This window comes from Oncorhynchus mykiss, chromosome 2, assembly GCF_013265735.2.
Source record: "Oncorhynchus mykiss isolate Arlee chromosome 2, USDA_OmykA_1.1, whole genome shotgun sequence".
In the NCBI taxonomy this organism is placed as follows: domain Eukaryota; kingdom Metazoa; phylum Chordata; class Actinopteri; order Salmoniformes; family Salmonidae; genus Oncorhynchus; species Oncorhynchus mykiss.
Genome location: NC_048566.1, coordinates 88,690,637 through 88,762,725, shown reverse-complemented (window position 1 = coordinate 88,762,725; position 72,089 = coordinate 88,690,637). Strand labels below are relative to the sequence as shown.

Here is a 72,089-nt window from a genome sequence, read left to right as displayed (position 1 = left end):
AATGATTTCAAAGAAAAGATCTGCCCCCATCTCCTCACATCAGTGTGAGAGCTACCTGTCCCAGGGACGTCAAGGATTTGTTGATGTCTGCGGTCTCGACCAGTCTGTCGTTTGGCTTCTGTCTTGGCGATGAGCTCAGACCCCTCCAAGTCACACAGGGTTAGGGTATTGTGAGACGACACACTCTGTACCCTCCAGTCAGGGTGAGCAACAGGTGGCCCGAGAGTTGACGAGGGAGAGGCTCTTCCTAGCAGTGGGTTCACAACCATACTGCTATTGACATGACTTGGTAGGCCTACCTTTGTTTTGTTTTTGGTTGAGCCAATCTTTCTATTCTTTTCTCCATTTCCATCACGTTCAGAATGCCGTCCTCGGTCTTCACCTCGATGGACTTTCCCTAGGTCCATATCTCTAATGAACTGGTGGGACTTTGACAGGAGATAATTTAGGTCAGGGTTTCCCAAATCCGGTGCTGGGGCCCCTCGGTACACGTTTTGTTAATTGTCCTAGCGCTCGCTACACAGCTGATTTAAATAATCAAAGCTTGATTATGAGTTGGTTATTTGAATCACCTGTGTAGTGCTAGTGCAAAAAGCTGCATGTGCACCCAGGGTGGGCCCCAGGACCGAGTTAGGGAATCCCTGATATAGGCTGTCATTGTTGATTTCCAACATGTGTAAGTCGTCCTAGAGCTTGTCTGACCATAGGCTAGAATGCAGACTACTGTATATCCATCCGCACAAGACCTTACTATGGGCAGGGTCACTTCAAATACTTCCTCCTGCATGGAGAGACAAATTGAGAGAGCACACCGGCACAAAATCTAATGCCATCACAAAAACAAATGTTCTAATTACAAGAGGTTGGTGGCTCCTTAATTGGGGATGGGCTCGTGGTAATGGCTGGAATGGTATCTAACATAAAAAACATGGTTTACATGTGTTTGATGCCATTCCATTTGCTCCGTTCCAGACATTACGAGCTGTCCTACCCTCAGCAGCCCCCTGTGGTCCTAATCCATTGGGTTCTGTGTTTCAATTAAATTCACCTACCTGTGAGGTGCTGAAGGGTTAGACTTTATCAAAGAGGAACTTGTTCTTGGTTTCCTTGTTGTTGACCAGATGCTCCTGGTCTGAGTATCCCCCAGTGTCCCCCTGGAGCTTCAGCAGCTTGTTGTAGAGGGCCTCCTTGTAGAGCAGGGATGGGTTGTGGGGGCCACAAAAAAATCTGAACTCATCATGGGGAGGGGGGAACAAAACATTTTTAGCGCCCCCCTTTTAACAGTATGCTTAGGGTCATTGTCCTGCTGGAAGACTGAAACAGGTTTCCCTCAAGAATTTCCCTGTATTTAGCACCATCCATCAATTCTGAACAGTTTCCCAGTCCCTGCTGATAAAAAACATCCCCACAGCATGATGCTGCCACCACCATGCTTCACTGTGGGGATGAGGTTCACGGGGTAATGAGAGGTGTTGGGTTTGCACCAGACATAGCATTTTCCTTGATGGCCAGAGTACCTTCTGACCAGAGTACCTTCTTCCATATGTTTGGGGAGTCTCCCACATACCTTTTGGCAAACACAAAGTGTTTGCTTATATTTTTCTTTAAGGAATGGCTTTTTTCTGGCCACTCTGCCCAGCTCGGTGGAGTGTATGGCTTAAAGTGGTCCCATGGACAGATACTCCAATCTCCACTGTGGAGTTTTGCAAGTCCTTCAGGGTTAGTTTTTGTGGGTGGCCCTCTCTTGGCAGGTTTGCTGTGGTGCCATATTCTTTCCAATTCTTGCAATTTACTAATAATGGATTTAATGGTGCTCTGTGGGATTTTCAAAATTTCAGATATTTTTTTATAACCAAACCCTGATCTGTACTTCTCCACAACTTTGTTCGGAGAGCTCCTTGGTCTTCATGGTGCTGCTTGCTTGGTGGTGCCCCTTGCTTAGTGGTGTTGCAGACTCTCGGGCCTTTCAGAACAGGTGCACAGTTGTGGCCAAAAGTTTTGAGAATGACACAAATATTAATTTCCAAAGTTTGCTGCGTCAGTGTCTTTAGATATTTTTGTCAGATGTTACTATGGAATACTGAAGTATAATTACAAGCATTTCATAAGTGTCAAAGGCTTTTATTGACATGAAGTTGATGCAAAGAGTCAATCTTTGCAGTGTTGACCCTTCTTTTTCAAGACCTCTGCAATCTGCCCTAGCATGCTGTCAATTACCTTATGGGCCACATCTTGACTGATGGCAGCCCATTCTTGCATAATCAATGCTTGGAGTTTGTCAGAATTGGTGGGGTTTTGTTTGTCCACCCGCCTCTTGAGGATTGACCACACGTTCTCAATGGGATTAAGGTCTGGGTAGTTTCCTGGCCATTGACCCAAAATATTGATGTTTTGTTCCCCGAGCCACATAGTTATCACTTTTGCCTTATGGCAAGTTGCTCCATCATGCTGGAAAGGCATTGTTCTTCACCAAACTGTTCCTGGATGGTTGGGAGTAGTTGCTCTCAGAGGATGTGTTGGTACCATTCTTTATTCATGTGTTCTTAGGCAAAATTGTGAGTGAGCCCACTCCCTTGGCTGAGAAGCAACCCCACACATGAATGGTCTCAGGATGCTTTACTGTTGGCATGACACAGGACTGATGGTAGCGCTCACCTTGTCTTCTCCGGGACAAGCCTTTTTCTGGATGCCCCAAACAACCGGAAAGGGGATTCATCAGAGAAAATGACTTTACCCCAGTCCTCAGCAGTCCAATCACTGTTCCTTTTGCAGAATATCAGTCTGTCCCTGATGTTTTTCCTGGAGAGAAGTGGCTTCTTTGCTGCCCTTCTTGACACCAGGCCATCCTCCAAAAGTCTTCCCGTTACTGTGCGCGCAGATGCACTCACACCTGCCTACTGACATTCCTGAGCAAGCTCTGTACTGGTGGTGCCCCGATCCAGCAGCTGAATCAAGTTTAGGAGACAGTCCTGGCGCTTGCTGGACTTTCTTGGGCATCCTGAAGCCTTCTTCACGACAAATGAACCGCTCTCCTTGAAGTTCTTGATGAGCCGATAAATGGTTGATTTAGGTGCAATCTTACTGGGAGCAATAACTGGGAGCACCTGACATGTGTTTCCTTGCAGGTAACCATGGTTGACAGAGGAAGAACAATGATTCCAAGCACCACCCTCTTTTTGAAGCTTCCAGTCTGTTATTCGAACTCAATCAGCATGCCAGAGGGATCTCCAGCCTTGTCCTCGTCAACTCACACCTGTGTTAACGAGAGAATCAGTGACATGTCAGCTGGTCCTTTTGTGGCAGGGCTGAAATGCAGTGGAAATGTTTTTGGAGGATTCAGTTCATTTGCATGGCAAAGAGGGACTTTGCAATTAATTGCAATTCATCTGCTCACTCTTCAGAACAGGCAGCAAACTTTGCTCAAAATAATTTTTGTGTCATTCTCAAAACTTTTGGCCACAACTGTATATACTGAGATCATGTGACAGATTAGGTGACAATTCGATTGCACACAGGTGGACTTTAACTAATTATGTGACTTCTGAAGGTAATTGGTTGCACCGGATCTTATTTAGGGGCTTCCGAGCAAAGGGGGTGAATACATGTGTGTGCACCACTTTCCATTTTTTTTAAACAAGTTATTTTTTTCACTTCACCAATTTGGACTATTTTGTGTATGTCCATTACATGAAATCCAAATAATACCAATTTAAACTACAGGTTGTAATGCAAGAAAATAGGAAAAACACCAAGGGGATGAACACTTTTGCAAGACACTGTATGTGAGTCCCCAGGACTAGGGGGTCCTGATTTGAAAAACACTGCATTAACATTAAGTTTGTTCCAAATCTGTAAACTCCGTCAATATTTAGCCTAATGTTCTCTGATAGCCTGAAAGGAGGTGGTTGGCTGCATTAGACTAATTGACACTTAATGACCTTATGAAGAGATTACAGCAAAGTGGAATAGACAGGCACACCAGCAGAGCGCATAATTTGTCCATATATCAATTAAAAACACTGAAATCTCAATTTTTATTGCATAGTTGAGAATTCTGTCAATGCTTAAGATTAAAACATTTCCATACACACAGTTGATTAGGCTAAGCTTGCATGTCTAAATCACTGTTTATGATAAACCCCAGAGTACAATCACGCATAAATGCAAGATCACATCCTACATTGGGTCCATATTCCTCCAGGTAGTGCAATCAGTATAGGTACAGTAACAACCCTCAGACTCCCTGAGGTAATTGTGGTAGATACCAGACGTCCCAAAAGCAGTACAAAGTTATTCATACAAAATAAATGAATAGCAGATGTGAAACAGCAGTGATAGGGAAAGGGGGATACCTAGTCAGTTGTACAACTGAATGCATTCAACTGAAATGTGTCTTCCGCATTTAACCCAACCCCTCTGAATCCGAGAGGTGTGGAGTGCTGCCTTAATCGACATCCACGTCTTCGGCGCCCGGGTAACAGTGGGTTAACTGCCTTGCTCAGTGGCAGAACGACAGATTTTTACCTTGTCAGCTCTGGGATTCGATCCAGCAACCTTTCAATACTCTTCAAAGCTTTGACATAAAGTAGTTAATTAAAAGCTGAATATACAAATAGGCCTAGATGTATGGAAACGCATGGATAGCAATCAAATATGAAAGTATCGAATTAGAAATCCACATTCGACTCTTGAAAATAAATGAAATAACTATTATCGTAATACAATATCCTAGTAACCTGATATCCTTTTTTAAACAGGGACAAAAGGCCATTTGTGAAAAATATCAGATTTACAAAGCTGGATGGGGGCATGCATTGGTCATAATAGATGAATGGTGCAATCAGTGTAACCACTGCAACTTTTTGTTGTTTGAAAATCCAATCTGGGAGAGTGACAATATGATACCACTTCTACAGCAGCAGGGCTTCTCAGCCTGAAATTGTGATAAATTGGGAAAAAGGTGTATACATTTCAATTTGAATTTTTAGAGCGATTGAATTAAGAGAAAAGTTTAAAAAAGGTGGGAATAAGCCAGTACAACTGGAGTTCAGAGAACGGTACAACTACCCCAATAAACCCACCAAAAGACTAGAAATGAAATTATGTAAAACAAAACTCTAATCAAATCAAATAACCACCACTAATGAATCTATAGAATGACTTAAGGAATAGCCAAACAATAATTTGGGAAAGAAATATGTAGTACTACATCAAAATACCATAGTACATCAAAATCAGGAACCTCATATCAGTAACTTAGTACTTTAGCACACATAAGCAAAACATATAGCTCACACACACACACACACACAATCTGTAACTGTCTAGTTAGTCATTAAAGGGAAACCTTGGGATTTCAGCATGCTAGCAGATACCCATAGACATCCACTCATTGTGCTAATGCTAGTGACCTCTAACTTCCTTCATACTTGACACAGAGACATGATATCTACTAGTTCATCTGACTCTGGGGAAGTAGATAAAGAGCCTCATTGCCAAACTCCCGAAGTATCCTTTTAAGATTTCACAATCAACAGCTGCCTTCACTGAGGGTCCTAAAAACTCAGCGATCAATATCACGCAACCAATCAATCAATTACAAAAACTGATTTAGAAAACATTTCTGTACGGTGAAAAACATGAAAATACAAAGTGAAGAAGCCTTAGACAGTATGATTCTTACAGAGGTGAATTTCTAAGATTTGACCAACTTGAATCCTTGGCCAGTGTCTAGTATGGCTGGGGGAAACCAGTTGAGTTTGACCCTTTTGAGGCACCGTAGGCAGACACTGCATAGCCAAAGCAGGTTCAGCCCCCCACACCAGAGCGCTAACTGGACCACGGGGTAGGTCATCCTGGGGAAGTACATCCTCCAGTGTTGAGTGACATCACTTTCTGTGGGCAGGTGCAGTGTGTAATCACTCCAGTGCTTAGAGATGCCGTAGGCAGCGGTGACAGTCCTTCCCCTCTCTGACCACTGGACAGTGCTGTCTGCATTGCAGTTGTACTCCACCCACTGAGAGGTGAAGTCCCCAAGCTGGGGGGTGTCCTGGAGCTCAATATCCGTGGCTCGGGCTAGCTGGGCCCCCTGCACCGCCACATAAAGCCCCCCCACCTTCCTTACCTCCTTAACCCAGGGTAGGGAGTTCTCACTGTCCAGGACCAGGATGAGGCGGGAGCAGGAGTCATTGTTCTTCTCCCTCCACCATTCCAGGATCTTGTCCAGTTGAAGGGTGCCCCCTCCTGACAGACAACCACAGCACAGGGCAGAGTTAGAGAGAGAGCAGTGGAATGCTGTGGTGGATAGTACTTTATTTTGTGGTTTCAGTACCATAAAATAATGTGCTACAGAGAGTGAGTTAAAGTAACTGAGCTTCACAGAATGACAAAACTTCTAAGTGATTGGTACCTGCTAGTGCCCACTCCCCGCTGCGGTGGGTATGCCCACTGTAGAACACCACATAGGTGTCGTGGCGAGGCCCATCGGCTGTGCAGAGCTCCATGAAGGCTTTGAGCTTCACCTGTAGGGCTTCCAGAGTCACCCCGCTGGTGGAGTAGTCGCAGCCGAACGTCTCGATCATGTGGTAGGAGAAGAAATTCTGTATACTGTTCAACATGCCCGTGGAATGCATGTTCAACATATGTACCTGGTCCGGAGGTAACAGAGTGGGCTGCCCATCAGGACTGCAAGGGAGAGAGGAGGAGTGAGGATGATTGCAGTAAGGGTAAGTTAAATTAAAGACTGTACAAAAGTATGCGCCCGTGTGTTGAGTAAGTATAGTATAGTTTGTACTGTACAATGCCTTCAGAAAGTATTCATACCCCTTGACTTTTAACACATTTTGTTGTGTTACAGACTGAATTCAAAATGGATTAAATAATATTTTCCCCTTACCCATCTACACACAATACCCCATGAAAAAAAAATGTTTTTAGAGATTTTTGGAAAAGTACTGACAATTAAATACAATAGTATTTAGTATCTCATTTATATAAGTATTCACACACTTGAGTCAATTCATGTTAGAATCACATTTGGCAGTGATTACAGCTGTGAGTCTTTCTGGGTAAGTCTCTAAGAGCTTTGCACACCTGGATTCTACAATATTTGCACATTATTATTTTTTTAATTCTTCCAAGCTCTGTCAAGTTGGTTGTTGATCATTGCCATGATCACAGCCATTTTCAATATGATTTTAAGTCAAAACTGTAACTAGGTCACTCGGGAACATTTGATGTCGTCTTGGTAAAGCATCTCTAGCATATATTTGGCCTTGTGTTTTAGGTTATTGTCTTGCTGAAAGGTGAATTGGTCTCTCCGTGTCTGTTGGAAAGCAGATTGAGCCAGGTTTTCCTCTAGAATTTTGCCTGTGCTTAGCTCTATTACGTTTATTTTTTATCCTGAAAAACTCCCCAGTCCTTAATGATTACAAGCATACCCATAACCAATGTGCCCTCTAATATGTGGTGTTCAATGCAGGCCTACATTGCATGAGACTTTTAGAAAACATTTTTAGATTATGAAGGGCTTGACATTAATTAATTATCTTTTACTTGATCTGTAACACCATGGGCCAAATAGGTGACTGTAAATTGCATTGTGAGATGCAAGAAACCACTTTACAAAATATAATGAATTATTATTACCGTACAGAGAATTAGATCATGTAGGCTACCCCTCTACCTATTTGCATAATCAAGCCTGTCTCAAAATACAACACTGCCCCTTGAATTAAAACATAAGCTTTTTTTTCCTCTCACCTGACTGGCTTTACAACAACAGCTTGAAATGTAGCCTACCAATTTTGTGCTCTTGTAAGAAACAGTAACTCCCCATTGCTGACCTATACTTATCTATAACTGGGCTAATAACTCACACCTAGCAAAGAATATCAACAAATGTGCACATGCGCAGCTCTGCACTCTGATCTGATGTGAATAGCGCATTCACTCGCTGATTAAAAGACCGCTTGTGGGCTACACCTGACGATAGAATTCTCTGGCTCTGCCTACAACAAATTTGCAAACTTAATCCTGCAAAGTTAGATTTGGTTTGGTCTGTTGCATTGAAAAGGGGCAGATTTGATGTTGATGCCATCACAGAAAAAACATTGATCTATATAGTGCAAACTAGTTGTGCAAACTCAGTAAAGTTTAATCTCTTGCGTCTCTGCACGGCATGGCATTTCTTCTGCGTGGCAGTCCTGGAGGAAGTGTGCAGCTGCGCACACGCACAGTTTAGAGGGAATATATCCCAAAACATGATGCAGCCACTACTATGCTTGAAAATATTGAGTGGTACTCAGTAACATGTTGTATTGGATTTGCCCCAAACATAACACTTTGTATTCAGAACATAAAGTTAATTTATTTGCCACATTTCTTGCAGTATTACTTTAGTGTCTTGTTGCAAACAGGATGCACGTTTTGGAATATTTTTATTTTGTACTGGCTTCCTTCTTTTCACTCTGTCATTTAGGTTAGTATTGTTGAGTAACTACAATGTTGTTGATCCATCATCAGTTTTCTCCTATCAGAGCCATTAAACTCTAACTGTTTTAAAGTCACCATTGGCCTCATGGTGAAATCCCTGAGCGGTTTCCTGCCACTCCGGCAGCTGAGTTAGGAAAGACACCTGTATCTTCGTAGTGACTGGGTGTATTGATACACCATCCAACGTGTAATTAATTACTTCACCATGCTCAAAAGGATATTCAATGTCTGCTTTTTCTTTTACCCATCTACCAATAGGTGTCCTTCTTTGCAAGGCATTGGAAAACCTCCCTGGTCTTTGTGGTTGAAATTCACTGCTCGACGGAGGGACCTTACAATTATGTGTTGGGTACATATATTGGGTAGTCATTCAAAAATCATGTTAAATACTATTATTGCACACAGAGTAAGTCCATGCAACTTATTATGTGATTTGTTAACAAATGTTTAACTCCTGGACTTAAGGCTTGCCATAACAAAGGGGTTGAATACTTATCGACTCAAGACATTTCAGCTTTTCGTTTGTAATTCATTTGTAAATATTTCAAATAAAACTTTGATATTATGATGGCATTGTGTTTAGGCCAGTGACATAAAATCTCAATTGAATCCATTTTAAAGTCAGGCTGTAACATGAAAATGTGGAAAAGGTCAAGGGGTGTGAATACTTTCTGAAGGCACTGTATATATATATTTGGGTGTCCACTATCCATACATTCCTACCTGCAATAGTTGGTGGGGATGACCACTGCATACCCCACACATGTGCCGCCTAGGCAGTTTCCCAGCTCATAGAAGAGGCCGTGGAACAGAGACTCCAGAGCCAGGACCAGCAGGAGCATACTCATAAAGATACTGCTGGAGGACTGAGACACAGACAGACACAATGGGTCACATTCACACACTAACCAAATAAGGAGGACTATGAAGTTAAGATGGCTCTGAATATCTATGACCTCAAAAACTATGGGAAAGTGTCCAATCTCAATTTATTTTACGCCAGTTAACATAGCTTATCAATAAAACAGACTAAGTTATATGAGCCATTAATGTATAACATTGCTGGTCTGGACTGAATAACAGTGCTATATCAATGACTGGAGACATACCTGCCATGATAAAGCAGCCAAGATGACAGTGGACACCAGACTGAAGAGCACCAGGCGTTCAGAGATGAGACAGAAGTGTCTGACTCCTTTAGAGGCCATAACCTTGTCTAGGCAGCTGCTCCCGGCTCCCTGGGCCAGACACACCCTCTGGCAGTCACTAAGCTTGGTGTGGAAGCCCCACAGAGTGATGATGAACACCACGTGACAGATGGCCCAGAACACCCCACTCAGCATGAAGCCCGGGATCATCAGGTACCACCGGTCCAGGTCCACCAGCTTCAGGGCTGCCAGGATCCAGAAGCCCACCTGGGAACAAGGACCACAATGCAAGTAAGTCTACTGTTGACTATGTGTTTTTATCCTCAATTATTTTGTGTGTGCATCATTGTACTCACATGGCTGGGGAAAATCTATATGCATTTTAAATGTGTCAAATAAAATGAATTCAAATCACCTCCGCCAGCAGCAAAGGCAGGAGGGACAGCCTGCGCCACAGCCCCCTCCAGGCAAGGTAGGGCAGCCAGCGCTCGGTCACCGACAGCCCACTGAAGTACACGTCCAGCAAGGGGTCGCAGATCAGCTGGCTGAAGAAACATGCCAGGGCGAAGGGGTTGGTGGTGATGCCCAGAGCCTTGAAGAACAGCACCGCAGTGATGATGGAGAAGCAGACCAGGTTGGGCAGGGCCAGGAGAGCCTTCATGCGCAGGGCCACCATCAGAGTAGCCAGGGCCACCACCAGCACCACTACACTCATGGACTTCTGGATGAATAAGACAGTACTGGCGATGGCAAAGCCTGCCAGCTCCAGGGCCTCTGCTGAGGTAAGGAAGGCAGGGCGGTACCTGGTGCAGCCACACATCCTCTCCAGCAGAGCCCACAGCGTCCTCAAGACAACACTGGCCAGCAGGAGGTAGTTGGTGGCTTGCTCTTTGATGTTGCTCTCCAGAGTGGGGTTGTTGAGGAAACACAGGAGGCCAAGCAGGAAGCCAAACCACAGGTGGAGGAGGCTCAGGCTGACTTTTTCCATGCTGAAGTAATAGTACAGTATGCTTGCTATACCGAGGACAAACAGGGCCAGAACAAATATGATGAGGATCATGGGTTCCTCAGTCTTTTCCCATCGCACATAGAGCCCCAGGCAGAGAGCCACCAGCAGGTTCAGACCAGACAGGTAGCCCAGACATCTGACAGAGGACCACATGTTGACCTCTCCGTTGACCTCCTCCAGTCTGGTCATCGCTGCATGCAGACAGTGACTGACACAGTACCGTAAGCGAAACATTTTGATATGTAAGAGTAGCTAACAGTTTGTTACAGCTGGTAACGTTATTAGTTAAGAGTTCAGAGGCAATTAAAACCTTTCCATGAAGCAAACTTAGCTAGCTAGATTGCAAGACCATGGCGAAAAAAAAGTAACTCACTAGCTAGCCACCTTGAACTAACAGAGCAGCAAACTTTGAGCTAGTGATAGGTAGTCTAAGCTAGCTAACGTGAGCTAGAAGTTACTAGCTAGTTAGCTAGCTACATGGTTTTTGCTAGCTACATGATTTGCCGGTAGCTAGCTTGCAGTTGTACGACTGGCAGATGGTACGCTTGATTACATGGTCCGTTTGCTGTTTCTCTTCTTTCGTATGTAAATAGATAAGTCTCATACAAACCTAGCTAGCCCAAATTAATTTATTTCACTTGAAGAAGCAGTAGACAAAATACTTATTTTCCACTTTGAAAACTTTTCGGTCAAATGACTGCCGCCATCAAACTAGAACGGCGACTCTACGTCACTACGGCAAGTCAGTAGTACCAACAAAGTGGCGGAAAGTCGAAGTATGGAAATTCATAAAGTGTGATGACTAATCAATCAATCTAGACGTACTGTAAATGAGGCTCTTCCACTAAATATTACAAATACTTTATCAATATAGGTCAAAACATACTACACATTGATATACTTATGCCCTAACTAACATGATCAACACCTAGTAGGCAGATTGTAACGGGCTAATGTGATGCTCAATTAGCCGTTACAAGACAGGTAGTTTGGCGTAGCAGAGAATTTTAGACCAACCATCTTCTTTAGTCACCCAAACATGTATCTTCTAGAATGTTGGTGTCCAGTTGCAGGTGGTTCCCTTGAATTTAGAAAATGTACCATTATTAAAATATAATATAATAAATGTTGTAATCCAACAATGCATATGCCACTATCTTGTCTACTTCATATCTTCTCTCATTGATTGAGACAGTTGAGTCCACCCGAAACTGCCGCTCATGACACTCACTGGTCTCGATCAATGAGAGAAGATTTGAATTAGAAACAAATCGTAGCGTACCCATCATTGGATTACTTCATGAAGCAAAAACATTTTAATAACAGAGGATTTTCTAAATTGCAACGAACCACCTGAAACTGGACAGTTTAGAAGCACATGTTTGGCCGAATCGAGAACGAAGATGGTATCGCCAAATTAAGGATGGTCGAAAAGTCTGCTACGCCAAACAGTACCTATCCTGTAATGATCCTGTAATGGCTAATGAAAGCATTACATTAGCCCGTTACAATCTACTAGATAATCAATACCATGACTAAATTAGTTCACTTCAGTCCTATAGGAAAACAGTGAATGGAAGAGGACACAATAATCACACATGAACACTGCATTTCCATTCATTTATAAAAGAGAGAAGAAAAAAAAATGCACACTGTCGAATTCCTTAATACTGAAAATGAAGCTATTCATGCAAGTAATGGACTTAAACTCTTGGAAGACAGATGAGATGTATCCCTAAATGCTAACTGGTACAATTGACAACGCTCAAGAAAATGAACTATAATGAGAAATGTATTTTGTATTTTCTGTTAAAGAGAAATAGTTGAAAATACACCAAACATGAACTGACCAGAAAGTTAACAGATTTAGAGCAAGTAATTAATGAAAGATGACAAATTTAAACAAAATATATTGTTCTTAGGGTAAAACATTGAGCCAATGATACTTTGCAGTGGTAGATGGTAGTAGGTAGCTCATTTGGGCAGTTGCACATGACAAACATTTGGCAAAAGAAGCCCGTTGTATGCTGACAAGTGAAGTGTGAGTTTTCCAACACAGTATGGCATGAGAATCAGGATTGCAAAAACATTACTGGGGATAAGAAAGAAGGCACCTTTAGGATTACAGGTATCCTGATGTACATCATACAGTTTATACTAATAAGACTATGGTTGTTTGTGTAGCATCCCAAATGGCACCCTATTCCCCATAAAGAATAGGATGCCATTTGGGAGACCTAATCCTAAATCCCCCATGACAGGAATCACATGACTCATGGCAGCTGAGAGATTCATCTACTATTTATGACGTAAAGTGCCACAGACAAGTACATTACAACAAACACACATCCACACTAAAAAGGGGAACATAAATACCATTCCCCATAAGATACAGTACTTTCAGGAAACACCTGGCTATTGCTAAAATGCACTTTGATGGGATCAGAAGTTGCATGACTAATGATGAGACAGCAGGGTATTAGTGCAAAACCTCATTGAGGTGAATCATTTGGAATTGTTTGAGCGCTCATAACAAGATCATTTTAAATTGTTTGGAGTTAAAACTTAAGCAGAGTACACATTTAGTACTTTCATGTGTAAAGTGATAGTCAAAATGTACTTCCTGATGCAATGAATGACTCGTTATTTGTTGATACACCTATACTAGCAACCCATGAAAAAAACAATTAATATTTTTAATTCGGAAATGACGAATGCTAGTCCCATGTAGCTGTTGGTAGAGAGTGGCACTTGTAGCGCCAGGGTTATGGGTTTGATTCCCATGGGGGACCAGTATGAAAAAAAGTATTAAAATGTATGAACTTACTACTACTGTAAGTCGCTCTGGAAAAGAGCGTCTGCTAAATGACAAAAATGTAAAAATGCTTAAGGCAAATGTTGCTGTCCTCAGATACGATGTAGAGTAAAGGAAGAGAGATGAACAGCAACTGACAGCTAGAGCTTTAGTCTCTTGGTTGACCTGTTTCACATCAGTGAACATAAGAGGTTTTATCGCTACATACACCGGATAGGTGCAGTGAAATGTGTTGTTTTAAAAGGGTCAGCCATAATAGTACGGTGCCCCTGGAGTAAATTAGGGTTAAGTGCCTTGCTCAAGGACACGTCGACAGAGTATAGGCAGTCTTCTTTTTTGGAATATGTTACCAGTACCCATAGAGAAGCTACCAGCTACCTATAAAGAAGCAAATACATAAATCCAGACATATTATTGATCTGATAATGTAGCCTAAGTATTGTTACAGAAAATAAAGTGATTACAAACAAGGATGTAATGACAAAATGCTAAATGTTCTGGGTTACAACATTGAAGGTAAATTAACATTGATTAAAACCAGTTTCTTCACACCAGCACAGAAAAGAGAGCAATGACTAGTTCACAACTCGTACCATGTTACACAATGAGAAAAACACAGTTAACAGTTTCACATTAGTAAAAGTAATTACGTACACCTATCTTAAAGTTCTGAAAATGCTACAAATCTATTGTAAAAAGAGCCATGAAATCAGCCAAACAAAATGCTGAATTAAAACGCCATTTTCACACATCGTGTTGGACAAGACCAGTGTTCAAATGGGAACAAATCAAAACATTTTGGCTGAGAGTACAATGTATTTTTCTTCTTATTTTTTTTAGAAAATGTAAATGCATACCAAGAATTAGAGAAAGTCTAGCCTCACCTGACTAACATCTCAATCGCTCCACTCCAACCAAACTTGACAAACCTCTGTGGTATCAATCCATTTAAGAGGGATTTAAAGTCAGCGGCTTGCTGGCACTGAAGCACATTCACTGTTTAACTACTAAGAAAAAGCCTTTGAAGGAGTAAAGATTGCTTTTCTTCTGTTAGTAGAGTGAGATCAAAGATGGATAAAAAAAAAACAAGGGGCAGACTTACTCTCAGTCTATCCTGAGGGTATTCAACGACCAAGTTTTTATTTTAAAAAACTACCTTATTTACTGACGTGTGTATTGTGTTGAGTGACTAACCATCGAAGATATTGAAAAAAATAAACTGACTTCTGTAAACGTCTTTTTCTTTCACTCTGTGCAAACTGCATTGTTAAGGAAGAGTAGGAGTGTGAGAAGAATGCAGCAGGTTCATTTGGTAGCGCAGCAGTTGTGTACAGACAGACTGTATCCCTCCCCCTTGGGCCTAACCACTCGATGTTGCATGTCTGAAGGCTCTGGATAGGTATAAGTAGTGTGGCGTTAAAGCGTCACCCATATTGCTTCCACATTACAGATCTGCAAACATTGAAGGGTTATGGCCAAGAGGAGTGGTAGGGATCGAATTGGAACTGGTAAAAGAGAAGAGAGTAGCTAGTAGGGTTTTAGCTGGTCTAGCTCAGCTCTGCAGTAGAATGGGGTCCTCCAGCTCGTGTAGGAAGGGCACAGAGCTGCTCTGGCTCTCTCCGCTATCCGAGTCATATGGCGTGTCGGGCAGCTCCATGAAGCCCCACGCCAGCTGGTCGTCCTCGAAGTCGGAGCGCACCTGAACTGGCACGTCGGTGTAGTCCTCCTCCTCAGGGGATTGGAAGTCCTGAGGAATGTAGAGCATCTCGGGGTAGTTACGGCTGACCAGGTCGCTGGTGGTGGCCAGGGACACCTTGCGGAAGGCGATGAGGTGCATGTGGGAGAACTTGATGTACTTGCAGCGCCTGAAGCCAAGCGACTCCACCGCCACGCGCCAGCTGCGCATCATGAGGGTGTGGCGGTTCTGGTGGGAGGAGTCTGGGGTGATGATGAGCAGCAGGCCGTGCAGTTCCAGTAGCTCGTGGGCCTTCTTGCAGCAGATCCAGCGCTGGTAAGGCGAGGGGAAGTAGGAGAGGAGCAGGGAGAAGACCACTACGTGGAAGAGCTGGGCGGGCAGGGAGTCAATGGGGCTACGCAGCTGTCTCAGGAAGGCTTCCACTGTGTCGCCAGCCAGTTGCAGAGGCTGCTGGAGCTGGAGGTTGAGGAAGTCACACTTGTATACACTCTGAGGGGAAAGGGTAGAAACAGATACTTTAGAGCAACACAAGCTGTTCTCATCATGCAGTAGCATTTTAGACCCATATCTAAGACGCACTGTTCTTAATCCATTTAGTTATCTAAATCACTCGATGCTAATATTCTGCCAGTTCCTTCACAGCAGGTCAGGTTTCATTCCCATCAACTGTTGACACTTACTGTCAAGGAACAGCATTGTTCTATGGTCTGATATTCACACAATGAATATCCCTGACATTTTTTAAATATATTTAACTAGGCATTTTGTCCCGGTAGCAAATTAGTGAGTAAGACAGTAAGAGTCAAGACTTTCTAGCTGGGACCGAGGGAGTGATCACGGAGAGTAATAGTACATACCTCGACCGCAGGCACTATGTCAATACCGACTGTGAGGAACTCGTCAAACTTCAGGAAGGGGTTAAAACAGCTGCCAACGTCCAGCAGCCGCATTTTACCAAGCTGGAGGATGGACCTTCAACCAGAGGCTTTAAGTTAACGTTAAGTATGACAGAGTAAGAATGCTTAATGAGAGCAGTAGCTAATAGAGGTAAGATGTGTCAATATGAACACACAACAGAGCATGCTGAAACAGAGCAAAATAGTCAGATAAAAATGGACATGTTTGATTTAACACTGTCACAATACAGTACCTGGGGATAGAGGAGCTATAGGGCTGGTCACTCAGAGCTGTGGCCGACATGGCCATGGCAAGCCTGGCACTCTTCTCATCCTTCTCCAACATTCTTTTCATCCCACCATCCTGAAAATACTCCTGGCAAACACTGGAAAAATAGTCCCGAAACATCCCACATAATGGTATTAATGCCTTAATGTTAAAACAGTGATATGCTAAGAAATAAAAATGGGGCAAATCCTAACTCTCCATTGGAATAAATGCATGACTAAGTGAAAATTCAATAAACAGAAGTTAGGATTTACCCCACAGTGTTGATATCGAAAGGGCTGGATGAGTCATCGGAGTAAGCATAGAGCAGTGGAGTTCTGAGCTAGTACAACACAGCCAGAGGGTTATTTACAAGGTCTCCTTTTGTGGGGGGACTATTTTACCTGCGACACCACTCGATGCGTCCCTCTCCCTCGCAGGTCTTGGCCCAGTGGTTGTCAGCCAGGTTCCTCATGGCCAGGGCGTATTCACTCAGAGTCTGTTCATCTTCACAGTGCTCTCGCCAGATTTTCTCAAAATCCCCCACTGTGGAAAGATAACAGGCAGCAGGAGGTTGAAACAAAGCTAACAAAGGAAACCAAATCACCTCACACCATACAGTATGACATACATATAGTAAAACTACTAAGCACTGTAGGCTACATGAAAGTGGGCCAAACACTGATGCTTTGTTTTCCCATATCACCACATTGAAATTCTTCATTATAAAATGGCAGGAATTGAAAGTTTGTCCTGTCAGTTTTGTTTCTAAAAATAACACGCAAGCATAGAACGTACGTAGAGTGCACAATAAGCCAGCATGAATGTACCTACTTATAAAGTGTGGCCATGCATTCAAGAGGAATCACAATCGTTCAGCCCTTCAGATGAAAACACCACAGGCTAACACCGCTGACGCAACATTGCTTCAACATTTTCAAAACAGTTACTCATTATATGTCTGGCATATCTGAAAACTGGATTTTCAATAGCGGTCTTCACTTCTGTTCCTAGGTCTAGATCTTCACAAATTTCCTGCAACAGGTCTTCCCAGACGCACAGCAGAATGTGTGTTTCGTGAGTAAACACGCTGATAAGGAAGAAATCCCATGACCACATGGGGGAAAAACCTATCTCAGATTTGCAGAAATGAAACGACAACAAGACGGGCTGGAATAAACAGCAGTAGTACAAAGCATGATTACTGTGGTAGCAATGCCAAGCAGACCAGATCATGCTTTACTTATTAACCAATCATGGTGTCAGCTGACAGGGTCTTTTCAAGAGCATCAGCTAGCCAGTCCTTCTGCTAAAGTGGAAAGGACCTGTTGAATGCTACTTTTTTTAAAAAATTTATTACTTTGTGTGATTATTGCAATATATACCTACATACTAGTTGAAGTCAGAGGTTTACATACACCTTAGCCAATTACATTTCAACTCAGTTTCACAATTTGACATTTAATCCTAGTAAAATGTCCCTGTTTTAGGTCAGTTAGGATCACCACTTTATTTTAAGAATGTCATGTCAGAATAATAGTAGAGAGAATGCCTTATTTCAGATTTAGTTCTTTCATCACATTTCCAGTGGGTCAGAAGTTTACATACACTCAGTATTTGGCAGCATTGCATTTAAATTGTTTAACTTGGGTCAAACGTGTCAGGTAGCCTTCCACAAGCTTCCCACAATAAGTTGGGTGAATTTTGGCCCATTCCTCCTGACAGAGCTGGTGTAACTGAGTCAGGTTTATAGGCCTCCTTGCTCACACACACTTTTTCAGTTCTGCCCACAAATGTTCAATAGGATTGAGGCCAGGGCTTTGTGATGGCCACTCCAATACCTTGACTTCGTTGTCCTTAAGCCATTTTGCCACAACTTTGGAAGTATGGTTGGGGTCATTGTCCATATGGAAGACCTATTTGTGACCAAGCTTTAACTTCCTGACTGATGTCTTGAGATGTTGCTTCAATATATCCACGTAATTTTCCTCCCTTATGACATGATGCCATCTATTTTGTGAAATGCACCAGTCCCTCCTGCAGCAAAGCACCCCGACAACATGATGCTGCCCCCCCTGTGCGTCACGGTTGAGATTATGTTCTTCGGCTTGCAAGCCTCCCCATTTTTTCTCCAAACATAACGATGGTCATTATGGCCAAACAGTTCTATTTTTGTTTCATCACACCAGAGGACATTTCTCCAAAAAGTACAATATTTGTCACCATGTGCAGTTGCAAACCGTAGTCTGGCTTTTTTTTTTAATGACGATTTTGGAGTAGTGGCTTCTTCCTTGCTGAGCGGCCTTCAGGTTGTGACGATATAGGACTCGTTTTTACTGTGGATATAGATACTTTTGTACCCATTTCCTCCAGGATCTTCACATGGTCCTTTACTGTTGTTCTGGGATTGATTTGCACTTTTCGCACCAAAGAATGTCCATCTCTAGGAGACAGAACGAGTCTCCTTGCTGAGCGGTATGACGGCTGCGTGGTTCCATGGTGTTTATACTTGCGGACCTTTGTTTGTACAGATGAACGTGGTACCTTCAGGCGTTTGGAAATTGCTCCCAAGGATGAACCAGACTTGTGGAGGTCTACAATTGCTTTCTGATGTCTTGGCTGAGTTATTTTGATTTTCCCATGATATCAAGCAAAGAGGCATGGAGTTTGAAGGTAGGCCTTGAAATACATCCACAGGTACACCTCCAATGGACTCAAATTATGTCAATTCGCCTATCAGAAACATCTAAAGCCATGACATAATTTTCCAAAATTTTCCAAGCCGTTTAAAGGCACAGTCAACTTAGTGTATGTAAACTTCTGACCCACTGGAATTGTGATAGTGAGTTCTAAGTGAAATAATCGGTTGAAACAATTGTTGGAAAAATGACTTCTGTCATGCACAAAGTAACAGACTTGCCAAAACAATAGTTTAACAAAAATTGTGTGGAGTGGTTGAAAAATTAGTTTTAAATGACTCCAACATTAGTGTATGTAAACTTCAGACTTAAACTGTATATACATACCATTCAGCTATTTTTTTTAGCTGCCCAGCATCTGAACAAAACAAGCTGCAGAGCAAAAATACTAATAGGGCTGGATTCAAGCCGTAGCTCTGAAGTTCGGCGTTACAGCGCAATTTCATTTTAAAAGGTAATTTCCGATTGAGCCGACATATGCAGCGTTTACCTTTAATGCAGTCTCTGCTAACACGGGAACATTGCCTTTACCATTTGATATCGCGTTGTTGCGCAGCTGTTCAGCGCTACAGACTGAATTTAGCCCTAGACGCTGCCCAGTTTGATAATCACAACATAAGAGCACAGGGCAAATCAACCATTCAACTGGTAGAATAACTTAACACAATCTAAACTTAAACTGTGGCACTGGATACTCTTTCAGTAAGATTAGCTAATTTGGGATCATGCATTGCTGCAACGCAACCAAAATATCTGCAGTTGAGAAGACTTGCCTCATGATAAACAGTCTGTTAGAAATTAGTGATGGGGGAGGGGACGATAAGTTACATGTCAGGATATTTAAAATTAAATAATGTATGTACAGTATCCTATTAAACAATATGTTTCCTTCATAGCTTGTACTCTTTTTAAATAGGGAGCCAATTTGTTTTCAGCACTTTCAATTTCCATGACTGATTAAAACTAGTTGCATGCTCTCTCGTCCCTCTGCAGCAGACAGTGCCTTCAGAAAGTGTTCACACCCCTTGACCTTTTCCACATTGTTGTGTTATAGCTGGAATTTAAAATTGATCAAATTAAGATTGTATGCGTCACTGGCCTACACACACACACAATATCCCATGATGTCAAAGTGGAATTATGTTTTTTTTTTTAAATGTGAAGATGCTGGAGGAAACGGGTACAAAAGTATCTATATCCACAGTAAAACGAGTCCTATATCGATATAACCTGAAAGGCCGCTCAGCAAGGAAGAAGCCACTGCTCCAAAACCGCCATGAAAAAGACAGACTATGGTTTGCAACTGCACATGGGGACAAAGATCGTACTTTTTGGAGAAATGTCCTCTGGTCTGATGAAACAAAAATAGAACTGTTTGGCCATAATGACCAACATTATGCTTGGAGGCAAAAGGGTGATGCTTGCAAGCCGAAGAACACCATCTCAAATGTGACGCACAGGGGTGACAGCATCATGTTTTGGGGGTGCTTTGCTGCAGGAGGAACTGATGCACTTCACAAAATAGATGGCATCATGAGGAAGGTATGTGGAGATATTGAAGCAACATCTCAAGACAGTCAGGAAGTTAAAGCTTGGTCGCAAATGTGTCTTCCAAATGGTTAATGACCCCAAGCATACTTCCAACGTTGTGGCAAAATGGCTTAAGGACAACAAAGTCAAGGTCAAGGTAGAACTGAAAAGGCGTGTGCGTGCAAGGAGGCCTACAAACCTGACTCCGTTACACCAGCTCTGTCAGGAGGAATGGGCCAAAATTCACCCAACTTATTGTGGGAAGCTTGTGGAAGGTTACCAAAAACATTTGACCCAAGTCAAACAATTTAAAGACAATGCTACCAAATACTAATTGAGTGTATGTAAACTTCTGACCTACTGGGAATGTGATGAAAGAAATAAAATGGTGAAATAAATCACTCTACAATATTATTCTGACATTTCACATTCTTAAATTAAAGAGTTGATCCTATAAGACGGGGACTTTTTACTAGGATTAAATGTCAGGAATTGTGAAAAATTCAGTTTAAATGTATTTGGCTAAGGTGTATGTACACTTCCGACTTCAACTGTAATTGTATGGTCCCGCAGTGAAGCAGTGAATTTCAAACATATTCAAACAGGGAGGTTTTCCATTCCCTCGCAAAGAAGGGCTCCTATTGGTAAAAATAAAAAAGCAGACATTGAATATCCTTTTTTAGCATGGTGGTTATTACATTTTGGATGGTGTATCAATATACCCAGACACTATAAAAATACAGGTGTCCTTCCTAACTCAGTTACTGGAGAGGAAGGAAATTGCTCAGGGATTTCACCACGATGCCAATGGTGACTTTAAATTAGTTACAGTTTAATGGCTGTGATAGGAGAAAACTGAGGATGGATCAACAACATTGTAGTTACTCCACAATACTAACCGAATTTAAAAAAAGAGTGAAAGGAAGCCTGTATAGATTAAAATATTCAAAAACGTGCATCCTGTTTGCAACAAGGCACAAAAGTAATAATGCAAAGAAATGTGGCAAAGCAACTATTTTTTTGTCCTGAATACAAAGTTATGTTTGGGGCAAATCCAATACAACACATTACGGAGTACCTCTCCATATTTGCAAGCATAGTGGTGGCTGAATTATGTTATGGTTATGATAGTAATCGTTTTAACGACTGGAGTTTTTCCAGGATCATTTTTTTTTAACGGAATGGAGCTAAGCATAGGCAAAATCCTAGAGGAGAACCTGGTTCAGTCTGCTTTCCACCAGACACTGGGAGGTGAATTCACCTTTCAGCAGGACAAGTGTGGCCAAGTTACAGTTTTGACTTATATCTACAGCAAGACCTGAAATGGTTGTCTAGTAATGATCAACAACTAATTTGACAGAGCTTGAAGAATTTTGAAAATAATGGGCAAATGCAAAAATCCTGGTGTGGAAACCTCTTAAGAGACTTACCCAGAAAGAGACTCACAGCTGTAGTTGCTGCCAAAGGTGATTCTAGCATGCATTGACTCAGGGGGTTGAATACTTGTTTTTTTATACAGAATGTTAGAATTTTTCTTCCACTTTGATATAGTATTTTGTGTAGATCATTGACAAATAAAAGGACAATCAAATCAATTTTAATCACCTTTTGTAACAAAACGTGGAAAAAGGTCAAAGAGTATGAATACTTTCTGAAGGTATGATGGTGAGCAATATTTTTGGAACATCCAATCGCAATAAAATGACAATACATATCGTATCAGCACCTAAATATTGTGATAATATCAAGTCGTACGGTTCCTGGCAATTCCCAGCCCTATTAGGAATACGTTTACTGGCAGATTCCTCCATTGGTTACGTCTGTACCGCCTGCCCTACATCTGAATGGAAGACAAATTCCTGCAAAGGCCAATAAAGTGAACTGAACCAGAAATGCCTATTCTTCTGACCTCTTTATGGTGTTTGGTTTGTGACCAATGATCTGTGAAGGGTCCAATAGTGAAAAGCATGTTTGCGTTACCTTTGTTTTCAATGAAAGGACCTAAATATTGGAGTTAATAACAAGGAGATAGGATTATGTCTCAATACTAGGCCTCAGACCTTTCAGAGTCCACTTTTTAAAAATGTAACTAGGCAAGTCAGTTAAGAACAAATTCTTATTTACAATGACTGCACACCCAGGCCAAACCCGGACGACGATTGCACTTTGAAGGACATGTTAGAAAATGTTTGTTCAAAACAGACAGGGATCTCAATTTAGCAACTCTGGATGATATGTGCTCATACTATTGGCATATGCCGGTGTCTCATAACAACACATAATGGATGCACCTGAACTTGAGTTTTTACTTGTAGGGTCTTGTTCTTTTCAGTTTCAGAACAGGGGTGTGTGTATTCATTAGCTGGATTCCATTACAAAACGTTTGCAAAATAAACTATAGTGACCAAACGGAGAGGGACCTGAATTTGTCCAATAGAAACTCTCGTTTTTGTTGCAAAACGTTTTCCGATTGGAGTAAACGGTTTCCGTTGCTAAACATTTTGCAACAGAGTCCGAATAATGAATATACCCCATGACGTCAAAACAAAATGCCATACAACCCATGTTGATCTCTTTGCCAGTTCCCGTGATCCAGTATGTTACAATTGAACAACATTACCAAATCACTGGATGGCTGGCTATAAGAGGCGCGATTATTTTTTTTTTTTTAATTGATTACTGCCAAATCATCTAATGAGGGACAAACATTGCAAACATAGCCTAGTTTAAAGTGCACACTGCAGATTGAAATGTTCACAGGCGGCCTTCATCTAGCGTTAGTTTAACCGTATTTAAATTAAGTGAATGTAACGTTAGGCACATGTCCCATGATTGCACGACAATGTTGTTGTTTTTTGACAGTAGAGCAGCGAGACCCTGACATGTTGCCAGTCACTTGCAGTTTGTGCAAGGCCCAAAAAATAGGAAATAACGTTAGCTACCTAATCCGGGCCTTGTTTTCGATCAATTTAAATAGCCCGTTTGATGAGAGACGCCGTACTCCTGAATTGGGCAAAGCTAGCGTACCTTCTCTGTATTTTCTTCGCAGTTTTCTATGGACGTTCTTGACAACTCCGGACAATTTTTCCTGCTCCTTCTTCTTGCACCGCGTTTCTTTCGGAATGAGAACGTAGCACGGCTCCAGTTCGGTTTCTGTCTCTCCTGTCTCAGCATTGTTCACCGGGTCCATAGTCCTACGACACTTCTGCTCCTCCTTCACGTCTAGCTACTAGCTAGCTACCGGTGTCGGCCCCCGCGCACCCAATCCACTAGCCAAATACGCGCGCGCTGATTGGTTCGCTTGGAAAGATATACTGTGGAGTTGACAACTGTATGACCAATCACAGAGCTGAAAACAGAAACGCCTTCTAATAGAATTTGTAGCGTCAGCATACAGTTGCATGTGCTGTTTAAATTGAATTATACCAAATATTATGGACATACTGACAAGATACATGTCTCTCCGAGTCCGCCCACAATGGGAGTCGTTGTCCACAAAGTGGAACGGCGGGCTGTGTAGTTCCCGGCTTTCTTTTCTTTAGATTGGTGGAAACATCTCATTATTGTCATATTTTTTTGAGTATAGCCCCATACCATGAATATGTGTAGCCATCTCGAGACAACTCCGATATAAAGTGTTTTTTTTTCTCGAAGTTGCCGTGATGTCTACTTATACACTCATAACAATTTAAGAATTACAAATCACATAAACGTCGCATAGCAAACAAGCCATTCATTTTTATGTTGACCAAATTCGACACTCTCATTGACCTCCATACAAAAACTCCTTACTTGGTGGGCGAAACGACGAAGAAAAAAAACGCCACTTGCATTGAGGGAGACAGATTTTCTGCCGAGTTGGTAATCTCTCTTCCTCTTCCATGGCGTTGTTGAATATTTGTTTCTGATTGGTTTTAAGGGCATTCTAGAGCGTGGATTATTTAAGAAATAAGGCAGGGGGGGTGTGGTATATGGCCAAGGGCTGTTCATATGTATGACCCATCTTGGAGTGCCTAGACACAGCCTTTAGCCGTGGTATATTGGCCATATACCACACACCCCTGAGGTACCTTATTGCTATAATAAACTGGGTACCAACATATAATTAGACCATTAAAAATAAATGTTTTGTGATACCTGTGTTATACGGTCTGAAATACCATGGCTGTCAGCCAATCAGCATTCAGGGCTCAAACCACCCCGTTTATAATTCCACTTATAAACGGGGTGGTTCGAGCCCTGAAGGCTGATGGCTGAAAGCCATGGTGTATCAGACTGTATACCATGGGTGTGATCAACAATTACTATTTACTGGTCTAATTACGTTGGTAACCAGTTTATAATAGCAATAATGCACCTCAGGGGTTTGTGGTATTTGGCCAATATACCATGGCTAAGTACTGTATCCAGGCACTCTGCATTGCGTGGTGCCTAAGATCAGCCCTTAGCTGTGGTGTATTGGCCATGTACCACACCTCCTTAGGCATAATTGCTTACATAACATACAGTATATCAGTACAGTATAATTCAATGGCTATAGTTCATTCTTACATTTTCTATTGAGCTGCTTTTGAAAGCAAAAGTCAAATTGAAAACATTATTGGTGTAACAGTATGGCTTCCATCCCTCTCCTCTCCCCTACCTGGGCTCGAACCAGGGACCCTACTTCAAGGTCTCAGAGCGAGTGACGTCACCGATTGAAACACTATTAGCGCGCACCCCGCTAACTAGCTAGCCATTTCACATCGGTTACACTCACCACCCTTTTGACCTCCTTCTTTTCCGAAACAACCAGTCACGGCACCAATGTAACAGTATAGCGAATGAATGTTTCGCTAAGATCCTAAAGCTGAGTGGGGTGTATTGGGTTGAGGCGCTGCAGGGCGGTGGACCCCTAGGAACAGGGCGATCCAGCTATATTGTGTGCAAGGAAAAAGAGCTCTACAATACTATTAGGCTTATGATATGAAATATACTGAACAAAAATATGAACGCAACATGCAACAATTTCAAAGATTTTGCTGAGTTACAGTTCATAAAAGGAAATAAGTCAATTGAAATAAATTCATTACACCCTAATCTATGGATTTCACATGACTGGGCAGGGGCGCAGCCATAGGTGGGCATCGGAGGGCATAGACCCACCCACTTGGGAGCCAAACCAACCCACTGGGTCCCAGGCCCAGCCAAACAGAATGAGTTGTTCCCCACAAAAATACTTTATTACAGACAGAAATACTCCTTAGCACCTCCTCACCCCTCAGACAATCCCGCAGGTGAAGAAGCCAGATGTAGAGATCCTGGGCTGGCAGGGTTACATGTGGTCTGCGGTTGTGAGGCTGGTTGGACAAATTGCCAAATTCTCTAAAACAATGTTGGAGGCGGCATATGGTAGACAAATGAAAATTGAATTCTCTGGCAACAGCTCTGGTGGACATTTCTGCAGTCATCATGACAATTGCACGCTCCCTCAAAACTTGAGACATCTGTGACATTGTGTTGTGTGACAACACTTCACATTTTAGAGTGGCCTTTTATTGTTCTAAGCACAAAGTGCACCTGTGTAATGATCACACTGTTTAATCAACTTCTTGATATGCCACACCTGTCAGGTGGATGGATTATCTTGCTAAAATGCTCATTTACAGGGATGTAAAGAAATTTGTGCAACATTGCTTTTTGTGCATATGGAACATTTCTGGGATCTTTTATTTTCAGATCATGGAACATGGGACCAACACTTTACATGTTGCATTTATATTTTGGTTCAGTATATATGTAGGATTTGCTGTTTGTGTTTTAATGTACAGTCGTGGCCAAAAGTTGAGAATGACACAAATATTAATTTTCAGTCTGCTGCCTCAGTTTGTATGATGGAAATTTGCATATACTCTCTTTGCATATACTCTCAAGTCCCTCTTTGCCATGCAAATGAATTGAATCCCCCAAAAAACATTTCTACTGCATTTCAGGCCTGCCACAAAAGGACCAGCTGACATCATATCAGTGATTCTCTCGTTAACACAGGTGTGAGTGTTGACGAGGACAAGGCTGGAGTTCACGCTGTCATTTTGATTGAGTTCGAATAACAGACTAGAAGCTTCAAAAGGAGAGTGGTGCTTGGAATCATTGTTCTTCCTCTGTCAACCATGGTTACCCGCAAGGAAACACGTGCCGTCATCATTGCTTTGCACAAAAAGGGCTTCACAGGCAAGGATATTGCTGCCAGTAAGATTGCACCTAAATCAACCATTTATTAGATCATCAAGAACTTCAAGGAGAGTGGTTCAATTGTCGTGAAGAAGGCTTCAGGGCACCCAAGAAAGTCCAGCAAGCTCCAGGACCGTCTTCTAAAGTTGATTTAGCTGTGGGACCGGGGCACCACCAATACAGAGCTTGCTCAGGAATGGCAGCAGGCAGGTGTGAGTGCATCTGCACGCGCAGTGAGGCAAAGACTTTTGGAGGGTGGCCTGGTGTCCAGAAAGGCAGCAAAGAAGCCACTCTAGGAAAAACATCAGGGACAGACTGATAGTCTGCAAAAGGTACAGGGATTGGACTGCTGAGGACTGGGGTAAAGTCATTTTCTCTGATTAAACCCCTTTCTGATTGTTTGGGGCATCTGGATAAAAGCTTGTCCGGAGAAGACAAGGTGAGTGCTACAATCAGTCCTGTGTCATGCCAACAGTAAAGCATCCTGAGACCATTCATGTGTGGGGTTGCTTCTCAGCCAAGGGAGTGGGCTCACTCACAATTTTGCCTAAGAACACATCCATGAATAAACAATGGTACCAACACATCCCCGAGAGCAACTGCTCCCAACCACCCAGGAACAGTTTGGTGACAAACAATGCCTTTTCCAGGATGATGGAGAACCTTGCCATAAGGCAAAATTCATAACTAAGTGGCTCGGGGAACAAAAAATAGATATTTTGGGTCCATGGCCAGGAAACTCCCTAGATCTTAAACCCATTGAGAACTTGTGGTCAATCCTCAAGAGGCGAGTGGACAAACAAAAACCCACAAATTCTGACAAACTCCATGCATTGATTATGCAAGAATGAGCTGCCATCAGTCATGTGTGGCCAGAAGTTAATTGACAGCATGCCAGGGCGGATTGCAGAGGTCTTGAAAAAGAAGGGTCAACAATGCAAATATTGACTCTGTGCATCAACTTCATGTAATTGTCAATAAAAGCCCTTGACAAATGCTTGTAATTATACTTCAGTATTCCATAGTAACATCTGACAAAAAATATCTAAAGACACTGACGCAGCAAACTTTGTGAAAATGAATATTTGTGTCATTCTCAAAACCTTTGGCCACGACTGTACACCTGTTCTGAAATGCCCCAGAGTCTGCAACACCACCAAGCAAGCGGCACCATAAAGACCAAGGAGCTCTCAGGTCAGGGACAAAGTTGTGGAGAAGTACAGATCAGGGTTTGGTTATAAAAAAATATCTGACATTTTGAAAATCCCACGGAGCACCATTAAATCCATTATTAATAAATGAAAAGAATATGTCACCACAGCAAACCTGCCAAGAGAGGGCCACCCACAAAAACTCACGGACTAGGCAAGGAGGGAATTAATAAGAAAGGCAACAAGGAGACCAAAGACTTGCAAAACTCTACAGCGGAGATTGGAGTATCTGTCCATGGGACCACTTTAAGCCATACACTCCACAGAGCTGGGCTTTACGGAAGAGTGGCCAGAAAAAAGCCATTGCTTAAAGAAAAATATAAGCAAACACTTTTGGTGTTTGCCAACAGGCATGTGGGAGACTCCCCAAACATATGGAAGAAGGTATTCTGGTCAGATGAGAATAAAATTGAGCTTTTTCCATCAAGGAAAATGCTATGTCTGGTGCAAACCCAACACCTCTCATTACGCCGTGAACCTCATCCCCACAGTGAAGCATGGTGGTGGCAGCATCATGCTGTGGGGATGCTTTTCATCGGCAGGGACTGGGAAACTGTTCAGAATTGATGGAATGATGGATGGTGCTAAATACAGGGAAATTCTTGAGGGAAACCTGTTTCAGTCTTCCAGAGATTTGAGAGTGGGACGGCGGTTCACCTTCCAGCAGGACAATGACCCTAAGCATTCTGCTTAGTGGTTTAAGGGGAAACATGTACATGTCTTGGAATGGCCTAGTCAAAGCCCAAACCTCAATCCAATTGAGAATCTGTGGTATGACTTAAAGATTGCTGTATACCATCGGAATCCATCCAACTTGAAGGAGCTGGAGCAGTTTTGCCTTGAAGAATAGGCAACAATACCAGTGGCTAGATGTGCCAAGCTTATAGAGACACACCCCAAGATACTTGCAGCTGTAATTGTTGCAAAAGGTGGCTCTACAACGTATTGACTTTGGGGGATGAATAGTTATGCACGCTCAAGTTTTCATTTTTTTGTCTCATTTGTTTGTTTCACAATAAAAAATATTTTGCATCTTCATGGTGGTAGGTATGTTGTGTAAATCAAATGATACAACCCCCCCACAATCCATTTTAATTCCAGGCTGTAAGGCAACAAAATAGGAAAAATGCCAAGGGGGTGAATACTTTCGCAAGCCACTGTATATTAGCTTCATTTAGAGGTGAATGCTTTATAATGTATTGAAGCCAATCTATAACGTGTATGCGAAGGGGGATGTAAGAGAACAGGTTGCTCCGGTTTTAAAGTCTGGCCACAATGAGCTACTGGAGACAGTTTTTCTGTATGCATGTTGTTCCAGGGACAACAAAATAATGAGGTCCCTGGGCATGATGCTAAGAGCCTGGAACAACATATATTTAGGATGTTCCTGGGACAATATTTAGGCATAGAGATTCCATCCTCTCTGATTTTGCTTGATGTTCTTGAATTAAATTCCTGGCCTGGGAGCCTCTAGCAGCACTTGTAACGCTGGGTTACTTTGTCGCTACATACTGCCACCTAATGGTAGGTAATATTGAGACAGAATCCTCCTCAGACCTTCCAGAGTCCACTATGGAGGACATGTTAAAAAAAATTGTTCAGACAGGGATCTCAATTCAGCAACTTTGGATGAAACCATGTTCTCATACTATTGACATGAGGCCTGTGGCTCATTAAACTTTCCATTGTGGATGAGCTGTGCGAACTTTAGATTTGACTTGTAGGTTTGTGCTCTTTTTAGTTTCACAGGTAACAATGACATCACACAAAAGCCATTGGTGACTTTAACATTGACACGGAAACGTCCACAGACCCACTCCAAAAGGCTTTCGGAGCTATAATCGACTCAATGGGTTTTGTCCAACATGTCTCCGGACCTACTCACTGCCACAGTCATACTCTGAACCTAGTTTTTCATCAAAATCCTGGACTATTGGACCACCATTTTATTACGTTTGCAATCGCAACAAATAATCTGCTCAGACCCCAAACAAGAATCATCAAAAGCCATGCTAAAAATTCTCGGACGACCCAAAGATTCCTAGATGCCCTTCCAGACTCCCTCCACCTAACCAAGGACGTCAGAGTACAAAAATCAGTTAACCAACTAACTGAGGAACTCAATTTAACCTTGTGTAATACCTTAGATGCAGTAACACCCCTAAAAACAAAAAACATTTGTCATAAGAAACTAGCTCCCTGGTATACAGAAAATACCCGAGCTCTGAAGCAAGCCTCTTTGACGAAAAGATCATGATCATTAGAAAGCAAATTATGAACTCCTCTTTAAATCTGCGTTTTCCTCCATAGCTCAGTTGTCCTGAGTCTGCACAACACTGCCAGGACTTAGGATCAAGGGAGACACTCAAGTTTTTTAATACTATACTACAATGATTAAAATAATCATGGCCTCTAAACGTTCAAGCTGCATACTGGACCCTATTCCAACTAAACTACTGAAAGAGCTGCTTCCTGTGCTTGGCCCTCCTATGTTGAACATAATAAACAGCTCTCTATCCACCAGATGTGTACCAAACTCACTAAAAGTGGCAGTAATAAAGCCTCTCCTGAAAAAGCCAAACCTTGACCCAGAAAATATAAAAACTATCGGCCAATATCGAATCTCCCATTCCTCTCAAAATTTTTAGAAAAAGCCATTGCGCAGCAACTCTCTGCCTTCCTGAAGACAATGTATACGAAACGCGTCAGTCTGGTTTTAGACCCCATCATAGCACTGAGACTGCACTTGTGAAGGTGGTAAATTACCTTTTAATTACGTCAGACCGAGGCTCGGCATCTGTCCTCGTGCTCCTAGACCTTAGTGCTGCTTTTGATACCATCGATCACCACATTCTTTTGGAGAGATTGGAAACCCAAATTGGTCTACACGGAAAGTTCTAGCCTGGTTTAGATCCTATCTGTCAGAAAGATATCAGTTTGTCTCTGTAGATGGTTTGTCCTCTGACAAATCAACTGTACATTTCGGTGTTCCTCAAGGCTCCGTTTTAGGACCACTATTGTTTTCACTATATATTTTACCTCTTGGTGATGTCATTTGGAAACATAATGTTGACTTTCACTGCTATGCGGATGACACACAGCTGTACATTTCGATGAAACATGGTGAAGCCCAAAAATTGCTCTCCCTGGAAGCCTGTGTTTCATACAAAAGGAAGTGGATGGCTGCAAATGTTCTACTTTTAAACTCGGACAAAACAGAGATGCTTGTTCTAGGTCCCAAGAAACAAAGAGATCTTCTGTTGAATCTGACAATTAATGTTGATGGTTGTACGGTCGTCTCAAATAAAACTGTGAAGGACCTCGGCATTACTCTGGACCCTGATCTCTCTTTTGACGAACATATCAAGACTGTTTCAAGGACAGCTTTTTTCCATCTATATATAGATATATCTCTCTCTATATATATATATATATATATATAGATATATATATATATATATCTATATATAACATTGCAAAAACCAGAAACTTTCTGTCCAAAAATGACACAGACAAATGTATCCATGCTTTTGTCACTTCTAGGTTAGACTACTGCAATGCCTTACTTTCCGGCTACCCGGATAAAGCACTAAATAAACTGCAGTTAGTGCTAAACACGGCTGCTAGAATCTTGACTAGAACCAACATTTTTTATCATATTACTCCAGTGCTAGCCTCTACACTGACTTCCTGTTAAGGCTAGGGCTGATTTCAAGGTTTTACTGCTAACCTCCAAAGCATTACACGGGCTTGCTCCTACCTATCTTTCCGATTTGGTCCTGCCATACATACCTACACGTATGCCACAGTCACAAGACGCAGGCTTTCTTTCTGTCCCTAGAATTTCTAAGCAAACAGCTGGAGGCAGGACTTTCTCCTATAGAGATTTTTATGGAATGGTCAGCCTATCCATGTGAGAGACGCAGACTCGGTCTCGACCTTTATTGAAGACTCATCTCTTCAGTAGGTCCTATGATTGGGTGTAGTCTAGCCCAGGAGTGTGAAGGTGAACAAAAAGGCACTGGAGCAACGAACCGCCCTTGCTGTCTCTGCCTGGCCGGTTCCCCTCTCTCCACTGGGATTCTCTGCCTCAAACCCTATTATAGGGGCTGAGTCACTAGCTTACTGGTGCTCTTCCAGGAGGGTTGCGCCACTTGAGTGGGTTGAGTCACTGACGTGATCTTCCTGTCCGGGTTGGCGTCCCCCCTGTGGGTTCGTGCCGTGGGGGAGAGCTTCAAATCCAATTTTATTTGTCACATACACATGGTTAGCAGATGTTAATGCGAGTGTAGCGAAATGCTTGTGCTTCTAGTTCTGACAATGCAGTAATAACCAACAAGTAATCTAGCGAACAATTCCAAAACTACTACCTTATAGACAGAAGTGTAAGGGGATAAAGAATATGTACATAAAGATACAGTGCCTTGCGAAAGTATTCGGCCCCCTTGAACTTTGCGACCTTTTGCCACATTTCAGGCTTCAAACATAAAGATATAAAACTGTATTTTTTGTGAAGAATCAACAACAAGTGGGACAAAATCATGAAGTGGAACGAGCAAACTTTTTTAACAAATCAAAAACTGAAAAATTGGGCGTGCAAAATTATTCAGCCCCCTTAAGTTAATACTTTGTAGCGCCACTTTTTGCTGCGATTACAGCTGTAAGTCGCTTGGGGTATGTCTCTATCAGTTTTGCACATCGAGAGACTGAATTTTTTTCCCATTCCTCCTTGCAAAACAGCTCGAGCTCAGTGAGGTTGGATGGAGAGCATTTGTGAACAGCAGTTTTTTCCACAGATTCTCGATTGGATTCAGGTCTGGACTTTGACTTGGCCATTCTAACACCTGGATATGTTTATTTTTTAACCATTCCATTGTAGATTTTGCTTTATGTTTTGGATCATTGTCTTGTTGGAAGACAAATCTCTGTCCCAGTCTCAGGTCTTTTGCAGACTCCATCAGGTTTTCTTCCAGAATGGTCCTGTATTTGGCTCCATCCATCTTCCCATCAATTTTAACCATCTTCCCTGTCCCTGCTGAAGAAAAGCAGGCCCAAACCATGATGCTGCCACCACCATGTTTGACAGTGGGGATGATGTGTTCAGGGTGATGAGCTGTGTTGCTTTTACGCCAAACATAACGTTTTGCATTGTTGCCAAAAAGTTCAATTGTGGTTTCATCTGACCAGAGCACCTTCTTCCACATGTTTGGTGTGTCTCCCAGGTGGCTTGTGGCAAACTGTAAACAACACTTTTTATGGATATCTTTAAGAAATGGCTTTCTTCTTGCCACTCTTCCATAAAGGCCAGATTTGTGCAATATACGACTGATTGTTGTCCTATGGACAGAGTCTCCCACCTCAGCTGTAGATCTTTGCAGTTCATCCAGAGTGATCATGGGCCTCTTGGCTGCATCTCTGATCAGTCTTCTCCTTGTATGAGCTGAAAGTTTAGAGGGACGGCCAGGTCTTGGTAGATTTGCGGTGGTCTGATACTCCTTCCATTTCAATATTATCGCTTGCACAGTGCACCTTGGGATGTTTAAAGCTTGGGAAATCTTTTTGTATCCAAATCTGGCTTTAAACTTCTTCACAACAGTATCTCGGACCTGCCTGGTGTGTTCCTTGTTCTTCATGATGCTCTCTGCGCTTTTAACGGACCTCTGAGACTATCACAGTGCAGGTGCATTTATACGGAGACTTGATTACACACAGGTGGATTGTATTTATCATCATTAGTCATTTAGGTCAACATTGGATCATTCAGAGATCCTCACTGAACTTCTGGAGAGAGTTTGCTGCACTGAAAGTAAAGGGGCTGAATAATTTTGCACGCCCAATTTTTCAGTTTTTGATTTGTTAAAAAAGTTTGAAATATCCAATAAATGTCGTTCCACTTCATGATTGTGTCCCACTTGTTGATTCTTCACAACAAAATACAGTTTTATATCTTTATGTTTGAAGCCTGAAATGTGGCAAAAGGTCGCAAAGTTCAAGGGGGCCGAATACTTTCGCAAGGCACTGTATATGAATGAGTGATGGTACAGAGCGGCATAGGCAAGATACAGTAGATGGTATTGAGTGCAGTATATACATATGAGATGAGTATGTAAACAAAGTGGCATAGTTAAAGTGGCTAGTGATACATGTATTACATAAAGATGCAGTAGATGATATAGAGTACAGTATATACGCATACATATGAGATGAATAATGTAGGGTATGTAAACATTATATTAGGTAGCATTGTTTAAAGTGGCTAGTGATATATTTTACATAATTTCCCATCAATTCCCATTATTAAAGTGGCTGGAGTTGAGTCAGTGTGTTGGCAGCAGCCACTTAATGTTAGTGGTGGCTGTTTAACAGTCTGATGGCCTTGAGATAGAAGCTGTTTTTCAGTCTTTCGGTCCCAGCTTTGATGCACCTGTACTGACCTCGCCTTCTGGATGATAGCGGGGTGAACAGGCAGTGGCTCGGGTGGTTGTTGTCCTTGATGATCTTTATGGCCTTCCTGTGACATCGGGTGGTGTAGGTGTCCTGGAGGGCAGGTAGTTTGCCCCCGGTGATGCGTTGTGCAGACCTCACTACCCTCTGGAGAGCCTTACGGTTGTGGGCGGAGCAGTTGCCGTACCAGGCGGTGATACAGCCCGACAGGATGCTCTCGATTGTGCATCTGTAGAAGTTTGTGAATGCTTTTGGTGACAAGCCGAATTTCTTCAGCCTCCTGCTGCGCCTTCTTCACGATGCTGTCTGTGTGGGTGGACCAATTCAGTTTGTCTGTGATGTGTACGCCGAGGAACTTAAAACTTACTACCCTCTCCACTACTGTTCCATCGATGTGGATAGGGGGGTGTTCCCTCTGCTGTTTCCTGAAGTCCACAATCATCTCCTTAGTTTTGTTGACGTTGAATGTGAGGTTATTTTCCTGACACCACACTCCGAGGGCCCACACCTCCTCCCTGTAGGTCGTCTCGTCGTTGTTGGTAATCAAGCCTACCACTGTTGTGTCGTCCGCAAACTTGATGATTGAGTTGGAGGCGTGCGTGGCCACGCAGTCGTGGGTGAACAGGGAGTACAGGAGAGGGCTCAGAACGTGGGCTATACTCGCCATTGTCTCAGGATAGTAAGTTGGTGGTTGAAGATATCCCTCTAGTGGTGTGGGTGCTGTGCTTTGGCAAAGTGGGTGGGGTTATATCCTGCCTGTTTGGCCCTGTCCTGGGGTATCGTCGGACGGGGCCACAGTGTCTCCTGACCCCTCCTGTCTCAACCTCCAGTATTTATGCTGCAAAGGGTTATGTGTCGGAGGGCTATGGTCAGTCTGTTTTATCTGGAGTATTTCTCCTGTCTTATCCGCTGTCCTGTGTGAATTTAAGTATGCTCTCTCTAATTCTCTCTCTCTCCTTCCCATCTCCTCGGAGGACCTGAGCCCTAGGACCACCTGGCCTGATGACTCCTTGCTGTCCCCTGCTGCTCCAGTTTCAACTGTTCTGCCTGTGGCTATGGAACCCTGACCTGTTCACCGGACATGCTACCTTGTCCCAGACCTGCTGTTTTCAACTCTCTAGAGACAGCAGGTAGAGATACTCTGAATGATCTGCTATGAAAAGCCAACTGAAATGTACTCTTGAGGTGCTGACCTGTTGCACCGTCTACAACCACTGTGATTATTATTATTTGACGTTTGAACATCTTGGCCATGTTCTGTTATAATCTCAACCCGGCACAGCCATAAGTGGACTGGCCACCCCTCATATCCTGGTTCCACTCTAGGTTTCTTCCTAGGTTCCGGCCTTTCTAGGGAGTTTTTCCTAGCCACCGTGCTTCTACACCTGCATTGCTTGCTGTTTGGGGTTTTCGGACGGGTTTCTGTACAGCACTTTGTGACATCAGCTGATGTAAGAAGGGCTTTATAAATACATTTGATTGATTGATTGATACAACCCAACCAGGTTAACCTGTCTGCCAGTGTCCATAATATAGGCCTGTGTTTGATTGAATAATCCATTTGTGATTAAAGTCAAATGAAAGTTACCACCCTGCTATCACCAATTCAAACATATCAGACCTGATTTATTCCAGGAAAGAAGGGATGATTGCATTTCATTGAAATTTGTGGCATATTGGGAGAATTTATGAAGAGTCCTGTCACAATTGCCCTATGCTAGCACTAATAATTGTAATACATTGGTTTTAAAGCGCCTGTTAAATATAAAATAACAAGGACACTATACAACAAAATATAAGAGAATAAATCAAGGATAAAAACAGAATTGTGAGTAGCTTAATGTCTCTTGTGTTTCAGATCTAGCCAAGGCATTGGATCTAATGCTTAGTGTACACAGAAGGTCTGCTCTGTATGTGGCTGCCTCCCAGGAGCACTCTGAGGCTCCACAAACACTTCCCCATTTTACCATAACAGGTACACTATAGTGTTAAGGTGAGAGGCTAAGGCTCAAAATAGTAAATATGTTTAAAAACAATAACTCTCAGAACTTGTCAAGATGTAACACAGATTTGATGGGATTTCAAATGCAATGTTTTTTTCCCTCCAAATTGAAAATACATTTGTTGATCAAGTTTTTGGTCAAGGTAACTTTGAAAGTAACCAGTTGGTTCATACAATGTTGCATACAAATATACAAAATAATCCAGTCTCAGGTAAAAAAAAAAAAGTTAAGTCAAACCTTTACATTCATGCTTTCAGCCTTCAAGACAGTGGTTTTCAAGCTCAAGAAAATAATTGAATTACATTCTGGTTTAAATGGAGAGGGAATTTCTTTGCAACCATTTCAAAACAATGCACATTTTCCTTTTTATTTTAAAATGTTTTGAGGATGGTCTTTTTCGTATTCCAAATATCTGTACGCAGAAATTCGCCTCAACGCTCTCATTCTCAAAAATTAGAACCATAACATTCGCACACATACTGTGTGCTAGAAGTACTGCCAAACAAGGTAGTTGTAAAGTCTGGCTGGTTCATGTCACGTTGTATATGTAGGCGATGATGTCTAGCTGGTACTGTGTATCTTAAATGCTGGCTGTAGCTTGGATGGTAAACTCTTTGGCAGGATTCAGATTTTCACTTATTCGCTCTCCTTGTTTCCTACAAATAGAAACAGATTACTTATTTTTTATCCCCTGCTTTTCCCACACGAATACCACTTGTTGGACTTAGAAACAGTATAAAAGTAAACAGTAATCTTTGATTTCAAATGATGATACCAGGGAGTGTGAGTGGGTGGTACGTTTAATGTGTTCAGTCTCTAGGGGCTCTGTGCCAGTAATATTAAATATCTTCTGGTTTCAAATGGCCTCTATTCCTTGGTTGGTGTTCATTTTGCTATGTGAACCAGTTTTCACAACCCCGTACTGGGGGTTGTGTTTAAAACAGACAGGTGCTGTACACAGTGACTTTGTGACTGATCTCCTGCAGCAGCTCTTTCACAGCCTTCTCCAGATCCACCAACTGGTTGGCCTTGTCTTCCAGAGTCTTCTGGTTGTCCTCGTAGGACTTCTCTAAATCTGGATGGGAACCAAAAAATGGAGAGATCCTACCGTCAAACTACTTGCTCATAATCACAGGATGTGTAGTATCCCTCCACACACCGGCTTTATAATCAGAACATGTAGAATGTCATGCAGTGAATACACACACTTGAGAAGAGAAAGTTAGAGGGCCTGCGTAATTTCATGTTCAACTCTTGATTGGGAAAAGTGAATCAACATGAAGATGGAGATCTCATAGGTATTACAAACGGATCGTGTTTATATATCCACTATGCAGACACCATTGAAAAGTAGTCTGTACAGTGTAATGCTTGCGGTAATGCCTGCCTCAATGCGTTGTAAGGACATATCATGGTTGGACCCTAAGGGTGTGTGTTTTAGGTAGTGAGTTGTGATTGTACACTGAAAAAAAATCTAAACGCAACATGCAACAATTTCAAAGGTTTTACTGAGTTACAGTTCATATAAGCAAATCAGTCAAATGAAATAAATTCATTAGGCCCTAATCTATGGATTTCACATGACTGGGAATACAGATATGCATCTGTTGGTCACAGATACCTTAAAAACAAGGTAGAGGCGTGGATCAGAAAACCAGTCCGTATCTGGTGTGACCACCCTTTGCCCCATGCAGCGCAACACATCTCCTTCACATACAGTTGATCAGGCTGTTGATTGTGGCCTGCGTAATGTTGTCCCACTCCTCTTCAATGGCTGTGCGAAGTTGCTGGATATTGGCGGGAACTGGAACAAGCTGTCCTACACGTCAATCCAGAGCATCCCAAACATGCTCAATGGGTGACATGTCTGGTGAGTATGCAAGCCATGGAAGTACTGGGATATTTTCAGCTTCCAGGAATTGTGTACAGATCCTTGTGACATGGGGCCCTGCATTATCATGCTGAAACTTGAGGTGATGGCAGCGTATGAATGGCACAACAACGGGCCTCAGGATCTCGGCACGGTATCTCTGTGCATTCAAATTTTCATCGATAAAATGCAATTGTGTTTGTTGTCTGTAGCTTATGCCTGCCCATACCATAACCCCACCGCCACCATGGGGCACTCTATTCACAACGTTGACATCAGCAAACCGCTCACCAACACAATGCCATACACACTGTCTGCCACCTGCCCGGTACAGTTGAAATCGGGATTCATCCATGAAGAGCACACTTCTCCAGCATGCCAGTGGCCATCGAAGGTGAGTGTTCATCCACTGAAGTCAGTTACAATGCTGAACTGCAGTCAGATCAAGACCCTGGTGAGGACGACGAACACGCAGAAGAGCTTCCCTGAGACTGTTTGTGCAGAAATTATTTGGTTGTGCAAACCCACAGTTTTATCAGCTGTCTGGGTGGTTGGTCTCAGACAATCCTGCAGGTGAAGAAGCTGGATGTGGAGGTCCTGGGCTGGCGTGGTAACACGTGGTCTGTGGGTGTGAGGCCGGTTGGACGTACTGCTAAATTATCTAAATCGACGTTGGAGGCAGCTTATAGTAGAGAATTATTATTATTATAATAAAAATATATAATTTTACTGAATATCCAAACATACAATATACTTGCAGTAACAACTACACCAGACCAGTCACCCAACAGACTCCCATTCAGAGCAACACACAGAAGCATCCAGGGTCAATGCCCTGCTCAAGCGCACGTCGACAGATCTCCCACCAGGCACAAAAGAAATCGAGGACCCGAACCCTCCTAGATCCTCCATCAGTTCCCCAATAGCTGTCCCTCAACCATCCGAGACCCCTCCGACAGTCACCCCCAAGAAGAAAATAAATAAATAAATATACTATTGATTCCATTCCCCACCCCGAAGAAACCCCCAATGCACCAACAACCAAGTAAATTAACTAAAGACAAAAAAGACACACAAAAACAGCAAACAACAATGCAAGAAAAAAATTAAGAAAGGACATCAAGGACAACTAAACTCATAACAGCAATGCCAACTGTATATGTTTGAGTGCATGTCTGGCACTATTACATGTGTGTGTGTGTCTGTGTATTTGAATGAGAGTGTGTGTATATGCATGTGTACAAACACCTGCACGGCATCAGCCAAACCGGCATTAGCTGTAAAAACACTGCCCATCAGTTTCATTCAAACTTACTTTTTATTTAGTTTTATTTTGACTTCATTTTTGACTTTTATCTTTGACCATCATTCTATCTTCCGCACAGCAACTCTACTCCACTCCCAATCCTCAGCCCATCCCATCTATCTCTGCTGGTCACCCGCTACGGAATTCTACGCAACATATATCTTTCAACTATGCTGTGATGTTTAACGTACAATTTCAATCTATCTAATCGAATAGAATCCACAGATTGCGAGTTGAAGATAAATACTTTTACTAAGAGTATTAGTATATTAGTAATTGACTGACCCGGTCTCTCCAGGCTACCTGAGGGCAATATCAAAATAAATGGTCTATTGATTCTCTATCCTCACAACAAAATCTGCAGAGCTTCGATGATTTGGTCTGCGGTTGTGAGGCCGGTTGGACATACTGCTAAATGATCTAAAACGACGTTGGAGGTGGCTAATGGTAGAGAAATGAACATTAAATTCTCTGGCAACAGCTCTGGTGGACATTCCTGCACATTTTAGAGTGGTTTTTTATTGTCCCCAGCACAAGTTGTAATGAGCATGCTGTTTAATCAGCTTCTTGATATGCCACACCTGTCAGGTGGATGGATTATTTTGGCAATGGATAAATGCTCACTAACATGGATGTAAACACATTTGTGCACAACATTTGAGAGAAATAAGCTTTTTGTGCATATGGAACATTGCTGGGATCTTTTATTTCAGCTCATGAAACATGGGATCAATACTTTACGTTTATATTTTTGTTCAGTGTATTTTCATGCAAGGTGCTCCCCAAGCTGTTGTGGAAGATTTATGTGGTGCATGTCTATGTGTGTGTGTGAGAGTGTCAGTGTGTGTGGATAGAGACCTGTGTGCATATAGCCAGTGCAGGTATGTGTGTGTGTGTACTTTACCTTTCAGTAGCTGTAATTTGTCACTGGCCTGTAGCAGAAGGTCTGTGGCTTCCTGCTGTAGAAGCTCCGCCCTCTTCTTGGCGTCGGCCACGCCCCCGGCCTCCTGTTTGATCAGGTCCTGCACGGTGCTGTACTTATCCTTCAGCTCCGACTCCAGATCCTGCACGCACACACACACACACACACACACACACACGAACAGTCATATGCAAGGTCAGCAATTTATTGTGAGAATGACAAGGATGAAAAATAAACCACAAACTCTCACATCCCAATTTAACACAAAGTAGCTCACAAACCTTTTTGACCTGCTCAGCAACTTTGTTGATGCTCTCTGCATCTCTCTCGGTTTGTTCAGAGCTAAGAGAGGTGTTCTGTGCCTTCTCTCTGAGCAGTGTGATGTCCTTCTCTAACCACAGCAGTCTCTGGGTGGCGTTGTTCAGCTTGAACTCTGAGTCTGCTGTCTCCGATTCCACCTTTTCAGACATAAAGACAAGCACAGGGTGACTTAATGGTATACTTGTACATTTTAATGGGTCAAATACCTTAGCTGTGCTTGATTTAGTTTTCCCGGTACATGGAACCAATGGATTAGTCCCAAAAGTTCAAACTTGCTGTGTGTGATAAAATGGAGGATGTTGACTCACTGAGGACAGGAGGTCGTTTGTGCCTTTAATGTCAGTGGTAGCCTGTTTGATAGCCTCGGCTGCTGCTTTCTGGGCACGCTCAGCCTCTTCCAGAGCCTGCTTCACCATCTCTGCTGTTTCCCTCACATCTGTGGCCTCTTTACTGTGGGACACACACAGAGGGAGAAAATAATAAGCCCACCAAGCACCAGAGTGTGTGTGGAGTGCCTGGCATTGCGCACATGCCTCATCATCTGTGCTCCATTCAAGGATAATCTTGACAAGTGTGTGTTAGTGTGTGTCACCTGGCTCTGCCTGCCTGCTTCAGTAGGTTCTCGGCTCTCTGCACGTCGTCAGCACTCTGGTTGAGGATAGTCTCCACTTGGGCCAGGTCTCGCACCCTCTCCCTGATCTCATCTGTCAGATTCTGGAGCTGGGCTGGCGTGCTGGGCATCTGCATGGCCAGCACCTCGTTGGCCACTGCCTCGATGCTCTCCATGTCTGCTGCATCCTCTAGGGGGTGCCACAGGAGAGACAAGGGTTGTACTAAGCTTGTGAAAGGGACAGTTGTACTAAGTTTATGAGATACAATCTTCTAGAATCAATGGGTGAAATAATTTGAAACATTTAATTGAAATTACAATTGAACAGCTAGATTGTACCTTTAAGCCACAGGTTAGTAAACATATGTAGTTGATTGGAGGAGTAGACATACGTGTGAGGAAGTCTCTGATCTGTCGGATGAGGCTGCGCAGCTCCTCATTGCTCTGGTCCACGCGCTGCTTGGTCTCGTTTGTCTTCAGCAGCACGTCCTGGGCACTCAGCTTGGCCTCGTCTGCCTTCACCTTGGCCTCTGACACCTGGACACATGATCACAAACAAACAGGTTAGGAACCAAAGTGGGTGTTGGTTCATTTTAATTCAAAGACAGGATCTCACCATCTTGGAGAGCTTGTCCACCTCCTCCATGGCCGTGAGGATCTCCTGGTCAAAGTCCTTGGCCTTATGCCAGGCATTGTTGGCCAGGGTGACCAGACCGTTACACCCCTCACCCCCACACCTCCTGTTCCCCTCAGAGTCCACACAACTCAGACCCCCGCACGGAGAGTCTGCACACGCCTCACCAGCTGGGCTGCCGCACGTCTGCAGAGAGAGGCCCAGTAGAGTGAAAAGAGTTGACAAGTTTAAATGTGATCTAAGCATATGCATCTTGACAAGTTCAAATGGGATCTAAGCATATGCTTCTCATTCAATCAAACCTATCATTCTTCCTGACCTACACATAAGCTTTGATTTAACAGCTCAAGAAAAGTCTTGTTTTCGATGGTTTTATCTTTCAAACTGGGATTTGATTGAGTCCGATCTCTGTCAAACAGATCAACATCAGCAAGCCAGTTTCAGGCCACAGTTATGGCCTTGGATGGCCTTACCTTCTCGCTGAGTTCTGATAGGTCCAATGTCTCCAGCTGATCCGCCAGGTCGTCCAGTCTCTTGGAGTGTTCTTCCTGCCTCCTATGGAACTCATCCCTGGTGTCGTTCATCTTGTCCTCCGTAGCTTGTCGTAGAACGAAAGAGCTCTCCACCGGGTTGCCTGGGTCGGTGGTGGAGGCGTTGGCCTGGGCCCCAGCAGCCAGAGACTGCAGGTAGTACTTTGTGACACTGTCTGTCGCTCCTGTCATTACAAAAACAATGTTCAATTTCACAGAGTTGACAAATGGAAGTATAATGAACATGACATTGTATAACACAATCATCAACAAGTCAAACATTCTTGTCCCAGTCCCTTACCCCGAACATCAGAGTTCTTGATGAGCTCCACTTGGTCCAGCAGCTCCTTGACGGTGCGATCCAGTTTCTGGGCGTCCTCTTTGAGAGAGTCCAGTTTGGTGTTGGTGCTGTTGTCATCAGATGATACTTGGGCCAACGCCTCCTCAGTGAGGTTCAGCTTGTTGCTCATCTCTTCCATTAGATCTCTAAAGAACAGAAATGGATCATACAGTAATAATTAGTATATTATTGCGTTTGATGTGTCTACTACTGTTTTTGCTATTGATAAATATTGTCAATGACCCATTTTGACCCCACCCTTTGACCCCACTTACGTGGCTTGCTCCAGTAGCTGCTGTATCTCTGACAGTGGCTGTGTAGCCAGGTTCTGGGCCAGGATAGTTCTTATGGACCTGGCGCTCTGCTCCATGTTATCTATGGCGTGTTTGTATGGTCCGGTGATGCCGCTGGCCTTAATGGTGTTCACCTTGTTGACCAGCCTGTGGGTCTGGTTGGTCAGCTGACCTACGATCACGTCCCAGTCGGCGAAGCACTGGTGGCAGCGTTCGCAGTAGGGGAAGGTGCCAGAGGAGCCCCGGGCGCAGAGATTACAGCGGGGACCAGACACGCCCTCCAAGCACACACAGTGACCATTGGCCTTGTTGCACTGCGGCTCGGCAATGCCTTGTGGGTCACAGTCGCATGCTGCAAGGCAATAGGAAACATGGGTTTTACTACTAGTCTAGCCTTTTTTTCATTCAACTCTAAACTATTTCAGCATGACTCAAAAAAACAACACTTTTTCTACAACTCATTTTGTTCCATCCTGATCCTGACTGGTCAGTCACCCTCCAGGGATCCTAAATGGGAGGGAGACATTTCAAACAGGTAGATGATGTCCCATAACAATGGACAAGAGCCTATAAAGCAGTCTTACAAAGCCAGGGAAGTGCTTTTAAGTAGCCCGCCTCTCTCTCGCTAGACATCTTGACCTCAAAGGACATGTCTGTCTCGTCAGGTCAACTTACAAACTCATTCAGTTTATTGGCATCCTCCTAAAGTCATTTCAAAGTGCTCCACTGTGGAGAGGGGAAAGGACGGGAGCTCCTGTTGCTTTATGGGTCGTAACCTTTATAGGGTTTTAATCACATGTTAATGTGTCAAGCACAGTTGGCACCCTGTTGTAAGCAACTCTGAAATGTGGACTAGCAAGCCTAACCTTTGGTTCTAATAATAGTTTTGACTTAATTTTCATTATAATTCAAGTTCTTTAATGCTAGCCATATTGCATTTTAAATCTACTGATAAGCCCTCATGTATTTCTGGGTGAGTGACCATTGGGAGAGTTAAGAGTGGACAGCTGATGTATTGACTGGTGGATAAAATGTTTTTGGTGGAGTTTCAACTAGTAAAGATGATGTCAGCTGAAATTCTGGTGAGCCAAAGATCAATGAACCACAGCCATCCACATTAACCCAGTGACCTTAGGGGGGCTGGTTGTGTGAATAGGATGGGATGGAGAGAAGGGGAGTGGAGGAGGAGGAATGGAGAAAGAGGAGGATGTTTGCCCACTTCACAGCCTCGTTACGGGAAGTGTGTAGAGTGTGTGGAGAACAAAGGGGCCACCATGGGCCCCTACAGACTCTGCAAACAACTCCCCAGGAACCACTGATGACAACCATATATCTAACTGTGGTACCTCCTGTGTTTACTCTTACACACAAACTTGAAGAATCTTTGGTGAAGTGTACATACTTTCTTGGACACACCACACACTTGTAGAACCACAAACCTTTTCAAATTTGTAGATGTACACACACCCTGAAAAATTACTTTTAGTCACCTCAGGGTGCTAAAGCAACAAAAGAGGAGGGGAAATGGGGGCTTAGATGTGTGGCGTAATCCTCCTATAGTTTTGTAAGGCAGGAGGGTGAGGGGCCTGGGCTCAGTGGAAATATGTAATGAATGTGACCTGTCCTTTTGTCCCCCGTCTCTCTTCCTCTGTGCGTTAACTGGCTGTGTGGGGAGTCAGTCACCAGTCTCCATTATCAGCAGACAGGGGGGACAAAAGGAAAGGTCACATTCATGACCCCACACGCCACACTACAGCACCACCCCTGAAGGTCCCCATTCACACAGCCCCCTCCCCCACTGCAGATTAAAGCACTGCCTCTGTTTACACTGGGTGATGGCTTTGACACACAAAATGGCCACATAGGCCAGGTACGGAAGGGAGGTAAATATTGACCCTCACCCCCTACCCGTCAAAATTAACAATGGCCCTCATTGCAGATTAAACACACTACAAGCAATATGTAGAGGGAACTGGAATCCATGGCACAATAAGACATGGCTGATTAACACAGGCTTTCTGCTGTTTCTAACAAAATTGCACACATTTTTAATAAAGGCCTTTTATAGAAGATAGCTGGACCTCTTTTCTTTCTTTTCTACACAGCATCTGTTGTATGTTACAGGTCAGATAAGATGATTGCGAGCAGGCAGGGTAGGGAAATTCCAGCTGTTTTTGTGACATGGATCCCAACATGGCTTCTATTCCTCTGTGTTGGGGGATGATGGGGGCACATCAGTAAACTACAGCTTTAATGGTCTACAGCTGGAGCAGTCTTTCACCATGGGCCAACACAGACACACACACGCACACACACACCTCCAAAGGCTTTGATGAACAAGAAACAGTAGACATGGCTCCCATAGACAGAAAACGGTCTTCAAATAGTAAACTGATGTGATTAAAAGGGTCAAATCACTGCAAAAGCCACAAAAAATGGCTGGAGGTGCACAAGAAAGTAAACTGTGATATCAATTAATGTGACCACAAATTGAGCAGTTGACCATTCTCTCCCTTCATTGAATTGTTCAAAGTGTACAACGTTACTATGTTTCCAGAGAAACTAACATACCATAAACTAACATGGATCTGTACCGTTTGAAGCTAGTTTTAGTGTAATGTTTGGCTGTTGGACTGATCCAGATTAGGGGTATGTCAACATTAGTTGCGGTAAATGAGGTAATCCGATATCAGGGAACCAGAGCAGACTTCCTTCTCCAAACAAACAGTCAGGACTGTCAACACAGATCCTTCTCCGCAGAGCGAAGAAACACAAACCTTTCCGGCATGCAACACTCCCTGCTAGTAGCAGCAAACCACAAGCCTGAGAAAACTGCACTGTGACGGGACAGCAAGGACTTTTATGACACAATTGACATGGTGCAGCCTGCCTGGAAGGAGTTCGATGTTTAAACAGCCGTCAAAGTGACCTCTGCATTTTAGTTTGATCACAATCATTTTCTAATTTGATTGGTAACAATGTATACAGAAGTTTAAAGTAGATTAAACTACCACAGTGGGCCATTTGTAGTCACTGCACGTTTCCACTCAAGGGACTAGCCTACATCAGAAGCCAATTCATGTGTCCTTCAGTAGATAATTAAGCAGGCTGCTCTGCTCCAGTGACGCTACCCTGGGACAAAGGGTCCTTTCTGTCAGCAGCAACGGCGGGACGGCGGGATATTGGGAGGCTCGGACAGATCCCCCGCCTGTTCGTCATAGAAACACAGACGTCGGGTGAGAGAGCACATCTGGCCTTAATATTGGCTCCCACAGTAAGGAGAGGATGCTGTGAGTTTCTCCACCACAGCTGAAACTCCTACACATTCCCATGATAAGAGGCTAGAGGAATGGGGCTGCTTGTAATATCTCAGTGATTAACACTAAAGGCCTGCTTTGTGTGTGTTGCAATTTAAAATAGTTGGGTTGGAGCCTTCTCACACACACACACGCCTGGCACGCTAGATGGGGATTTAGGCAGTGTAATGCCAGCACGGATAACTACTATGCTGCTGATTGAGGTGGCAACTCACCATTGCATTTGACTTCAGGGTCTCCCCAGAACAGCTCTCGGCACTCCTGACACATTTTACCCCCAAAGCCAGGTTTACAGGAGCACTGGCCACTCAGCTGTGGACAAAACACATAAATATTAGTAATGTGACATAGGATAAGAGAGACAGGAGTATTAAGACCCAACAGAAGAAGGGTGTGGCCTTGTGAGAACTCACCTCGTTGCAGGACGTTCCAAATGAGTGGTTGGGGTCACAGTCGCAAGATTCGCAGCCCCTCTTGCTGGCCATGTTCCAGGTGTCGGGGGCACACTGGTCACAGTGCTGACCCACCACATTTGGTAGACACTGGCACTGCCCGCTGCCCAGATCACAGTGGCAGTCACCCACTACCGGGCACGTGGCTGGGTTGGTACCCAGGTGGTTACACACACACTCTGAGGGAGAGAAGGGACGTCACTAGCAGGTTAGCAATTGGACAATGACAACCACTCACATTGACACATAAAGAGTTGCAAGTTAACTTTTTTTACTCACTTCTGCAATTTTGTGTGAGGGCATCTCCATAGTAACCCAGCTTGCAGCTGTGGCAGCCTCGACCCTCAGTGTGGTAGAGACATTTGAGACATTCACCCGTCCTGGCATCACAGGACTCCTGGTCCAGCATGTCAATGTTGTTGTTGCACTGGCATGGTTGGCACTGCCCACCGTTCTCATGGGGATTTCCATAGTAACCTGGGGCACACTCCTCACATCTGGCACCTGTAGGGGAGAGGAAAACATAGAGGAAGAGAGAAGAAACGAGAGGTAAAAGGGGGAGGAGAGAGAGCAACGCGCTTAATTAACCCTTCACCAAAAACAGTGTCATCACTCACCTCTACAACAACACATCTTTTCAAGCCATATATCAAACTGTAAGTGTACATGGCCGGCACCTACACATCATGGAAAGTCACCAAGCTTCCACACTGTAACATGAATGCATACAAATGTACTGCTTCCTAGGAAACAGGTCTGAACAGAAGCACTTTGACATGAGTAATCCTGCCATGCGCCGCTAGTTTACAGGGTGCTCTATACATCTTGGCAAGTGGTTGTTATTGGCTGCCTACCTCTGTATCCAGGGTTGCAGATACAAAACACCTGGTAGTGAGAGTCCAGACCGTGGTAACATCCACCGGCAAACTGCCGCCCACTACCTGGCCCGTCCGGACACATGCAGGGACGACAGTGGTCCCCTGAACCCAGGACAGGGTCGCCGTAGTAACCTTCCAGACACCTGTAGAGAAAAGGCATAAGGTGGTTGGTCATAATCACTCTATCATTCACATGCATGCCTATAATATCTAAGTTATCTATGTTTTAGGAGACTGATTGACTACCTATTCTAATGCCGACCCATCCAGCACATACACCAATGAGCCTCCTTGACCCCTGACTCCTCAACCAAGACTAACACTTGTCTGACCTCTCACAGTTGTGCCCGGTGGTCTGTTCTCGGCAGTCCAGGCATTCTCCAGAGTAGGGGTCACACTGCTCAGTGTGGCCATTGCAGGTGCAGGGGCGACAGTTGGGGAAGCCCCAGTGTCCCGGCAAACAGTGGTCACACTGACGGCCGTACACCCCGTGGATACAAGCACACTGGCCAGTAGCCTCATGGCAGAATGCATGCTCCGATCCCTGGGGATTGCAATCACAGGCTGGGGGGAGAGAGCGGCCAAAGAAAGTGATGAGTGTCAGATTCAGTGCCTGTATTGTGCAACACAAAACACATGCACTCAGTCACTTTTCATTCAGTCAAACTCACATCTGCAGCCACTGGGTCCAAACAGGTAGGTGGCAGGGGAACATTTGTCACAGTTCCTGCCTACTACATTGGGGCGACACTGGCATTGCCCGCCGCTGGCATCACACACCGTGCTGAGAGAGCCCTGCGGGTCACACTGGCATGCTGGGAAAACAAATACAGGAGGAAATATTAAAGAGAGAGAGAGAGAGAGAGGGAATGGGCTTAAAATTGAATTGAACACATAATCTGGAATGATCTGTTCAAATGGGGGCAATAGTTGCTGCTGTATACATGAGTAAGGTATTTCACCCAAGCTGTTTTGAATATGGTATAAGTACTAACTGTACATAGAACTCTGGTTAACCCTTTGTCTCAATACATACATACTAACAAAGGTTTGTTTTATTAATTAAGGCGACTGAGGTATTTAATCAACAACACTTTTTATATATATTACCCTTACAGGCTGACAGGGCCTGTAACCTTCTCAATAGACGAGTGGAAAGAAAGAGAAAGCCAGGGACCAGACATTCCATAGAAGACATTGAGTCCATGTAGAGGAGAAAGACAAGTGAACTGGTATTCACTGGGTCACATCATGGGAGTGGGATTTTAGGCAAGCATGGGCGTGTGTGTGGTGTGTGTGTGTTCAAGCTTACGTACATGCAACCTTACAGAGTGTAAGTGTTGTGTCCCTATATCCACTAAACATCCCCCGAGCAGGTACTGACATGCTCTAAGCCAGACTCTGCCCAAACCTAGACTCCTTCAACACTATCCTCTGAAGTCTCTGCTGCCCTCATACATCTGAAACTCCTCTAAACCACTATTGTTTAAGGGGACACCACAGCAATGTGGGAACCTTCAGATCTAGGATAGGCAAATTATTTATGGGACTAGATTATTGCACGCAGAACTTGAAGACTGTGGTTAAGACGCTCTGATCGTAACCAACTGCTAAGACTGGGGTAAGACTTAAAAGGGACCTGCGAAACCACATGATTTGTAAAGACCTGCAGCAATGTGTAGATGAGGGACCTACATCTGTGCAGGAGACCTCAAAAAACCTGCTAAGTGAGACAAGATTATGTGACTTTCACAGCTGGGAGGATTTGAACTCATACTGACTGCATTCCCAAGAAAAAATGTATACAATAAAATCATATCACACTTAGGTCATATTTCAATAACAATTCATTCTCATTTAACTACATGTTGCAATTTAAGTGCCATGATATAGATGCCATGTTTAGTTTTCCTTGATGCTTGCATGTGTAAGAAAGGTTTTCCTCAAGATAATAGAGTATTATATTTGACTTCACCCTTTATATTATGTTATACTCTTGTAATCTAATCAGACCACCTACATGAATAAAAACCATGACCTCTGTCCTACGATAGCATGGACCCGTTATATACTACTAGACTGGCAGCAGAGACAAGTTCTCACTCTGTCTGGCAGGGTAAGAGATTTACTGCTGTGGCGGGCTGAGAAAGTTCCTCTGTGGTCTTTTCAGTGTGTCAAGATCCGAGAGGGCTTATAATCAAGCTTAGGGCCCCAGGGTCTAATACAAGTCCACACATGAGGAGAGTAGACAGACATAGCGTAACTGTTGATGAGGGACATGGGTTGGAAACTGAAGACAACAGCAATATGCCAGAGGCACAGGAAGGGATAAGGTACAGAATGAAAGGAAATAAAGCGAGAAAGGGATTGAAACAGCTAATGTATAGAGGAGAAAAAATATAATTTTAGTGTAAGGAGTGTACGAGGAGATGGACTGAGGATGATTGTCAGACGGAGGTCAACATTGGAATGAAATCCTGTCATTTCCAAACAATGCCGACCAGGGTCAATTTTATGTGATTGACACACAAACTTTATGACAATGACCTTTAGTTAAGAAACCTTCTTTAGTTAAAGTGGAACTGTCAGCGTTTTAACTACTTTGCAGATATGAAACAAATAGGCAATCATAATATCAGTGAACATTTTTAAAATCCCAGTTTATGCTACAAAACCAACTGCATAAAAATAGGTTATATTTGATTCAAAATTCCATGACGTTGAGTAAGCTATTGTTGTCAGAATAGATGGATGCAGTTCAATGCATAATTAATATAGCTAATTCACCAATACATTTCTTGGTAGTCCAGCAAATATTGCTATCAGGTTGTAAATCACAGCTGGCCTGGTACATTGTTTGCTGCCTCCAGCAATTCAGGTTCACTGTTTCATTGACTGAATAATTTGGACAAAAACAGACAACTGTAAATAAGGCTGGGAATGTCAATACAATCAAACTAGCAAGGGCAATGACCAGATAACATGGCTAATAGGCTAGCTTATCCATGTATGTAGCAAGCTAAAAACACAGAGCCTAACGTTAGCTAGCCAACTAGCTAACTGCTGGGAGGATGTCTTGTTATTTGATGAGTGGATTAGTTTTTCGGTGGCTACAGCTAGAGATATAGGTGTCATTTGGTTAGCTAGCAAGACATGTGAAATTGTTAGCTATGCTGAACGACAATCCACAGTTAGCATATAGTTGTCAATTAAATCTATCTTGGCCAGGTCGCAGTTGCAAATGAGAACTTGTTCTCAACTAGCTTACCTGGTTAAATAAAGGTGAAATTAAAAATGTTAAAATGCAGTTAGCATTAATCAAATGGGCGGACGGGCAGGCAGGCAGGCAAGTTCCCATTCAGTTGTCAAAATGTGGGTTGAGAAATCAGTTGTTGTAAATTCAATTGATTGGACATGATATATAAATAAAATACGGGGGTGGCAAGGTAGCCTAGTGGTTAGAGCATTGGACTAGTAACCGAAAGGTTGCAAGTTCAAATCCCCGAGCTGACAAGGTACAAATCTGTCGTTCTGCCCACTGTTCCTAGGCCGTCATTGAAAATAAGAATTTGTTCTTAACTGACTTGCCTAGTTAAATAAAATAGGTAAGGTAAAATAAAAAATAAAAAAATACAACTTTGATTTATATAAGGTCCCACAGTTGACAGTGCATGTCAGAGAAAAAACCAAGCCATGAGGTCGAAGGAACTGTCCGTAGAGCTCCGAGACAGGATTGTGTCGAAGCACAGATCTGGGGAAGGGTACCAAAAAATGTCTGCAGCATTGAAGGTCCCCAAGAACAAGGTGGCCTCCATCATTCTTAAATGGAAGAAGATTGGAACCACCAAGACTATTCCTAGAGCTGGCCAAATGGTCAGGGAAGTGACCAAGAACCCGATGGTCACTCTGACAGAGCTATAGAGTTCCTCTGTGGAGATGGAAGAAACTTCCAAGGACAACCATCTCTGCAGCACTCCACCAATCAGGCCTTTATGGTAGAGTGGCCAGATGGAAGCCACTCCTCAGTAATAGGTACATGGCAGCCCGCTTGGAGTTTGCCAAAAGGCTGCCAAAAGACTCTCCCATGAGAAACTATATTCTCTGGTCTGATGAAACCAATATTGAACTCTTTGGCCTGAATGCCAAGCGTCACATCTGGAAAAACCTGGCAACATCCCTATGTGGAAGCATGGTGGTGGCAGCATCATGCTATCAGAATGTCCTTCAGTGGCAGGGACTGGGAGACTAGTCAGGATTGAGGCAAAGATGAGAGATCACAGAGACCACAGAGAGATCCTTAATGAAAACATGCTCCAGAGTGCTCAGGGCCTCCGACTGGGGTGAAGGTTCACCTTCCAACAGGACAATGACCCTAAGCACACAGCCAAGACAACACAGGAGTGGCTTTGGGACAAGTCTCCGAAAGTCCTTGAGTGGCCCAGCCAGAGCCTGGACTTGAACCCGATCTAACATCCCTGAAAATAACTGTGCAGCAACGCTGGAGAGGATCTGCAGAGAAGAATGGGAGAACCAAATCAAATCAAATTTATTTTATATAGCCCTTCGTACATCAGCTGATATCTCAAAGTGCTGTACAGAAACCCAGCCTAAAACCCCAAACAGCAAGCAATGCAGGTGAAGAAGCACGGTGGCTAGGAAAAACTCCCTAGAAAGGCCAAAACCTAGGAAGAAACCTAGAGAGGAACCAGGCTATGTGGGGTGGCCAGTCCTCTTCTGGCTGTGCCGGGTGGAGATTATAACAAAACATGGTCAAGATGTTCAAATGTTCATAAATGACCAGCATGGTCGAATAATAATAAGGCAGAATAGTTGAAACTGGAGCAGCAGCACAGTCAGGTGGACTGGGGACAGCAAGGAGTCATCATGTCAGGTATTCCTGGGGCATGGTCCTAGGGCTCAGGTCCTCCGAGAGAGAGAAAGAAAGAGAGAATTAGAGAGAGCATATGTGGGATGGCCAGTCCTCTTCTGGCTGTGCCGGGTGGAGATTATAACAGAACATGGCCAAGATGTTCAAATGTTCATAAATGATCAGCATGGTCGAATAATAATAAGGCAGAACAGTTGAAACTGGAGCAGCAGCACAGCCAGGTGGACTGGGGACAGCAAGGAGTCATCATGTCAGGTAGTCCTGGGGCATGGTCCTAGGGCTCAGGTCCTCCGAGAGAGAGAAAGAGAGAAGGAGAGAATTAGAGAACGCACACTTAGATTCACACAGGACACCGAATAGGACAGGAGAAGTACTCCAGATATAACAAACTGACCCTAGCCCCCCGACACATAAACTACTGCAGCATAAATACTGGAGGCTGAGACAGGAGGGGTCAGGAGACACTGTGGCCCACTCCGAGGACACCCCCGGACAGGGCCAAACAGGAAGGATATAACCCCACCCACTTTGCCAAAGCACAGCCCCCACACCACTAGAGGGATATCTTCAACCACCAACTTACCATCCTGAGACAAGGCTGAGTATAGCCCACAAAGACCTCCGCCACGGCACAACTTAAGGGGGGGGGGGGGGGGCGCCAACCCAGACAGGATGACCACATCAGTGACTCAACCCACTCAGGTGACGCACCTCCTCCAGGGACGGCATGAGAGAGCCCCAGTAAAGCCAGTGACTCAGCCCCTGAACCTCTCCAAATATATAAGTGATCGCTTCTCATAAAATGTAACAAAAAAATAATTTAAAAAAAGGTATTATATTCTTCCTAGGGGTATATATGAACAGATTTTAATACGATGTTATGTTGCTAAAATGCTGTCAGTTCCACTTTTAGTTAAAAAGACCTTTAGTTAAGATACCCTTTCAGACCCTTAGTTGAGAAACACATACATGAGCAAACAAGTATGTTCAAGCACACATGACTGGAGTGTGGTGCCATACCTTTAGCTCCCTGGTGCAGCAGAGCGGATACGCTGAAGATAAAGTTGCGGCAGATGTCTGTGGACGGGGTCTTCACGACACTCTGACTGTTCTCCAGACAGCGGTAGCGCAGGAAGGTATCCCAGGCACTGCTGGTGGCCAAGTCACCGCCCTCAGAGCCAGTGAAGATCTCCAGGTTCTTACAGTGGGGCATCAGCACAATCTACAGACGGGGAAGAAAGTTACAGGAGATGGAATGAGATTTAGTATGGAGTCAGTAAGGGCCCAATACTAATATGAAATCCTAGTAGCAGAAATTTCTGCCTAAGTCTCGAATAGACATTGATGGATATTTCAAGCAAAAGTCAGAGTTGTGTCAATGTGTTTGACAGTGTGTGTGTGTGTGGGAACTAACCGAGTCGATGAGTGTATATGGGGACTGGACGTCACTGAGTGCGGAGTAGAGGGGCAGACTCAGACGAACAGTGTAGTTCATCCCTGCCTCGAAACACACTGGTCTGGGGAGCACTGCATATCTGAAGAGACAAGAGAGAGATGGATGTCAGAAAACACATGTTTAAAAATACTCCTATGACACACACACTAAATCAGTGTTTTCAAAGGGGAACCCTCAGGGCGTATACAGGGTGCATACACAGACTCAGAGAATACCTAATATACAGACTCAGAGAATACCTAATATACAGACTCAGAGTCTGCCTAATATACAGACTCAGAGTATACCTAATATACAGACTCAGAGTCTACCTAATATACAGACTCAGAGTCTACCTAATATACAGACTCAGATTCTACCTAATATACAGACTCAGTCTACCTAATATACAGACTCAGAGTCTACCTAATATACAGACTCAGTCTACCTAATATACAGATTCAGAGTCTAACACCTAATATACAGACTCAGTCTACCTAATATACAGACTCAGAGTCTACCTAATATACAGACTCAGAGTCTACCTAATATACAGACTCAGAGCATACCTAATATACAGACTCAGAGTCTGCCTAATATACAGACTCAGAGTATACCTAATATACAGACTCAGATTCTACCTAATATACAGACTCAGAGTCTACTTAATATACAGACTCAGAGTCTACCTAATATACAGACTCAGAGTCTACCTAATATACAGACTCAGAGAATACCTAATATACAGACTCAGATTCTACCGAATATACAGACTCAGAGTCGACCACCTAATATACAGACTCAGTCTACCTAATACACAGACTCAGAGTCTACCTAATATACAGACTCAGAGTAGACCTAATACACAGACTCAGAGTCTTCCTAATACACAGACTCAGAGTCTACCACCTAATATACAGACTCAGAGTATACTACCTAATATACAGACTCAGAGTCTACCACCTAATATACAGACTCAGAGTCTGCCTAATATACAGACTCAGAGTCTACCACCTAATATACAGACTCAGAGTCTACCACCTAATATACAGACTCAGAGTCTACCACCTAATATACAGACTCAGAGTTCATCTCTCACACCCACCCACCAGTTACCCAACAGTCCTCCTTCCCCAACACTGACAGAGGAGGCGGTGTGTGTTTACCGTGATCCGGGGTGGAGGGATATCATCTGGTTGTCGTCGTCAGGCATGGTGTTGGCACAGCGACTGTCAGCTGAAATCACACTGGGCCGCATCACCGTCATCAACACCTCCTCCCACTGGTCTGGTAACTACGGCAACGTAACAGATACATTGGTAAACAGGTAAACAAAAGGGTAATGACAGGACCTTGACAAGCAACGACGTTACCTAACATAATCAATTAAGTAAAGAAAGAAATGAAAACCCTCTGACACTCATGTGCCCCGGAGTTTACGTCCATTGGGAAGGCAGTATGTTCTGGGACTGACCTGAGGCTCGTAGCGGATGAGGATGTCGTACTCCATGGAGTGGGGGATGTTGTCAATGGAGAACTCCAGGTAGGCCCCCTCGGGAACATTGACGAAACCTATCCCTGTCCAGGTGGGGCTACGGTCCTGAGGGTGGGGTCTCTGCACTACTGTCACACCCTGGAGATAGAGAGGGAGAAAAGAGTAACACGGATTAGTAGGGAACACCCAAGATCCCAGAAGAACTTAGAAGAAGAAAGACACATCAGGGTCATTGGCCAAAGGTAGAAAGGTAACTCACAGGTCCAAATTTTGCGTCCTCTGCCTCGTAGGTGTAGTGGTCCAGGGCGATGAAGTAGAAGCCTGACTCCACCTGGTCACAGCGCCGGCCAAACATGTGTTCTCGACACACACACTGACCAGTCTCCTGGGAACAACTGGAGTGAGAGAGAGAGGGGACAGGGAGGGAATGTCAGGGAGTTTAATCAGAGTTTAAAAAGTGTTCATCTTAGTGTTGCATTCAAGGTAACAGTTCATTTTAAGACTTCTGTGGCTGTATGAAAAGAGGCAACTATGAAGAATCGTTTAGAAATTATATATTTTTTAAGTGAGGCATTTAGATTAACGAATTAGCCGGGTGAACTTTGAGCTCACTCGTTATTGATGGCTCCACCCAGGTCACAGTCACATGGTCTGCAGCCATCCATGTCATTGCTTAGCCCCCAGTGCTGAGGCTGTAGGACACACAAACACACACACACACACGCACATTGTTAAAAACAACCCTTTAATGACACCCATCTATACACAATACCCCACAATGACAAAGTGAAAACATGTTTTAAGACATTTTTGCATATGTATAGAAAATCTTATGCATAAATATCTAATTTACATAAGTATTCACACCCCTGGGTCAATACTTGGTAGAAGCTCCATTGCCAGCGATTACAGTCTTTCTGGGTAAGTCTCTAAGAGCTTTCCACACATGGATTGTGCAACATTTGGTCATTATTCTTTTTTAAATTCTTCAAGTAGACAGAGCCAGGTTTTACTCTACAGTACGCTTAGCTCCATTTTGTTAATTTTTTTTATCCTGAAAAAATCCCCAGTCCTTAACGATTACAAGCATACTCATAACATGAAGCAGCCACCATTATACTTGAAAATATGGAGAGTGGTATTCAGTAATGTGTTGTTTTGGATTTGTCCCAAACATAACACATTGTATTCAGGACAAAAAGTAAATTGCTTTGCAACATGTTTTGCAGTATAACTTTAGTGCTTTCTTGCAAACAGGATGCATATTTTGGAATATGTTTTATTCTGCAAAGGCTTCCTTCATTTGAATCTCTCAATTAAGTTAGTATTGTGGAGTAACTACAATTTTGTTTATCCATCCTCAGTTTTCTCCTAGCACAGCCATTCAACTCTGTAACTGTTTTAAAGTCACCATTGGCCTGATGGTGAAACCTCTGAGTGGTTTCCTTCCTCTCCGGCAACTGAGTTAGGAAAGACGACTGCATCTTTGTAGTGACTGTATTAATACACCATCCAAAGTGTTATAATAACTTCACCATGCTCAAAGTGATATTCAATGTCTGCTTTAAAAAAAAATCTAACTACCAATAAGTGCCCTTCTTTGCCAGACATTGAAAAACCTCCCTGGTCTTTATGGTTGAATCTGTGTTTGAAATTCACTGCTCGAATGAGGGACCTTACAGATATGTGTGGGGTACAGAGATGAGGTAGTCATTCAAAAATCATGTTAAACACTATTATTGCACACAGAGTCCATGCAAATTATTATGTGACTTGTTAAGCACATTTTCACTCCTGAAATATTTAGGTTTGCCTTAACAAAGGGGATGAATACCTATTGACTCAAGACATTTCAATTTCTCATTTTAATTTATTTGTAAAAAAAAAGGTATATATATAAAAATATATAATATTAATAACGTTGAAAAACATAACATCACTATGACATTATTCTGTGTAGGCCAGTGACTCCAACAAATATTCCATTCAGGCTGTAACACAACAAAAGTCAAGGGGTGTGAAAACTTTCTGAAGCCGTGTATGTAGTAGATGTGTGTAGCAGATGTGTAACTAGTGGCCATTGGTGACGTCAAATGCCATGAGATCATAAGTCAACTGTGTCTCACAGAGTGAAAGCGTTAACCTTTTGGTCCCTCAGACAGCAATGTGGACTTTGATTAGCGACTCTTGTGTACAAAGTATGTAAATCAGAAGAATAAGGTTCCTTACCATACATTGGTCACAGTCCCTCCCGGTGACCAGGCGTTTGCAGTAACAGACTCCTGAGTCTGTATCACATGGGCTCCCTCCAGGAACTGTCCCCAGGCCATTACAGGTGCAGGCTGGGAAAAACAACGATTTATAGGTATTCAAATAAAATGTAGACATCTTACTGCTTGAAAAAGCTACAGACTCCAATAACACATGAGTAAATGTGTGTGTCTTTACCCATGCAGCCCAGAAGGTGGTCTCCCAAGCCGTAGTGGGCCTGTTTGCACTGGTCACATTGCTCTCCCTCCACATTGGGCTTGCAGCGACACTGGCCAGCGATCAGTCCAGACGACACATCAGTCATCCTGTCACAGATCCCACCGTTCAGAGAGCCCACCGGATCACAGTTACACGCTACAGAGATGGGGAAACATCAGGAACATTGAGTTAGGCATTATGATGTAAAATTGAGTATTGCGGGTGGAACTGGGGGAGTAGAAAGCTGTAATGGTGACTAGCTAACAGGACGAAGAAAAAATTGTGAAGTCCACATTCATGGAATGGAAGTCAGACTTAACAGGCAAAAGGAAATGGTCAAGCTCAGTATCGATGGGAGGTATTTGATCTTTCATAAGGAAAGTACATCCTCTTCAAGAAAGGTACATATTGTAATCTCTGAAGGTTATTTGAAAATCTCTTGAAAATGTTCTTACATCTGCTTGAAGAATTTAGTAGCTGCTGTAGCTACCGGCAGGCTAACAATAATATCAAACTGAATACCAAAGGGGAGAAAAAAAGCTTGCAAAGGGTGTTACAGCTTTATCGGGAAAGAACAAGAAAGACATTGCACTGTACTTGTGCAAGTGACAATAAAAAACTTGAAACTTGAATGGACGTTCTCTCTCACACACCACAAACACAAGGACTCAACACACTGGTGAGACAAGTGTGAAAAGCCTAACAAGCCCATAATTCACACATCAAAGCAGAGTAGGATGAAGTTCTCCCAGATGCTAATCTGAGGTCAGCATCCCCTGAGGCCTGAGGTCAATTTCTACCTAGAGCCATGAAAGCCTAGGGGGGAGGTGACACATGAGAAGGGTCTCTCTCCACCCTACAGTGGTTTGGAGTTAAAAGGAGACACCACTGGTTTGGCTGATAAAGCTTCAAAAACCCAGGTGTTCCCTCTCAGATCCAGACCACAGAGGCAGGATCAAAGAGCCAGATGGGAGGAGGAGAAAATATACAAATATATTTCTAAAACGAGACAGACAGAGTCACGGATGAGATGAGGGAGAGTGGGGAGTAGGAGTTAAGTGTAGAGATGGAGGGAGGAAGAGTGGAAAAACAGTAGAGGGTAAGAGGTGGAGAAGTAATGGGGAGAAAATAACAGGATGGATAGATGGAAAGACGGATGGAGATAGGAAAGACTGGGTTTGGATGGTGGGGTGTAGAAGAGTAGAGGGGGTTGGAGTTTGAAGTTCAAGGTTCAACCTACGTTCACAGATACTGGGGTGACGGATGTCCCTCTCTGGGTGCTGGAAGTAGAAGGGTTTGCACTGTTCACAGTTGTGTCCCATAGTGTTGTGCTGGCACTCATTACACACACCACCGCTCACGTTACCCGTGGAGACGTATACTGCCATGTCGAAGTGACACGAGTCTGAGTGCTGGTTACAGTTACATTCTGCAGAGAGAGATACAGATTGGGGGAAGGGAGGGGGGCAAAGACAACATGTTGATTCACAGTGTTTATAAAAAGGCAGTTGGATGGTTGTAAACGGTCTGAGCAGACACTGCAGCCTGTCATCACAAGTGATCAATTGAAAGGGGACACAAACTATAATATTCCCCTCTGGGAACTCTTTATTAAGACAGTTTGTTAGCTTAAGGTGGCTTACTTTTACAGGCGTTGGTATTGCGTCCCTCGGCTGGTCTCCATGGCAGGTCATGGTAGAAGTCCTGACATTTCTCACAGTTCAGCCCCATGGTGTTGTGGTTGCACATACAGTGGCCATGGACCTTAGGGAAAACATACAGAGACAGAGGTGAGAAACTAGCATTAATAAGCACTTACAAGCAGTGAATAAGCCATTACCTCATTGCCATGCATGTACATGAACAATTTATTGATATCCACCTTAAAATGATTTCACAGGCCATATTCAGGGTTTAATAGTGCAGTTCAGGGACCTATCAACTACTGTGCAGAGACTGAGGCCTCAGTGCTATTTGACTGTGCTCCCCTTGACCATCATGATCAATTACATCTGAGATATCAGTGCAAAAGCAAAGGGAAACTACAGACGAAAGGCTGTATTCCTATTCCAGATGGCTGCAGGACATGTTTACAGTGTTGACTAGCTCTCATCTGTTCTGCATTAAACTGAACGGACAAATGCCAATTTGCTGACAGATAGACAGACTCAAACTAACAATTCAATATTAAAACCTTCAACAAAATGTCAGATACGTGCCGCGCATTTGGTGTCATGACTTGAGCTGTTATAACAGGCACTATGTCACTCATGACAGGATTGTGTAGTTTTTATGTTAGGCATCTTCAGGCAAGGTGTAACTGTATCTTGTTTTGTCTTTAAGACATTGTAATGTAAGGGAATCAATTTGACAACCACTGCAAAATGGGTTTGAGAAGAATAAGAGAGTTTGATTCATCTTTAGTTTTGTTTTATTTATTTTATTTATTTAACCTTTATTTAACTAGGCAAGTCAGTTAAGAACACATTCTTATTTACAATGATGGCCTAGGAACAGTGGGTAAACTGCCTTGCTCAAGGGCAGAATGACAGATGTTTGCCTTGTCAGCTAGGAGATTCGATCTAGAAACCTTTCAGTTACTGGCCCAATGCTCTAACCACTAGGCTACCTGCTGCCCCAGAGTTAATACAGTTACTTTCCTATTTCTTGGTGAATAGGCTTTATAATAACAGTACAAGAGGTAGAGTAGCCTAGCCGCAGACAGACACAGACTGTAAACAGACCATAGCAGAGACTAAACAGGAAGTGCACTGCCTTTTCTCTCCCTAGCATACACAGACAGACAAACATGTACACACACAGACACGTTGTCCACAAATACACACACACAGTCTACCAAGCACACACAGATGGAGAAACACATTCTCACAAACACAAACTCAGTTGTTCTCAAACAGTGACAAACACATGTAAATGCACAGACTTCGTGAATCGTGAATTTTTTTAAAGTTATACATTTTTTGATAAAACGATATTAAACATATTCACGTCACCAAAATAATTATTAAAACACACTGTTTTGCAATGAAGGTCTACAGTAGCCTCAACAGCACTCTGTAGGGTAGCACCATGGTGTAGCCGGAGGACAGCTAGTTTCCGTACTCCTCTGGGTATATTGACTTCAATACAAAACCTATGAGGTTCATGGTTCTCACCCCCTTCCATAGACTTACACAGTAATTATGACAATTTCCGGAGAAAGTCCTCCAAACTAGCATAGCTCTTGCAGCATGAACTGACATGTTGTCCAACCAATCAAAGGATCAGAGAATTAATCTAGTACTGAAAGCATAAGCTACAGCTAGCTAGCACTGCAGTGCATAAAATGTGGTGAGTAGATGACTCAAAGAGAGAAAAAGACAATAGTTGAACAGTTTTGAACAAATTAATTTCTTTAAAATTGAAAGAGAAGCAAGAGAGAGAGCGAGAGATAGCTATATTTAGTTGTATTTCTTTCACTTTCACTTAGCAAGAAAATGCTGCTAGCTAGTTTAGCCTACTCAAACAACCGACTAAAATAGTGAAGGATGCTATGTTAGCTAGCTGGCTATGGCTATCCAACACTGAAACTTTTCCAAGTCAAGTTAAGATTTTGGTTTGATTAATTTATTGCCACTGGGGCCCACTGGTGTAACTGCTAAACTGCGGAAAGGAATTAACGACCAAACTGATCATGCTGTTTGTATGTGGCTGCTTTGAAAGTGAACTGTGTTTGCATGTGATCAGGTGTGTATTCATTCTGCCGATTGTGTTGAAAAACGTTTCTTAAACAGAAGTAAATTAAACGAAACAGGGATAAACATACCTGAATAGAAACTCTTGTTTGCAACTGTTGGACTAAAGATTACATCCAAGATCAGCCAGATCATTCCACAGAGGGCCGTATCTGCGGGTTTTTGCTCCAACCTTGTACTTGATAGATTAATTAAGGTCACTAATTAGTAGGGAACTCCCCTCACCTGGTTGTCTAGGTCTTAATTGAAAGAAAAAACTAAAAACCCTCCGACACTTGGCCCTCCGTGGAAGGAGTTTGTTACAGCTGAGCTAGAGGCAGGCAAACATATGCAAGGCAGTATTGAATGTGCCACTGTCTGTCACCTTGATTACTCAAAATGTTTCTCTCGACCTGTGTACCTACACTGTAAACTTTCATTCATAGGCTAGGTTGTAGCAACCTCATGGTCTGTATAGGGAAAATTTGAGAATCATGTAGTAGCCTAAACCTATCGATGTTACATTGAGCTGGGTGAATGGAATATGAATGATAGTCATCCAATATGCTGTAATAGAAATAAAGCCATGCTCTTAAAAAAATGTGCGTCCTCTCTCATCTTAAACGACACCGACCGCCACTGACCTAAGGAGACCTGGTGTACTACAGAAAACAAAACAGGCAATCAACTGGGTGATGGCGGGTTTGTGGGACTATGTAGTAAGTGATGAAAACTAGGATAATCTTATCATCAAGAACTCACCATTCCCTCAACAACATCCCCAGACCCATCGACGGGCGCGCACTCTGAGGCATGTCCGTAGCAGAAGCAGTTACCCCGTACCACCAAGTCGTAGACAGCGTAGTAGTACTTCTCCTTGATCTCCATGCGGGAGTCCAACAGGTTGTCTCCCAGTGTGTGCAGCTTGGTGAACTTCACCCTTAGGTTGGTGATCTTCAACATGTCTAAAGCAGAAAGAGACATGTGTTAGCCATTAGCTTGTAGCCCTAAGGTCATTGTGTGTAAACATTTATTTTGCAGTTACAGTATAGTTGCTTAATAAGCAACAAAAATGGGAAGGATAATAATAATAACTTATTAGCAAACATAAATCATTAAGTACACATATTATAGCTGGAACTTACTTTGGATTCTGGGGCTGTAGGGATCTTCAATACGGAAAACTGGATCCAAAACTCGGAAGATGACCTACAGAGACAGATGGGTTTATGGTCAGTGGGATTACACTATTTTTTCAAATGGCTTCTTTTCTCTCAATACATCCAGAATATTGTGTCATATGTAATTAGTTATTACTTCGTTATTACTCAGTCATAAAAAACACACACCTCTCCCTCTGTCGATGGTTCGATGTCGGAGTAATGTGAATCACAGATGACGTCATCCACTTTCTGCATGGGCCCCGAGGATATGGCAGGGAATGCTGACTCACAGTCGTAGGCGAAGTAGCGGTACACCTGCCAGTTCTTCCCAAAGTCGGCCGACCGCTCAATCACCATGGCAGCAGGCCGGAAGGTCTGTCATAGAGGAAAAACCATACTTACAGTGGGGCAAAAAAGTATTTAGTCAGCCACCAATTGTGCAAGTTCTCCCACTTCAAAAGATGAGAGGCCTGTAATTTTCATCATAGGTATACTTCAACTACGACAGACAAAATCCGAAAATAAAATCAGAAAATCACATTGTAGGATTTTTAATGAATTTATTTGCAAATTATGGTGGAAAATAAGTATTTGGTCAATAACAAAAGTTTATCTCAATACTTTGTTATATACCCTTTGTTGGCAATGACAGAGGTCAAACGTTTTCTGTAAGTCTTCACAAGGTTTTCACACACTGTTTCTGGTGTTTTGGCCCATTCCTCCATGCAGATCTCCTCTAGAGCAGTGATGTTTTGGGGCTGTTGCTGGGCAACACGGACTTTCAACTCCCTCCAAAGATTTTCTATGGGGTTGAGATCTGGAGATTGGCTAGGCCACTCCAGGACCTTGAAATGCTTCTTACGAAGCCACTCCTTCGTTGCCCGGGCGGTGTGTTTGGGATCATTGTCATGCTGAAAGACCCAGCCACGTTTCATCTTCAATGCCCTTGCTGATGGAAGGAGGTTTTCACTCAAAATCTCACGATACATGGCCCCATTCATTCTTTCCATGACACGGATCAGTCGTCCTGGTCCCTTTGCAGAAAAACAGCCCCAAAGCATGATGTTTCCACCCCATGCTTCACAGTAGGTATGGTGTTCTTTGGATGCAACTCAGCATTCTTTGTCCTCCAAACACGACGAGTTGAGTTTTTACCAAAAAAGTTATATTTTGGTTTCATCTGACCATATGACATTCTCCCAATCTTCTTCTGGATCATCCAAATGCTCTCTAGCGAACTTCCGACGGGCCTGGACATGTACTGGCTTAAGCAGGGGGACACGTCTGGCACTGCAGGATTTGAGTCCCTGGCGGCGTATTGTGTTACTGATGGTAGGCTTTGTTACTTTGGTTCCAGTTCTCTACAGGTCATTCACTAGGTCCCCCAGTGTGGTTCTGGGATTTTTGCTCACCATTCTTGTGATCATTTTGACCCCACGGGGTGAGATTTTGCGTGGAGCCCCAGATCGAGGGAGATTATCAGTGGTCTTGTATGTCTTCCATTTCCTAATAATTGCTCCCACAGTTGATTTCTTCAAACCAAGCTACTTACCTATTGCAGATTCACTCTTCCCAGCCTGGTGCAGGTCTACAATTTTGTTTCTGGTGTCCTTTGACAGCTCTTTGGTCTTGGCCATATTGGAGTTTGGAGTGTGACTGTTTGAGGTTGTGGACAGGTGTCTTTTATACTGATACCAAGTTCAAACAGGTGCCATTAATACAGGTAACGAGTGGAGGACAGAGGAGCCTCTTAAAGAAGAAGTTACAGGTCTGTGAGAGCCAGAAATCTTGCTTGTTTGTAGGTGACCAAATACTTATTTTCCACCATAATTTGCAAATAAATTCATAAAAAAATCCTACAATGTGATTTTCTAGATTTTCTTCTCTCATTTTGTCTGTCATAGTTGAAGTGTACCTATGATTCAAATTACAGGCCTCTCTCATCTTTTTAAGTGGGAGAACTTGCACAATTGGTGGCTGACTAAATACTTTTTTGCCCCACTGTATGCATCTTGGTGATATACATATGCACTGAGGTTACAACCAGCAATTTGACCATGAGTGATCTGGAAAATGGCCCACTTTTTCTAAACGTACATCATCCGCTGTAATCAAAGATGACGTGAGTACCATAGCCAGGAGAGAAATGTATTATGATTTATTAGGATCCCCATTACCCAACGTCAATGGCGACAGCTAGTCTTATTGGGGTCCGACATATAACGAAAAAGACATTACAGACAAAATACTTTACAATTGACATACAAGAAGTGACGCAGTCAGTCTTTCCTCAACTCTTAGCCAAGAGAGACTGCCATGCATAGTATCAATATTAGGTGTGAACTGATCGGAAAAGATTATATACTATAACGCCATAATTACAATGTCAATTCGGTTAAACTACGGGAACATCTTTATGTTGAAATATCTATGGATAGTAGGGACATAAGATATGTTTCTTCACATCCTTCCTATCATAAGCTGCTATCCATTGTGTATGTCTGTCACAGTACATTTATTCATAACTTGAAATTCATCTCAAATTGTTATTTCAGCTGTATTTGTCACACAAAATTGATGTCACAGTTTAGTTCAATATTGGCTGTATTACAAAATTCCTGTTACACAGCATAAATGAGCTGCAATTGTGAGTAAAGTGATACAGGCCAGATCTGTGTGGAGCGAACAACCCCAGACTGGTGGGCGGTCTGTTCTCCATTCCTCAGGCTCACACAGCTGTGTGTGTGTGTGTGTGTTTGTGTGTATGGTAGACCTCCCACGAGGCCAAGCTTTCTGATAATCTGCGGAGTAGACGGTCCAGCCAGCATCCCCTTACACACTACCCACGCTCCCCCACATTGAGCCCTCTGATCCGGCCTCCCCATTGGTTACCTTGAAGGTCATGATGAGGTGGGTGAAATGAAACTCTGCCTCCAAGTTCAGCTGGATGGTCACTTTCTCAAGACCTGGGGAAAGAAGGAAGAAGCGGGGGGAAAGAGACAAGGACGGAAAGGACAGGGGGAAAGAGAAAAAATAGGTGGCCAAAAAATGTTAAAAGGGAGGGAGAGATAGAGGGGACAGAGAAAAAATAGAGGGTCAAACGTCAAGGGAAGGATATAATTTAAAAACGCGATGAATTCAGAGAGGGTGGAGAGCGGAAGGAGAGACAGAAACAAAACATGAGTGTACATACAGGTTTCCAATTGAGCCAAGCATAACACAAGCTGGAATGGTTAACTATACATGACACTTATCCACTCTTCACAGTGCATATTCTGGACCAAAAAATGTTAACATTAACTCTTCACCTCTCCCTTCTTAGTATTTTTATGTTTGGTTCTGTTCTATGATATAAAGCTCATGGCTTCCCTTCTGATTCCTGACATTCTTCTTTGCCACAAAATGGGGCCGTGGGTTTTATGCATAGCTGCTGCGTAGTTTAAGCAGCAAATAACAACTTAACCATTTCAAATATCTCTATTTCTTTAGTGAAACTATTATTAATTGGTTATGTTTATTGTTTAGCAATAAGAGCAAGAACAAGCCACCACTTATCAATATGCAACAATGTATAACAGGAGAAAATGTTCGAACTCATCATTAGACTATATACAATTAATGCGATACTTTAGCAACAACACAGAGTTTATCAACTAAGCACTAATGCACGCCCCCCCCCCCCCCCCCCCCCCCCATCTGATATTGTAGAATGGGACTATTGAGTGTCAGTTTTACATTCGTTTTAGGGGAACCTCCCCTGTGCTTATAATAATTATAATTGTAATAATAATAATACATGTATTTTATATAGCGCATTTCATTACAAGTAGAATCTCAAAGTCGCTTTAAAAACAAAACAAACAAAATACAACTTAACAAAACAAATGTAGTAGGATCTGTGTGTTCTTGGGCAATGGTCTTGCACAGCTTTTGAGGAGAAGACAGTTGGAAAAGCTAGTAAGAGGCTTGTGCTTTGAGCTGGGGCCTACTGGGACAGTGTTGTAATAGAGTGGATCTAGTACAGTAATGTCTGGATTATGAATGAAAATTCCCTGTCTCTTTTGCCAGGCCCATCTGTGTAGTTGGCCGCTCCACTAGTGAGTATTAGCCTCCTTCCTGTTCTTCCGGAGAAATATTCCCACCGCTTTATCCCCGGCCAAACCTCCCCTAACTCCTATCAGATTACTTTCTGAATCTTATATCCTTCCAGCACTTTTTTGTGAGTTAACTCTTCAAGGCAAGATGCACTTGGGATAGCTGAATTTGTATCTAAGTTGTGGACGATTTCAATGCTTTTGGCCTCCTAATAATCATTAACAATGCTTCAAAACCAGGGGTCTTCAACTTGTTCTTTCCGAGGGACACCCTCCCAGGCAAACCGTGACCCAGAGACATGCGCCAGCAAAAGAAATGTTTTGCACATGTTTTGTCATTTCATCAGGTGAATGATAATGGCAAGGAGAAGTAATCAACATTTTGGTACATTGTTTTTTTAAATAATTTTGACCTCCCCACATTATAATTGGAAGAGGAAGTGCAAACTCTAACATAGCCTTTTAGCTAGAAAGGTAACTCCAAACACATGGAGTGTAACCCCGCCTCATCTAACAGCCACCTAGGTAATCATTCCCCACGGGTTAATCCTGTCATTCCAAAGTTTATAAACTGGTCATCATCTAAGTCAGCCATTTCTGCTTTCTCTTTGATATCTCCCCTCACATTGATTAAAGGGGTTAGGTAAGGGACTGGAGGGTGAAAATATACTGAGGGGGGAAAGAAGACAGAGTCGCCTTTAATTGAACTCATCTACCTACTAGCTATCCACCACTTTTCCCCCACGAGAACTCACCATTCTCTGACTGCCACCAGGTTTTCAGGCGGTTGGGGGCGAATGTGGTCACGACATTCTCCACCCGGTGGCCGGTGGTGGCGTTAACTACGCTTTTGACATAGACGTCGGTGGAGTCACACACAAAGCATTTCTTCTCTTCCTGAAGAGACAGTGAAGATTGGGAGAAAGAGAGATAAAAATGTCAGTGGGATTCTTGGGATGCCAAGCCGATTTCTCCCAATCAGGTGAGGGTACAGATAATGAACATCTTTGAAGAGCCCATTCATACAGAATTCATTGAAATTGGGTATTTTATCAAGAGCAGATATAGATGCTGAAATAAGTGACTGAGCTAAATAGGGCCTTAATAACTACTTTAAAATGAGGAGTCTGTCTTGCCCTGGTCTCACTCATCAGTAAAGGCTTACCTTAGGCTGCTGACAATGCAGGTTTCATTTGGCCACCAGATGTTCAGAAAACAGACTGTGTGCTTGTGTGTGTGTGTGTGTGTGTGTGTGTGTGTGTGTGTATGTATACACATGCTCAAGGGTTCAAATTCAGCACCATCTGGATTTCCTTCCATCTTTTCACCACTTGACAAGAAAACAACTTTACAAGATTGTAAACCTTCTATACATCCAGACCATGCAACAGAACAGTCTGTCCACAGCCACACACATTTGTTTGAATTCCAGCACCGATATGTGTTTGATAAGAAATGTAACCCTGTTGGATCACGTCTTTCACTGACACAATCTGGTTTCTCTCTCCTTCAGTGGTGACATAAATGTAATTAATTTAATTATATTAGATTTCCATCTTAAATTCTTTGCATGCTCAGGGCATACCATACTTTAAATCACAAGTATCAAGCCGAGTGTGCCTGTGGGTTTTCGCTCCTACCTTGTACTTGAGGGATGAATTAAGGTCACTGATTAGTAAGGAACTTCCCACACCTGGTTGTCTAGGGCTTAATTGAAAGGAAAAAACAAAAACCTGCAGACACTAGGGCCTCTATTAAATTAATGTGACACCCCTGCTTTAAAAATATGCTCAACACATCATAGAAGTGTTCACAAATACTCTACAGTTAAGGTGGTGGAGAACAAGAATCAGCCATTCCTAGTACATTTGATTTAGGTGGATACTGATCAAATAGGATGATGCCTAAAGCAAGGAAACCATTTATTTTCATGTAAGTGCACGGCAAAAGTATTTGATGTTGGCTCCTCAAGTGATGGTTGTTTGATGGTTTGGATATCTCTAACCATGGAATGTCTGTGCCAATACAATGAGCCCCCATGCATCCAAGCTGCTGGCACAGACACTTTCAAGTCATTGTTGTTCTGAACCTCAATAATGCTTCTAGAATGATTGTGTGATCCAGGAAGCAGTCTAGGCAACTCAGAGGGTCGTGCAACTCCTAAACCAATCCTTCCCAAATCCTAAACATCTTTCCCACTCCTACGCTCATATTGAGAAAGCAGGAGTGTAAGAAAGAATATGTGAAAGGAAGTCCTTGTATTGACAATAAAAGCCCAAGGGATATTTGGAATATATCCCATTTATATATTCCACCCCCAACAGACAAGAGATTGACTGTAAACGTTACAGTAGTTATTATGAAATCTGAATGCTGCATTGCCCACAGCAAGATAATTTTCATTTTGAGCATGCATTTATTCCCCATTAAAATAATTAGGGGAGCTTTACTTACTGAGGAAATGAAACAATGTTGTCATTTAATACGTTATACTGTAATTAATGTTTAATTTTGAGTTAGCCACATAGCCTGTTTTGTGCCTCATTGCACTTTGTTTAGTAGTAGCCTAGATGACTTAGTAAAGAAATTACCCTCCAGGCATGAATATAGCACCAATTTATTCTCAACTCAAATTTTCACAAGGTCAAAACAATCTTTCCCATTTCCAAGAGCAAACACCCTCAGGTTAGCAATTACAGGAATGCTTTATTATGGAGCATATCTATGTATTGCTTATCTCCCTCACTACTACAGGCATGAATGAGAGACTCCAAATGCTGCCCAGAGGCACAACAAATCAGAGCTTGCTTTTCGTGAATATTGAATATCGCTACTTTTACGCGCTCGTGCCATTGAAATAATAACGAATCCTATTGATTGAACTGTTGTCAACTTGGCATAACAATATTTGTGTGATAGTTAATGAAGTATATAGGCCTATAATAACACCTGGGGCCTAGTCCAAATAGTCTCTGTACTTGTGCCAGAAGCATTTACCTGTAAATGACTGACGATACAGAACGGCTCGGGCCGGTGGAGGCCGCATGTGGAGTTGGAGGAGAGTTGGTGGGCTCTGCCGATGAGAAGGTCTCCGGTGGCGGGGTAGCAGCTCCCCTCTGTGCACACATCGCTGAACTCCGGTACCTGGGCAAGGACGCACGCCCCTGCGGCTACACACAGAAGAGGAAAAATATTGAACAATGGGATTTATTCAATACGGGTTGTGGAGTGACGTTTTATTGTACAAACATGTCGAAGACAATTGGGCTATTAGATAAAATAGCCGAAGTATTAGAATAAAATACTAACGAAAAGTGCTCAGAGCTTTGGTCTCCCTGTTCATAAAACTTTTAAAACTCCATAATAAAAATGTACGTTTTAGTCGAAAACAGAATCTGAAAAACAGGATATAAACCTTCCATTTCAATGGGTTTTAGATTTATATTCATGCCACATGTTCTTTAATTGTTTCATTCCGAGTTTATAACAAGAACAATATGTGTCATAATCAAACAAAAAAATACAAACAATTCCACATATGATGAATGAAATTAGCCTACGAAACGTTGACTATTTAAACTTTTAGAATTAATATCCATTTAAATATGCTTAACTGTATTTTCTTCATTAGGCTACATGCAACGTTTATCATTATGCACTTTCAGTTGACTCAATGTTGGACATGCGTTCTACAGAAAACATTTCAAAATTATAAAAATAATAAACTTACATAGCAGGGTCGCAATTTGAATTATCAACATTTTTGGTGTGCTTCCTCTCCGCGAGACTGTGTGTGGTTCCTTATGGTAGGGTTTTGCCCTCACGCGTTTCTTGTCCCGCTACTCCTCAAATCACCACTGAGAAAATTGAGTAATTGTTCTGTCCCCCTCGCCTCAAGCATGCGCACAGGGTGTAACTCGCCAAAGAGTCTATTCGATAAATCCAGTGAAGTCCTATAACCAGCAGCTACAAATGCTCATCAACTAACTTGTATAGCTTGACGACCAATTACATAATAGATAAATCATTACCTGTGGGCTATCTGAAATGTGGCACATCATTTGGAGCAGAAGGATCATGTTGACAGCATCTCATTATGTTCACATTGAGAGAACGTTCAAACGTACACATCTAATAGGATTGTAAATGTCTTCTCTCTCAGATACCAACCCCCACCTAGACCTACTCATCTAGAACAAAGGACATTCCTCCACTAAGGCAGGAAGCTGCCCTATTATGTCCCTAGGCTCAGGTAAAGCTGGGATAATATAGGTACTGAAGCCATACTACTAATTTACTGTACTGAAGAGAAATTAGGTTAAGAGCTTAAAACTTTCCTGTACAGTTGTTGGTAATGACAGATTACCAAAGACTAAACTATCACCTACAACCTTAATTATGTGTCACAGGGTGTTTGTGTGTGTGTGTGTGTGTGTGTGTGTGTGTGTGTGTGTGTGTGTGTGTGTGTGTGTGTCTGTGTGTGTCTGTGTGTCTGTCAGTACCAGATCCAACCATAGCTGGAGGAGAAACAGGGTGATAGTTCTAATTCAATTATCTTTGAAATGGCAAAGAGGGGGACTGTAGGAACAGATTCAATGAGCTTTTTGAGTCTGAAAAACTAGACTATGTTCACAGTCACTGAGAATATTGAAGAAAGAAAGACATTACTTGTGGTATTCATGAACCATTTCTTGGTTTACTGCTGAAAATAACATCCAAATTTAGGCTCTGTCCAGGGACAAATGACTAGTCCTAAAACACAGAAAAGTGGTCTCACTTGCAAAAATAAAGTCTTCATTAAATTAGGCTAATACAGTGGCATCACAATCTCATTCTGAATGAATACAACCAACACACAAAAAATACTACAATCTGTCCATTCAAGAACAGAAAAATGCAACCAAAAACCACAAAGG

At 42.9% G+C, this 72,089-nt stretch overlaps 3 protein-coding genes across 4 annotated transcripts; all 3 read right to left on the bottom strand.

Moving 5' to 3' along the window:
- Positions 1–3,991: 3,991 nt before the first annotated feature.
- tmem168b (transmembrane protein 168b) lies at positions 3,992–11,958 on the bottom strand. Its single transcript, XM_021576056.2, has 5 exons — positions 10,057–11,958; positions 9,603–9,908; positions 9,217–9,359; positions 6,410–6,684; positions 3,992–6,243 (listed from the first exon to the last, which is right to left on the bottom strand). The coding sequence occupies exons 1-5, from the start codon at positions 10,882–10,884 to the stop codon at positions 5,696–5,698; spliced, it is 2,100 nt and encodes a 699-aa protein (XP_021431731.1). The 5' UTR covers positions 10,885–11,958; the 3' UTR covers positions 3,992–5,695.
- Positions 11,959–12,256: 298 nt separating this feature from the next.
- bmt2 (base methyltransferase of 25S rRNA 2 homolog) lies at positions 12,257–23,831 on the bottom strand. Of its 2 annotated transcripts, none has more exons than XM_021576065.2 (5): positions 23,582–23,831; positions 16,730–16,871; positions 16,312–16,443; positions 16,019–16,133; positions 12,257–15,650 (listed from the first exon to the last, which is right to left on the bottom strand). In XM_021576065.2, the coding sequence occupies exons 1-5, from the start codon at positions 23,742–23,744 to the stop codon at positions 15,018–15,020; spliced, it is 1,185 nt and encodes a 394-aa protein (XP_021431740.1). In that variant the 5' UTR covers positions 23,745–23,831; the 3' UTR covers positions 12,257–15,017. The 2 variants fall into 2 exon arrangements, with proteins under 2 accessions (XP_021431740.1, XP_021431750.1); XM_021576075.2 differs by lacking the exon at positions 23,582–23,831 and adding an exon at positions 17,160–17,484.
- A 12,193-nt stretch (positions 23,832–36,024) lies between these two features.
- On the bottom strand, positions 36,025–71,299 carry LOC110499119 (laminin subunit beta-1). Its single transcript, XM_036958483.1, has 33 exons — positions 70,904–71,299; positions 70,171–70,343; positions 67,929–68,070; positions 65,972–66,045; positions 63,266–63,454; positions 63,062–63,125; positions 62,679–62,881; positions 59,826–59,946; positions 59,423–59,611; positions 58,162–58,338; positions 57,943–58,055; positions 56,326–56,405; positions 55,973–56,108; positions 55,693–55,851; positions 55,385–55,512; positions 54,198–54,318; positions 53,804–54,005; positions 48,567–48,710; positions 48,228–48,459; positions 47,872–48,038; positions 47,297–47,521; positions 46,979–47,196; positions 46,781–46,877; positions 43,231–43,600; positions 42,917–43,101; positions 42,559–42,800; positions 42,068–42,271; positions 41,844–41,988; positions 41,434–41,641; positions 41,150–41,291; positions 40,802–40,978; positions 40,503–40,662; positions 36,025–37,497 (listed from the first exon to the last, which is right to left on the bottom strand). Exons 1-33 carry the CDS (start codon positions 70,932–70,934, stop codon positions 37,358–37,360), a joined length of 5,358 nt encoding a protein of 1,785 aa, XP_036814378.1. The 5' UTR covers positions 70,935–71,299; the 3' UTR covers positions 36,025–37,357.
- Between the last annotated feature and the right edge of the window lie 790 nt (positions 71,300–72,089).

Excerpts from the sequence above, each read along its gene's own strand:
- LOC110499119 (XM_036958483.1), bottom strand. The coding sequence starts at position 70,934 with ATGTTGATAATTCAAATTGCGACCCTGCTAT. Across the intron at positions 42,272-42,558 it reads TATCAGAACTCAGCGAGAAG|ACGTGCGGCAGCCCAGCTGG; the intron begins GTAAGGCCATCC and ends CTCTCTCTGCAG. Across the intron at positions 40,979-41,149 it reads CAAACGACCTCCTGTCCTCA|GTGGAATCGGAGACAGCAGA; the intron begins GTGAGTCAACAT and ends ATGTCTGAAAAG.
- tmem168b (XM_021576056.2), bottom strand. The coding sequence starts at position 10,884 with ATGTTTCGCTTACGGTACTGTGTCAGTCACTGTCTGCATGCAGCGATG. Across the intron at positions 6,685-9,216 it reads ATCCCCACCAACTATTGCAG|TCCTGATGGGCAGCCCACTC; the intron begins GTAGGAATGTAT and ends TCTCCCTTGCAG. Across the intron at positions 6,244-6,409 it reads CGGGGAGTGGGCACTAGCAG|GAGGGGGCACCCTTCAACTG; the intron begins GTACCAATCACT and ends GTTGTCTGTCAG.
- bmt2 (XM_021576065.2), bottom strand. The coding sequence starts at position 23,744 with ATGGACCCGGTGAACAATGCTGAGACAGGAGAGACAGAAACCGAACTG. Across the intron at positions 16,444-16,729 it reads CGCATCGAGTGGTGTCGCAG|TGTTTGCCAGGAGTATTTTC; the intron begins GTAAAATAGTCC and ends CTATTTTTCCAG. Across the intron at positions 15,651-16,018 it reads ACATAGTGCCTGCGGTCGAG|AGTGTATACAAGTGTGACTT; the intron begins GTATGTACTATT and ends CTTTCCCCTCAG.